Here is a 63,982-nt window from a genome sequence, read left to right on the forward strand (position 1 = left end):
ATAATACACTATTTATCTTTCTCTGTCTGACTTATTTCACTTAGCATAGTGCCCTCAGGTCCATCCATGTTGTTGCCAATGGCAGGGTTTCCTTTTTATGGCTGAATAATATTCAGTTTTGTGTGTGTGTGTGTGTGTGTGTGTGTGTGTGTGTGTGTGTGTGTATCTCTTTTTTATTCATTCATCAATCAGTGGACATTTACATTGTTTCCATGTCTTGGCTATTGTGAATAATGCTGAGATAAACATGCAATAGTGGTTATGATTATAGCTAATTTAAAAAAAAATACTTTTATTGATTTCAGAGAGGAAGGGAGAGGGAGAGAGAGATAAAAACATCAATGATGAGAGAGAATCATTGATTGGCTGCCTCCTGCACGTCCCCCCACCCACACTGAGGATCAAGCCTGCAACCTGGGAATGTGCCCTGACTGGGCATCCATTTGTGACCTGCTGGTTCATAGGTCAATGCTCAACCACTGAGCCAGAAGGGCTGGGCTATAGCTAATTTTTATAGAATGCTTATTGTGTGTGCCAAGTACTTTTCATGTATAGCTCACATTTCCTCCTCATAATAGGTTCACTAGGAAGGCATTAGTATTTTTATCTGATTTTTCAGCTGAAGAAACTAGATCTTAGCCAAATGAGCCACAAATCTGTGGAGGGATGAGGTTCAATTTGACCTTCCCCCTGTCCAGAGGTTTTCACACTCTAGCATGCATCAGAATCACCTACAGGGCTCCTAAAACCACCCGCTGCTGGGCCCCAGTCCCAGACTTACGGATCAGTGGGTGTGAAGTAGGGCCCAACATTTGCATTTCTCTCAATCCCCAGGTGAGTGCATTTTGAGAACCAGTTTCATACCTTTGCTCCTCAAGGTGTGTCGGAGAATCCTGAGCATTGAATCCAGAACCCTGGGAGCTTGTTATAAACGCAGGCTCACCCTATACCTACCGAATCAGACTCTGCATTTTTAACAAGGTCCCAGGCGACTCCTGTGCAGGTTGTCTGCGTGCACTCATCACACACTTTTGGACGAGATCGAGTCTAAAGGAGGCAACAGGTAAATTTCAGTTTACAGAGAACGTCTCTGGGGCAAGGGTTAGCTTGGAGGACTTCGGTCGCCACTGGGCCACAGGGGCAGAATGGGGAAGAGCGGGGCCAGAGCTAAGGTTCGGGACTTCCAAGCCTCGGTCCCGCCCCCTCCACCTCCCAGTAGCCTCACTCCCCGCCCCTCCTGCGGAGCCGTGCCCGTTAATTGGCCAGCGGAGCCCCCGCGCCCGCCCCGCGGAGGGTGTCTACTGCGCAGACGCCGACACCTAGCTCTCCCCACGCGTCTCTGCGGGTCCTCCGGACCACCGAGCCCGTCTCCTAGAGCAACGCCCTTCCTCAGGGCCAACCGAGCTGCCACCCGGAAGTGCAAACGTCTCCGAGGTTCTGAATGTCCGTTTTAGAACCTGTGGTTGCTCTTTCATCAACTCCAGAAACGGTTCTCGGGGGCCTGCCCTTTGGCAGACGGAGGAGCGAGGCACGGTCCCAGGCCCCGGAGAGGATGGTAGGCTTGGGGGATGATGCAGTGCCTCCCCGGAGCTGGAGGCGCGGGGCCCGGTGGGAGAACGCTGTCCGGGAGGGGTCGCGGCCCTGAGCCTGGCGGTTGCCTGCCACGCAGACACTCAGGTGTCTGGAGGATGGAGATCCCCGAGTGGAGAACATTCGGGTGCAAGAAGAGTGGCATGAAAACGTCTCCGTGTGCAGGGCGCGTGGGTGCCTGGAGGTGAAGGTGGAGAGGTAAGCAGGGGCGATCCTGAAGGGCTTCGTGTGCATAAGAAATGTAAGCAATGTCCTGAGTAGCCTGGACGGTATTTGAATCAGGAAATATGAACTCAGATTTGCACTTTAAAAATACAGCTGGCCTTCAGGATGGGTTGGACCAAGAAAATATCTGAAGGCTGTTGGAGACAGAATGGAGGCGGGGTGGCCTGACACATGATTATTCCTTAGCAGCCTGTGTCTTCTCCTAAGCTCTAACGTCCATGGGAAGGACTATGTCTGTTTAGTTTATGTATCTTAACCAGCACTTAGAAGAGTACCTGGCACCCAGTAGGCCCTGAACAAATGTTTGTTGGATGAATAAATCAATTTGCCCTTGATAAGACTTCCTCACTGAGTGGAGAGCGGATGAAAGTGGAAAGTAGAGGAGACTGATCGCTGAAGATTGGAAGAACACGAAGAGTGAAACACTATTCAGTGGGTATTTGCTGAGCACGTCTCCTGAGCCAACCACCACCAAGATGCTGTGGGGAAGAAGTCCAGAACAGACTCCAACTTCTGCTGTAGTTAAGGGAGTACAAGTACCAGTTCTAGGCTTTAGTCCCCCAACAAAGACATCAGTTTCCTTTCTGCCCTTTCTGCCCTTACATGATCAAATTTGAGAAGTACATGCTTCCTTTTGTTTTGTTTTGAATCATCATCCACATGCATAGAATCCATATGACTAGTTGCTTACCTTCACGGAGAATGCAGAAATGAATAGGCCTTTCTTTTTCTTTTTTTGGTTAATCGTCACCCCAGAATATTTTTTCCATTGCTTTTCAGAGAGAGTGGGAGGGATGGAGCGGGAGAGAAAGAGAGAGAAATATTGATGTGGGAGGGAAACATCGATTGATTGCCTCCTGCAGGCCAGGCTCCCCAACCTGGCCGGATGTCGAACCTGCAACCCAGGTGGGTGCCCTTAACTGGGAATCTAACCTGAGACCCTTTGGTGCGTGGGCCGAAGCTCTAACCACTGAACAACACTGCCGGGGCTCCTTTTTTTCTTTTGTTGAATATTTTCCAACAACAGAGTCTAGTCAAATAATATTACATCTTATAGGTCTTATTATATATTGTTTCATTGCTTTCCAAAATGTTTATCATGATAACAGCACCATCCATTTATGCAACAATTACAAAGTGAGTATCTACTGGTGTTAGGCACTGAACTGGGCTCTTCGGGCATAATAGACACAGATCCTGCCCTTATGTAGCTTCCAGTCTAGTACAGGAGGGCAGCATTAATCAGATCATCACACAGGTATTTAATTACAAGCTGACAAGTAGTGTAAATTAAAAATACTGGCTTGCCCGGCCAGCGTGGCTCAGTGGTTGAACATCGACCTATGAACTAAGACATCACAGTTCCATTCCCGGTCAGGGCACATGCCTGGGTTGTGGTGTTCGATCCTCAGTGTGGGGTGTGCAGGAGGCAGCCAATCAATGGCTCTCTCTTTCATCATTGATGTATCTCTCTCTCTCCTTCTTCCTTCCTCTCTGAAATCAATAAAAATATATTTAAAAAAAAATACTGCCTGCTAGCCAAGAGGCAGAGACCAGTTTTACAACAATTTCAGCAGCACTGGTGGTGGTTGTGGGAGCTTTCATTTAAAATTTTACTTCTGTGTTAGCTTTAAAAAACAGCTTTTCAGGATTCCTTTGCCTGTTTTGGTTTTGAATAAACCTGAGTTGTTCCTTCCTAGTTCACCTGCTGCTTAAGGAAAGTCCTCTGTTGTAAACCAACAAAAAAATTACAACTTTTTGCCTACACTTTAAAGAAATGAATAACTAGAATGAACTTTTCCTGCTCTTTTCTCCTATTTATCCTTTAACTGACTCCTCTACTCTGAGCACACAGCTCTGTCTCATAACTGAAGCAGGATCTGGATTTAAATCCCAGCTCTTCCACCTCTAGCTCTGTGACCTTGGGCAGCTTACTTCACCTTTTTGAGCCTCAGTTTCCTTATGGGTCAAATGGAGCTAATAATAGCACCTTCCTGGTGTGATTCTTGGCCACATGTTCTCAGAGAACATTCTTTTATGTAGGAAAAAATAGAATAGAGACTCGGACTCCTGGCAGATTTTATTACTGTACCCAAGGCAATTCTCGTGTGGCTCACAAAAACCTCTGCTAACAAAGACAGGAACATGCTGGTTCCAGTTTTATATTCTGAAAATATGGGACAGGTATCTTTCTCCCTCTCTACAGGAGACCTCACCTAGTCTGGATGACAGAGAAGGTCTTTCTTCCCTAAGGAAGAGTCTTAGAGCTGAGAACTCAGGTGGAGGAGGGCAAAACCTCTCTGTTGTCTGACTGTCCTCTCACACCTCCAACCCGCCAGCAAATCCTGCCAACTGTGCTTCTGACCACACAGCCTAAATCTCACCTCCACCGCTACTGCTGTAGACCAGGTCACCCCTGTCTCTTGCCTGGGCACCACAGCAGTCTCCTAACTGGCTTCCTGTGTTCACTCTTGTCCCTACAGCCTTTTCTCTAGCAGCAGCCAGAGGGATCCTTTCACAATGGATCATTTCACTCTGTAGCTCAAAACCTTTCCATGCTTGTCTATCACACGTAAAATTAGATCCAGATTCCCTACCAAAGTCTACAAGACCCTATCTGATCTTCCCCGGGCTACCTGTCTGCCCTCGTTTTCTATCACTCCTTCCTTGGCCTGCCCACCCCTCTCCAGTCACATTGGCTTCCTGGCTGGACTCAAACAGCCTTTGTAGGTTCCCTCCACAACCTGTTTCACTTGCTGCTTTGTCTGCCTGGAATGTTCTTCCTCACTGACCTGCATGGCTCATTTGTTCACTTCAGTGCTCTGCCCAGGTGTCAGCTCTCCAGAGGGGGCTTCTTCGGGCCCTCCTCTTCTCTCACAGTTCCTTTGCCGTGCTTTGTTTTTATAGCACTTTCAACTTCTGACATTATTGTATTTAGTTATTTACTTGTTCAATTATTTTTTGTTTCCCCCATTAAAAAGCAAGCTCCTTGAGAACAGGAAATTAATTTTATTTAGTACCAGTGCCTGGCACATAGGAGGTGCTCAATAAGTATTTGCTGAATGAATTAAATCATGAATGATGAATGAGCCGAATAAGAAAAGGGGGAGGGGATAGATGTTCCAGATAGGGGGACTGTCTGTGCAGAAGGCCTGCGGCCAGTAGGGGTTTTCAGAACTGAAAGAGGCCTGTGGGATTGGAGTACAGACAGGGAGAGATAGTGTTAAAGAGAAAACCACAGGCCCAAAATGGTGTCACTTGTGCTAAGGCCAATGATAACAAACTTAGATTTTTAAAATATATATTTTTTTTACTTCAGAGAGGAAGGGAGAAGGAGAGAGAGAGAGAAACATCAATGATGAGAGAGAATCATTTATCAGCTGCCTCTTGCATGCCCCCTACTGGGGATCCAGCCCACAACCCATGCATGTGCCCTGACTGGGAATCGAACCAGGACCTCCTGGTTCATATGTTGATGCTCAACCACAGAGCCACACTGGCTGGGCCACACTTAGACTTAATACCTGTCGTAATTGTAGTTTCAACTTCTCAAAAAATGTAATCTTGCCCTGGCTGGTTTGGCTCAGTGGATAGAGTGTTGACCTGCAGACTGAAGGGTCCCAGGTTTGATTCCAGTCAAGGGCACATGCCCAGGTTGCAGGCTTGATCCCCCATGGGAGTGGTGGAGGGGGTGGCTGATCAATAATTCTCTCATCATTGATGTTTCTCTATCTCCTTCTCCCTTCCTCTCTGAAATCAATAAAAATACATTTTTCTAAAAAATGTAATCTTACTGTGGAGAACAGTATGGAGTTTCCTCAAAAAACTAAAAATGGAGCTCCCATTTGACTCAGTGATCCCACTTCTAGGAATATATCCCAAGAAACTGGAAACACCAATCAGAAAGGATATATGCACTCCTGTGTTCATAGCAGCACAATTCACCATAGCTAAGATTTGGAAACAGCCTAAATGACCATCAGCAGATGAGTGGATTAGAAAACTGTGGTACATCTACACAATGGAATCCTATGCTGCTGTAAAAAAGAAGGAACTCCTACCATTTGCAACAGCATGGCTGGACCTGGAGAGCATTATGCTAAGTGAAGTAAGTCAGAGAAAGATAAATATTACATGATCTCACTCATTTGCGGATTATTATGAACAACATAAACTGATGAACAAAAACAGATTCAGAGACAGAGAAGCATCGATCAGAGATGCTCAAACCTCAGAGGGAAGGTAGGCGAGGGTGGGGGTAAGGGGGAGAGATCACTCAAAAGACTTGTATGCATGCATATAAGCATAACCAATGGACAGAGACAGCAGGGGGGTGAGGGCATGTATGGGAGTGGGGTGGGGGGGCAATGGGGGATATGGACACATGTAATACCTTAATCAATAAAAAAAATTAAAAATGTAATCTTAATCAGTCTAGAATTTTCTGATCAAGCACCATTAAGGTAATATGTTACTTGCACTCCCTCCATCCTCCATAGAAAGAAGAAGAAGCAACCTGCATGATAAAAATCCTTGCCATTTCCTCCCTCAATCCCCAAAAGATGTCCTAGTCTTAAAATAATCTTTACTTTTGTTAATGGCTCCCTTGTCTACCCTTCTTCCTATAAAAAAAGCCTTTCATTTTATACAACACCACTTGGAGTTGCTAGATGGGATGCTATCCAATTCATGAATTAAATAATAAAGTCAATTAGATCTTCAAATTTACTCATTTGAATTTTTTTGTTTGTTTAAAATATATTTTTATTAATTTCAGAGAGGAAGGGAGAGGGACATAGAGATAGAAACATCAATGAAGAGAGAGAATCATTGATTGACTGCCTCATACATGCCCCACGCTGGGAATCAAGGCCGCAACCCAGGCATTTGCCCTGACCGGAATCAAATCATTCATAGGTCGATGCTCAGCCATGGAGCCACGCCGGCTGGGCTGTTTTTTAACTGTAATAATGAAGAAATGAGGCAGAGAGTTAAGCATGGAACAGACTATAGAAGACCTTGTAATGCTATGTTACAAGATTTAGGCCTTTGTTCTAATGACAGATCAGCCACTAAAAGGTTTCAGGTGAATTGAGAACTATGTTTTTATACTAGTACAATCCCTCTAACTACTAGGTGGTAAATTGATGGTAATGGGGCAAGAATGGTTGCATGGGACCAGTAAGGTGACTGTTGAAGTCATCTAGGCAGAAATGACAGTGGTTTGCATTTGGATTCTGGTTGAAGAAGATAGACAAACATAATTTGGATGTAAAATTAACAGTCACTATATCCTATCCCTATAATCCAAGGTGGCAAGCTATGCTAACTAGACCCCAAAAGACACAAGCTCAAACTTAGGACCTCTTCATTGGCACAGAATTGAGCCAACTAAAGCATTCTTTTTTCCTCACATACATATATTCAAAAAACTCGATGGAGCTTTTGCCATGCACTAGGCCTGTGCCAAGAGCTGCAGCAGATACAAAGATGATTAAGGTGCAGTATGCCATTCCACAGAAGTAACATTCTAATAAAAATAATATCCTTTGGTCTTACTATATTCCCTGCATTGCCAGTACTTACTCTGTCTTTGGTCCTAGTCTGCTTCATATTATGTACATCTTTTTATCCCCTCTGCTTACCCCAAGGCCCAGCCAGAACTAGGTGCTCGATGCAACTTTGAATGAACATGAAGTTTTCTTCTTGAAAAGTTTTATGCTAGCAGTCATAAAAGAGCCAGTTCTCCAAACTGAAGTTTTTGTCAAAGTTTACTGAGCTCATATCAAAATAATTTCAATTGCCCAAGCCAAATAAAGAATAGCACACATATATAACTCACAAGTCTATTATGACAATAAAATAAATTTAAGGGGATTTGCAAACATGAAAGGTGCTTTGTATGATAATCTCTGCATTTGCACTGCCCTCTTGACAATCATGTGCTGCAACGCATATATGAAGGTGGTCCCATTAGATTATAATGAAGCTGAAAATTTTCTATCGCCTAGTGATGTCATAATGTCATAGTATAACACATTACACAAATACCATTGTGTTACAGTTGCCTACAGTATTCAGTACAGTAACATGCCATACAGATTTGTAGCATGTACTGTAGGGAAATAGAATTTGTGTCCCCAAAATATGTGTATTTGGCATGAGGATTATTTTAGGCCAGTTAATTTTAACAAATAGCTGACATGGGAGAAACTCTGAAAATCAAGTAGAAGTTACCCTTTGTAAAAAAAATTTTACTACATTGTAAGGGAAATCTACACTTGTAAGGGTGTCTGCCTTGCTATACCAGGAGTTATCTATAGAAACTCTTACCATGCTAAAGGCAAAGACTTAAATCTGCATAACAACCTTACTCTTTTTACTGTGTTTTTCCTGATAACCTCCTATAACTCACTCCTCCCACCCTCAACATCTTTTCAGCTGAAGATGGTATTTAAGGTGGTGGCTTCAACCATTTTGGTGAATTACTCAACTGTTTTGAGTCTCTCCCAAGTATACTGGAGGTATACATGTTATTAAACTTTTGTTTGTTTTTATACTACTGATCTGTCTTTTATTACAGGGACTAGAAATTCGTGCACCGAGTGGTGGGGGGGGCGGTGGGGGAGAGGATGGTCCCCTCAGCCCAGCCCAGCCTGCACCCTCTCCAATCTGGGACCCCTCGGGGGATGTCCGACTGCCGATTTAAACCGGCAGTCAGACATTCCTCTCACAATCCGGGACCACTGGCTCCTAACTGCTCACCTGCCTGCCTGCCTGATCGCCCCCTAACTGCCCCCCCTGCTGCTGTCCTGGTCACCGCCAACTGCGCCCCCCCCGCACTCCCCGCTGGCCTGGTCGCCCCACACAGCCTGCTATTCTGTCGTTTGGTTGCCCCTCACTGCCCCCTCCCCTCTGAGTGTTGTATGAAATGGAGCTATTAACAAGAGAAGAAAATGATGTTTTTTAGACAAGGACTTCTTTTAGGGATAGGGGAATGGCAAGGGTTTTTATCATGCAGATTGCCTTTTCATTCTTGGGTAGGGGGGGGAGACATGATAGATTTACCTTATTTGTGCTTGACCAGAAAATTCCAGACCTGATTAAGATTACATTTCTGCGCGAGGTTGAAATTGCAATTAAATTGGGTATTAAATCTAGGTTTGATATGGCTTTTACACTGAGTGATACTATTTTGGGGCCGTGGTTTTCTCTTTAAAAAGGTAAAACGAATATTGAAAGTCATTACCTACCCAGTCCCATCACTGCGTAGAATAGATGCTGGAGGAGCCAGCAGCATTTCATCTTTCTTTGCTTTTTTGCTCCTTCCTGCCAAGCTCCTCATTGCCCTTCACCCCACACAGCAGTCCTTTCCCCTCTGGGGAATATTACATAAGTAATATTTAAAAGATTGGACCCTTTCTGCAAGTCATGGCAACAGCTTTTCTTATAGTCTCTGGGTGTATGGATAACAGATCCAGTTTATACCCTCTTGTATTGTAAGAGTAGTAGAGATCCTGGTAATTCTTTTATATCTATTTTTTTATTGACTTCAGAGAGGAAGGGAGAGGGAGAGAGAGAAACATCAAGGATGAGAGAGAACCATTAATCAGCTGCCTTCTGCACGCCTCCTACTGGGATTAAGCCCACAACCCAGGCATGTGCCCTTGACTGGAATCGAAGCCGGGACCCTTCAGTCCTCAGGCGGACACTCTATCCACTGAGCCAAACCAGCTAGGGCTGGTAATTCAGTTTTTCTTCCAGGCACTGAAAAGTCACATAGCTTCCAGGGTCCCAGGTTTCTGGGAGGGTCCTATAGCTCATCTTAGGGTGGAGGGTGAGACGGGTAGGGTTAGACTGGTCCCCAAAATTACATGACCCATGCCCGGTTCTCCACCTTCCTCTTTGTGCTATTTGGAGGAAGGCACATGCAGGGCACCCAGGAAGGCCATGAGTGGCATTGTAAGCAGCCCGCTGGGTGTGGGGTTGACTGTGGGACCCCTCCGAGGGGAAGAATTACTGACGCCATCGGCACGCCCACTGTGCGGGGAGGAAGGGGCGGGGCTCCACTCAGTCGGCGTGGGGCGGGCTTGGCGTCGCTAAGTGAAACGATTGGCTCTGCGTAGGGGAGGAGGCCCTTTTCCGCTGAACGCCGGAAGTGGTTCTCCCCTCCTGCCAGTGGGCCATGGAGTTGGTGGCACAGTAACGCCTGAGGTGTGAGGATTGCGGGGCCGGCGGCCATGGAGGCCGTGCTAAACGAGCTGGTGTCTGTGGACGACCTGCTGGTGAGGCCTGGCCCAGAGGGAGGGAGAGGAAAGGTTCGGGCGGGCGGGTCCTGAGAAGAATCGGATAGGGGCCAAACCCTTTTCTCATCATCAGCTTTCCCTAGTCACGGTGAACTACTACTCCCGGCAGCCTTTGCAGCGTCCGTCTCCTGCCGAGATGTTCCACTTTGCCCCAGAGACTAATGGGAGTTGTAGTTTCCTACGCCACCACGCCTCAGACTCAAGGCCTGGAGTCAGGCTTGGAAAGACTGATGGGTTCTGGGTGCGTGCAACAGTTAGGAGGTCAGAGTCCTAACCTGTTTTAGAGTACTCCCTCAGTGGCGACCCCCATAAAGTTTCATATATTTCATTGTATCCGGCACGGTGCTAAGTACATCGCAGGCGATATCTCAATCTTTGAGTTGTTAGAGGTAGGCAGCATCTTGTTCCCGTTTTGCAGATAAGAAAAGGTCCGGACTCGGCGAGGTGGGACGGGATGGGGGAAGCAGTCTCCGACAAGGGACTGTGTGGGCAGTTGAGCAGTTCTGACTGTTGTTGAACAGCATGTTTACTGTTTAGCCACTCGGGGTCAGTTGCTCCGGGAGCGGTGCCTGGAACCGCCACCAGGTGGCATCTCCACTCAGTACCAGTAGGGGGAGGGAACAGGGATGGGGGTAGGGTGGGGTAGATGGCGGGGTGGGAGACTGTCCAGAGACATGCCGCCCACAAGAAACTGAAAGCCTGGGGTCCCAGAAGTGGAGCTAGAACTTGTGGAGCCAGGTATGAAGACCCGTAAGGGAAATATGGCAGAGACTGGGAAAGATGGAGTGTACCTGGGAAATGGACACAGGGTCCTGATAGAGAAGTGGTTTGCCCTCTTCATTTCTAAATGACTCCTCTCCTCCTCTCCTATGGCAGAAGTTTGAAAAGAAATTTCAGTCTGAGAAGGCAGCAGGCTCGGTGTCCAAGAGCACGCAGTTTGAGTATGCCTGGTGCTTGGTGCGAAGCAAGTACAACGATGACATCCGTAAAGGCATTGCACTGCTGGAGGGTGAGGTGCCAGGCTACCCTGCTCCCCTTCCCAACTGCAATCAGGGTCTGCCCTTCTCTCCTGCCATTGGTCATTCCCTCCCTCCATCTCCAGTGGTGGGATTCTTTTTCAACATGGGACCTGGTATTACAGACACCTAACAGTTATTTTACAGTAAACTCACTGTAACAAAGGACTATACACATTAGCCTGGCTTCCAGTGTACTTTGGGCTAATTACCACCTCATTGTTTTGCCAAACAGACCATATCAGTTTTCACAGGACTTTGGTGATCTGGTAGTCTAACCATAAAGAAAGTGACTTGTCTGAAATCCTACAGCTATTAATGGCTTAGTTAGAACTAGAGTCTCCTGTCTCCTGTGTCTCAGTCCTGTGCTCTTTGCCCCCCACCATGTCACTTACTCAGCAGCTGTTGTTGAAACCTTTTGTGAGGGTGGCATGGAAGAGGTGCAGAAGACAGTCCCAAAAACCTGTGAGCAAATGATGCTTTTTTGATTGGACTCCTACTTTCCATTGTTTTGGGATGGGTCACCATTTGTCAGAGGCCACAGTATGTGACCTTTACATTTCTTTGAACCCCCTCTGTCTTGGTCAAGTAATCCTATATGATAAAAGCCTAGGTGGTGTCGAGCGACTTTGTCACAGATGGCCGCCACAAGATGGTTACCACAAGATGTCCGGCAAGGGGAGGGCAGTTGTCGGTGACCAGGGCCTGCAGGGAAGGGCAGCTGGGGGCAGGCAGGCTGGCAGGTGAATGGTTAGGAGCCAGTAGTCCTGGATTGTGAGGGGGGTGTCCGATTGCCAGTTTAGGCCCGATCCTGGCATTTGGACATCCCCCAAGGGGTCCCAGATTGGAGAGGGTGCAGGCTGGGCTGAGGGACACCCCCCCCCCCCAGCACGAATTTCATGCACCGGGCCTCTAGTTGTAAATAACAAAACAATCAGTGTACTAGCAAAGAATGCCTGTTGTAAATTACTAAAATTCTTAGTGCAAATAATTTCACCTTACGTTTGTCTGATTTGCCAGTTCAGATTATTTTAAGGTTTCCTCTACAACAGAACACAGCTGTAGAAGACGTGGTCTCTTAAGGGTTGCCAGTCTAGTTGAGGAGATAGTACAGACACTTGGGAAGATTTATCAACACCCACAAAACTACTTAGCAACAAATTCTAGTGCTTAAGAGTACAGTGGAACACATAAGCCTCTGGGAAGTCCCTGAATTAAGAGTCAGGTGGTGGTCTTCAGAAAAGGCTAATTGAAGGAGAGTTTTCAGCTGATTTTCTAAAAGGGGTTGGGAGTACAAACTTATTTTTAACACTTGTTTGGGCAATTAGAAACTGTAGTTGAAACACAACAGATGTCAGAACTGAGTAGAGATGCCTCTTGGCTTTCCCAGTGCCTTGATTTCCTTTCAGTTTACTTGGGTGAACCAGGGTTGACTGTAGTGTTGGTACCAGAGAGTTGATCACTAGGGTGTTTGGGCAGCCTGGGTTCATCTGTCCATAGGTCTGACTAGAAACCAAATGTGACTTGAGCTGAAGCAGAGGCTCAGGACTTCTTCCCAGGATTATATAGGAATTCAGAGAGTAGAAAGGGTCTCAGACACAAGTACTAGGAAAAGAGAGAAGTGGTTTTCATCCTTTCCTCTTTCCTCCTCCCCAGAGCTGTTGCTCAAAGGGAGCAAAGAGGAGCAGCGGGATTATGTCTTCTACCTGGCTGTGGGGAACTACCGGCTCAAGGTAAGGCAGAGAGCTCCCTTCCCACTCCATCCTACTCGGATGGGCCATAGCACCCTCTCCTTTTTCTCCAAGGTAGAGCCTAAAGAGGGCAGTAGGCAGGGGGTCGTATGGTGTACAGAGGTGCCAGGTGACAGCAGGTCAGGATGCTGAGGGAAGGTGAGAGACAGAGGATCAGGGTGCCGAGGGTGTGGGGAAAAGGTGACGTCAGGATTGGGGTGCAGCCCCGGGCCTTGGATTGTTATCTCCCCTAGCTTATCATCCCCACACAGTTGGGGTTGTTTGTGGACTCTACTCCATTGGGTGGGGCTGTTGTGAGGGAAGGGGGTGGAGGTAGAGGGAGGAGCCCCCAGGGCAAGTGAAGGGAAGGCCCCTCTGATGGGCAGGAATGCTGAGGGGGTTGTGTGTGTTTTCCGAGTGTAGGAATATGAAAAGGCCCTAAAGTATGTGCGAGGGCTGCTGCAGACAGAACCCCAGAACAACCAGGCCAAAGAACTGGAACGGCTCATTGACAAGGCCATGAAGAAAGGTGAACGCCTTCCCCTCTGTCTTTCTCCACTCCCCACTCTCCTGTCTCCCTGGCCCCCATCATCCCTAGGTCCTTCTTAGCTATTAGTGTAGTCCTCTTTCTCTCTCCCCACCCCATGCCTGGGCCCTCTGATCTCTCTTTAAATGACTCCCCCTCCCAGCATTCCCTCCTCAAAACCTCAGAAGCCTTCTTTGTTCGACCCTTGGAGTCCCTCACCCCAGGCATCCAGGTGGAGAGGCACAACTGTTGAGGAGCAGCGGGCAGGAAGAAGACAGTAGCCAGGGTCCTAGTGGGCTGGGGCTCAACTCCTGACCATTTCCCTTTTCTTCTCCCCAGATGGACTGGTGGGCATGGCCATTGTTGGAGGCATGGCCCTGGGTGTGGCGGGACTGGCTGGACTCATCGGATTTGCTGTCTCCAAGTCCAAATCCTGAATGAGACTGCACCTCTGCCTCTGCCCAGGGATACATGGGAGCCCATGGAGAACACTCAGAGAGGGGCCCACCCATTCTCGCTGTGGCCCTTTCTTCTCCTGCACCCTGTCACTGTCCTCTATGGCCCCAACCTCCTCTCCCCTGAGATCTGTCCTCTAGCCCCAGATCGTGTGCTTTAGGATGAGTGTAAATAAAATTGGGCTTTGACTTGCGAACCTCTGTGTCTGTGTTGAGGAAGGGGCAGGTTCCCTTGGGCCCAGAAGTCAGGGTAACACATGCTCCTTTCCTACTCTGTGTTCTTCTATTACCTCCATGCTGGTATGGGGTTCTCCTTTGTTTGCAGAGCTGCCCAGATCCCACGCCCTTCCTCCCTCAACCCCACCAAAAGCCACGTGGCCTCCGCACAGGCCCAGGATCCTGAGAGAAAGTGACAGGAGGTGGGACAGGTTTGGATTTATGTCTCCTGTCTCCTCTGACCCACTCAGCTGCCTTTTAGCACGTGGAGTTTTCCACACCAGGGGGCCCCCCCACTCAGTTTCCTCCAAAACCTCCGCCCTTCCCCTCCCTTTGTCTTCCTGCTTCCTCCCCTTCCTCCTACCCTAGCCTCCTTAGGAGAGGGGGTGATGTTGGGGGCAGGGAGGGAGGTGGTGGGGAGGAAACAGGCATTTGGCATGGAGTTGGCAGGAGTTTTAAAAGAGGTTAGGAACCCAGGACACCCCAGTTGTAGCCTCCGAGTGGAAGGTGGAGACCCAGTCCCCACCCAGCCTGCTTTGCCCCACACCCACCTTGTGCCAGGCTCAGCTTGGGCCTGTCTTGCTTCACTGCATACCTCTCATTCCACAGCCAAGCCAACCCAGCTGGGGGATCGATTGGGTAGGAGGCTCCTGTGGGGAGCACGGAGGAGCCTGACACGGGAAGGAGGGGAATGGGAGTTTACACTTCGTTCAGCGATGTGCTGTGTGAGTGCCTGGGTGTAGGATCAGCCCCTTGGAGACTAAGCACACTTGCCAGAAGAGAACCAGGGCTGTCCTGCTGTGGCCTTGAAGCAGGAAATGAGACCGGCTACACCAGGACAGGTGCTCAGCTTGGGGTGGGAACCCAGAGTTTCTAATCCATCATAATTAACAGAGCTGGTGACAGTTCTGATAACAATGAACTGCTTAGATTAGCCATGGCATCACCTAAGCCTGAGATTCATCCCCCCTCTGGGACCCTTGGCAGCAAGGTCAAGCTTGTTGCTGAGGGTCAAAGACCAACCCACCAAATGGGGGAAAGCAACCCCTGATGGCTTCACCCTGGGTCTGCAGCACCGAAACCCAGGACAGCCAAGTATCGAGTAATTCATACGTGTGGGGAGCTTTGATCTGGTCACAATTCTTACTACAACCTATGAGATGAGGAGGAGCTTTAGTTCACAGAAGCAGAAATGAACTCATGGGGCTCCAGCTTTATTCTGTGTCACTGGTAAATGAAGGGATCTGGTTTGAATCTAGGTTGGTTGGACTCCAGAGCCATTGGTTTCCCCCACAGACCCCGTTCCCTTCTTCAACCTTAACCTTCCTGGAAGACTCAATGCCCCAACCCTTAGGTCTATCAGTTTCCTGAATTGTTCTCACCAACACCAAGAGGTAGTGCCTCTGCTCCCTGTTCCTTCCCTATTGAAGGCTGCCGTGCCTGTCCGTGTTCATACTCTGTCTCTGTCTCTTCTTGTCCCTCTTATTCCATTCTCTGGCCCCTGATGAAAGCTGAGTCAGAGACACGCTTCCCCTTGGCTCCCAATGCCTCCCATGGGGGCCCCTCCTTGGCTGCATCCGTTAGTCACTCCCCGGTAAGTCCCCCCCCACACCCTGTGGGGCGGGGAACCCAGGGCAGCCAGAGGCAGTGGACTTTTGGCCCGTTTCGTTTATTCCTTACATCTCATCAACATCTGCCACGGGCTCTTGGCTCATTCCTCTGACTGCTGACCTGCAGGGAAGCAGAAACCCAGAAAGAGAAGGAAGGCAGACACCTGGAGACAGACCTGAGGCCGAGGCTGCCGCTGGTCTTCCGCCCTTCCCCACTCTCTTCCCACCCTGCCCTAACACCTCTCCCTAGCCAACGCCCCTCAAAGTCTCCTGGGGCTCAGCCCTTCTCCCTCTGGGGCCGCAGGTGCCCCTCAGGGCCTGCGTCCCACCATGTCAGTGGCTGTGGAGACCTTTGGCTTCTTCATGGCAGCTGTGGGGCTGCTGATGCTGGGTGTGACTTTGCCAAACGGCTACTGGAGAGTGTCCACCGTGCATGGGAATGTCATCACCACCAACACCGTCTTCGAGAACCTCTGGTACAGCTGCGCAACCGACTCCTTGGGAGTCCACAACTGCTGGGAGTTCCCGTCCATGCTGGCCCTCTCCGGTACAAGGTGGAGGGTGAAGGGGGCAGAGGGAGGGTGGGAGGTTGGAGAGAGCTCCGGGAGTTTGGGTGCTGCCTGGGTCTGGACTTGGGTGCCATACAGATGAGAGAGGCCTGACCAAGTTCAGAGAACGGCTCCTGCAGAAGGGAGTGCTGGGGGTAGTCTCCTGTCTAGAACTGCAGCGGTGACCCGGTCACACGTGGCCCCCTGCCCTCATGTGCCGCTCTGTCTCAGTGGTTACAAGTGCAGGCACCAGGGTTAGACTGCCAGGCCGGCGCCAGCTGTGTCGTAGCTCTGCCTTGCGCAGGTGGTAAAATGAGCTTTATTTGACCCATCTGTAAAATCAGGATCATAATAGTCATGGGGACTTTATGAAATAAAAGGTGAAAAATGTTAACATGATGTCAGCATCTATATGTACTCAAACAATTTTAGCATTGTAGTGTTGGGGTTTGTGGGGTGAAGAGGAGGCCCCATCTTGGATTGTTGGGAGTTGAGACAATCTCAGTAGCCTCACCAGGCTTCCACTGAGACACCAATGCCGTGGCGAATTCTAAAGGACTGTTTTAGAGAGTCTTGAGTGTCTAATGTCAGCAGGTGAGAGGGTGTGCAAGTGTGTTCAGGGTTCCTGGGGGCGTATTTTTTCAGTTCTTGGTGAGCGGAAGCCTACAGCTCTTTTGGCTGAGAAAGATTCTCCCTGGTAGCTGTAGCATCTTCCTGCTTCCTGCTTATCCTATGAGTAGCCCCCCATTATTCCCTAGGGGAGTCTCCCTTCAGTTGGCCCCATACCAAAAACCAAGAGGGGGCTGCCACTCCCGCAGCCTCACTGGGTTCTCCCGGAGCCTTCTCACTCTTGTAGGTCCCCTTCTGCAGGTGCCGGAGGGAGGGGAAGGAACAGAGGCCAACACTGGGCTAGAGCAGGGCTACACGAAATCCCCCAGGAATGTCAAAGTAGCTCTGAGCAGTTAGGGGGTCCAGGTGGGTCTCTTGTGTCCCCACTATTCCCAGAATCTCCCAGAGCAGTTGCAGAGGCTTCATCTTTTCATCACTTTCTCTAGGACTTAACAAGGCAAGCGCTCCCCCCCCCCCCCCGAAAAAAAAAAACAAAAAACAAAAACAACTATGAAAGCTAGTATGAACTGGGCTAGAAGCCCAGAATGCTGAGTGGCCAGAAGGGACACGGAGGCAGCCAGCTCAGCAGCCCTGGTCATCCCACCTCACATAGCTCCCAGCCACACCGTGAGGAAGGGCCTTTGCTGTGAGCCTGCCCTTGAACTGCTGCTCTTGACCTGAGGGGGAGCATGAGTGCGCATGAAAGATGAAGAGGCAAGAGTGGGCTTGGGGGAAGGGCAGAGTGCAGCTGCCCAGTGCTGAGGGGCATCTTGGTTCCGGGTGTGGTGCTGGGTACTTCACATGCACCATTTTAGGGCTGTTTTCAATAGTTCTGCTATTGGGGTGTTAGTGACCTATTTTTAGAGAACCGGGGAAACTGCAGGGATAAGCATTAACGCACCCCGAGTCACACAGGTTGGAATCCTGACTTGTGTTTGAGTTCAGAGCTGGCTGACTTCCAAGGCTGGTTCTAGTCCTGAGAGGGGTCCTGTCATTTAGTCACCCCCAAACTGTGCACCCCTAGCCTCCAGCCTTCCGGCCCATGCTCTCACAGGCCCTTTAATAATCTACCCTTTGTCTACCAGAGCTGGTCTGCCCAGGTGGAGGTGGGTAGATGGATGGGTGGGAGGGAATAGGATATGGGGTAGGTGAAGAGGGCGGGAACTCCAGAGGGAATGCTGGGAGTGAGAAAATGCTCCCAGAGAACTTTGTCCCTCCTCCCTACCCCCCAGCTCCACACCACTAAACATCCTCTTGGCAGGGACCCAGCCTTTCCCCTTCAGCACTGATGGCACTGCCCCACCTGGGAAAGGAGTGCAAGGTCCTTGGGTGCTTGGCAACTATCAAAGTCAGGGGAGGGGGAAGGGGAGCCAGGAAGGAAGCCAGCCATTTCCTTCAGCTTTGAGAAAGGGGAAACTGAGGCACTGAAAGCACATGTGCAAAACTGACTTGGATTGGTCCTGGGCCCAGGAATCCCACCTCCCAGATTAGAAACTGCCCTGGACCCAAGCGACCCATAGGCCACTGCTGCCCCCTACTGGTCACTCAGGGAAGAAGCTCAGGTCAGGATGTCTGGCACAGTGCTAGGTACTAGGTGGGACCTGGAGAGAGTCAGGTGTGGGGAAGGGGCTGGGGTTATCCAGGTGTGGTTTCTACTATGCACAGCAGAGATTGGTGGTGATGTAGCAGAACAGTGGTTCTCAACTAGGCGATTTTGCCCCCCAGGGGTCATTTGACAATCTACAAATTTCATTGTCCCCCTTGAGGAGACTGCTGACATCTAGTGGTGGACGCCAAGGATGCTGCTAAACATCCTATAATGCGCAGGATGGCCCCCAGAACAAAGCATTATCCAGCCAAGTCAGTAGTGCCGAGGAGAAGCCCTATGCGGAGGTATAGGTGCAGGTTGGGGGGAAGTGCACTGGGGCAGGTGGCAGGGCAGGAGCGGCTGAGACTCCTTGGGACTGAGGTGAGCTCCTGGGAAGGAGGGGTGTGTGACCCCTCAGCCTATAGGCTGGATGGGCCCAAAGGGGAAGAAGAGGATTTGAGGACTTCTAGGGACTGAGGCCTGAGCATGGGCTGTAAGGGGCTGGCTGTCACTGAGGGGAGAGGAGATGGAGGGGCAAGCGGCTGGCTCTTGTGTCCCCACTATTCCCAGAATCTCCCAGAGCAGTTGCAGGGGCTCCATCCTTTCATCACTTTCTCTAGGACTTAACCCATGCTGTAACCCACCTCCCCAGGGTACATCCAGGCCTGCCGGGCACTCATGATCACCGCCATCCTCCTGGGCTTCCTGGGCCTCTTCTTGGGCATGGTGGGACTGCGCTGCACAAACATTGGGAGCTTGGTGCTCTCCAGGAAAGCCAAGCTGGCGGCCACTGCCGGGGCCCTATACATACTGGCTGGTAACCGAGGGAAGGTGACGGGTGGGCCCTGCGCTGTGGTGGGGGGTTGGGAGTAGCCCTTGGCAACAGACCCCAGGGGTCTCTGTCTTCTCCAGCTCCCACTCCTTCCCCTTTGCATTGATACCTGCCCTCCCAGGCTAAGCTCTTCCCTCTCTCCTTGCTCACCTCAGCTTCACCTGCACTCACCAAATCGCTTGGCTACAAATCAGTCCATTAGCAATGTTTCTTGAGCCCCCACAGCTAACTGAGGGGAGGGGAAGTGAAGAGAGAAGCCAGAGATGATTGAGGTTGTCAGTCTGTGACTGAGAAGTTGACGATAATAGGAATGAAAGGAACTGTGGCTTTGGGAGAAAGGAATGAATTTGCCCCGCCTGTGAAACAGGGGCTGCATGTACTTCTGAAGCTCCGGAGAGCGGGCTGTTAGAATGTAGATGTGAGCATCTCTACATCCTAGGAGGGAGCACAGGTGAGCAGATGGGATGAAAAGGAAACGGGAAAAGGCTGAGGTCAGGCCCCCGCCCTACCCCTCCAGGTGTGGTGTGGGAGAGATTCCAAAGGGGAAAGTGAGGGTCTGCCCTCCCAAGCTTTCAGCCTGGCTGGGAGATCAGAGTCAGGGTATGTGTGTGTACACACACACACACACACACACACACACACACACACACACACACACACGGCACAGAAACAATACCGCATGACTGGCTATCCCTTTTCAGTTTGTAAAGCATACCTACACACATCACTTCATAAGCCTGTGAGGTAAGGAGGGTCTCGTCTGTCCTCCAGATGTGGAAATGGGCTCAGAAAGGTCAGGGGACTTACTGGAAGACAAGCCCCTAGCGAGTGGCAAGGCTGGTCCTGTAGTCCAGGGATCTCACTGGCTTCAGGCTTTCACTGAGTGGCAAAGGCACGTCACAGGCTGAGGGCTTTGGGAGGCCAAAGGACACAGGTGTCAGGACAGACAGGGCTAGCTGGATAATATTGCTTACAGCAGCTGGGCTTGCCACACCAGCCAGGGCAAGAGTGTGGCACTCTTATAATTACTGATCAGAGTCATCAGGGAGGAGTTCGGGAAGACCCAGCTCTAGGAAACTGATCAGCCTGAGATAAGTCACTCGTTTACTCTCAACCTTTCTTCACAGCTGTACAGGATAGCACCATGTGAGGACACTAAATGACCAAGGTGCTAGAGGGTGGGGATGAACAAAGCTGGCCAGGGATGAAGAGGGGACAAGGGCTGGCTGAGGAGAAGAGTATAGGTTGGGTCTTGGGTTCTGGCTAGATGGAGAAGTTCACAATTGGCCCTAGAATGGTCATGAACTGGGGAGAGGGAAGGGAGGGAATGAAATTTGCTCTTGGACTTGATAACCCCACAGACTACTCTCTAGGCTGCTCCTGCCTGGCCCTCCCCCTAGTTCCCTAGGGGCCTAGGGCTCCAGTGCAGTTCTCTCCCTGCCCTAGGTTGCTGCGGGATGGTGGCCATCACCTGGTACGCCTCCAACATCACCCGGGACTTCTTTGACCCCTTGTATCCAGGAACCAAGTGAGTGTGGGAGCCCCACCCTCAGGGGTGGAATAGGCATGTCCCTGACCTAGCACTGCCCTACATTGTTTTGTCCCCAGGTATGAGCTGGGCCCCGCGCTCTACCTGGGCTGGAGCGCCTCCCTGCTGACCATCCTGGGCGGTGTTTGCCTCTGCTCCAACTGCTGCTGTGCTCCCGAAGAGGACCACGCCACCAGGTAAGGGAGGGTGAGCTGCTCCGATGGGGGTAGGGGGGAACAGCGAGGGTTGCACCTCCTTCTGACCCAGCCCCTCCCTTGCCAGCAACCGGCTGCCCTACAAGGCCTCCACAGTGCAGTCCGCTGGCCCCGCTGCCCACGTGCGCCCTGCAGCAGCCTCGTATGAAGACGACATCAGCTTCGGCAAATACGGGAAAAACGCTTATGTGTAGGAGGCCTGGCCTGTGGATCCTATTCACTGCCCACAGTGGAAAGGGGTCCCTGGAGCCCCGGACAGCAGGCGCAGGCCCCTGCTTGGTATTACCACCTCAGAGGCAAGCCATGCCCCAGGGCCAAGCCACTCCCAGGACTCCACCTCGGGCCTGGAAGCCACACCTAGCTCAGGCTCCTCTCTTTAGTCGGAGCTCTGCCCTGGCTACGCTTCCCTCCTCTGGCCAAGAAGCTGCCTCCTGAGGACTCACTTCGGACTCCTGAGACTGCACCTGACCCCTCTCTATCCTGAGTGGGGGGTCTGAGAGATTAGGCCGATGGGGATGCCCCCGAGTGCTTGCATTCTGTATAAATACATGCTTAAATAAATTTGTATTGTGAACTGTTTAGGGGCTAAGGGTGTCATGAAGCAACTGGCCAAGCAAGAGTTGACTGGGGCAGCACCCAGAGTCATCTCAGTTCTCAGACACCAGACTGTCACCTGTCCCCTCTCCATCACCTTTGGACTATCTAATCCAGCAAAATGGAGGCAGGGTTGCAAGTGATTTCAAAAGTGTGGCACTCTTCTATTTTTTTGGTTAATTGGTTAATCCTCACTCAAGGATATTTTTTCCATTGATTTTTTTTCTCTTTCTTTTTCAAGAGAGTGCAAGAGAGGGGGAGAGAAACATCGATGTGAGAGAGACACATCAATTGGTTGTCTCCCGCATGCACACTGACTGGGGTTGGGGATCAAGTCTGCAACTCAGGTGCAGGCCCTTGACAGGAATCGAACCAGAGACCCTTCAGTCCGTAGGCCGACGCTCTAACCCCTTGCCACACCAGCCAGGGCAAGAGTGTGGCACTCTTATAATTACTGATCCGAGTCATCAGGGAGCAGATCGGGGAGATCCAGCTCTAGGAAACTGATCAGCCTGAGATAACAAGTCACTCATTTACTCTCAACCTTTCTTCACAGCTGTACAGGATACAGATGGTCTAGAGCAGTTTCTTTACCCGGGCCTGAGAGTGGATATCAGAAACTGACTAGCCCTTTGAAATTGTGTCAAATCAAGGGTCTGGTGCAGGTACATCTTTGTGGGAACGTTCAATAACTTCCAGAAAAGGCTCTGAGCATCTGTTCATAGTCTTGCATATCAATGGCATGTGTATGACTCCATGGTGTCCGGTTCAGACAGCAATGGGTCATGGGCAGGCTTGGCACAGGGTACTGAACAGCCTTGGTACCCACTTAAGACTGGAAAATGAGGCGATGAGAAAGAAGCCAGGCATCTAGTGAAAGATGATAGGGCCTTAACCTGGTGCCTTCCCTTGTAGCACTGACTACAGTGACCAGTCACTGGGGACGTGGCCTGACCGCAGGCTTTTCCCGTTTCCTTTTCATCCCATCTGCTCACCTGTGCTCTCTCCTAGGATGTAGAGATGTTCACATCTACATTCTAACAGCCCGCTCTCCGGAGCTTCAGAAGTACATGCAGCCCCCGTTTCACAGGCGGGGCAAATTCATTCCTTTCTCCCAAAGCCACAGTTCCTTTCATTCCTATTATCGTCAACTTCTCAGTCACAGACTGACAACCTCAATCATCTCTGGCTTCTCCCTTCACTTCCCCTCCCCTCAGTTAGCTGCCAAATCCCATCAGTTTTCCCTCCAATGTCTTTACATCCACCTACTTCTCTCCCTTCACTGCCTGGTCCTGGTCAGGCCCTCATTCTCCCTTGCCCAGACTGGTCATAGGGTTCCCCTAATTGAGGTTTTTTTTTTTTAATGTTTTTATTGATTTTAGAGAGAGAAAGGGAGAGTGAGATAGAAACATCGATGAGAGAGGATCATTGATTGGCTGCCTCCTGCGGGGAATCTCACTCACAACCTGACCAGGAATCAAACCAGTGACTTTCTGGTGCATGGGTCGATGCTCAACCACTGAACCAGCCGGGCCTGGAACATCATTTATTGTCCTGCCCTGGAAGTTCCCTGATGGCTCAGAAAAATGAAAAAGGACAGTTAAGACCTGGACACACTGCCTGGCCCTAGCCCATCTTTTTATCCCCACTTCTTATCCCTCTGTACAACTATGCTCTTCCAGCAAGCTGGACTGTTCCACTGGCTGTGGACACACATTTGCATCAAGGCTTCCCACTGGGCTTCACCCAGAAACACTGGTGTTTTTTGAGTCCACAAAATCAGACTCTGCTTTTGGACAGTCCCCTGGCTAAGTCCAAAGCCCGTAAGGGACTGCAAAGTGCAGACACCGGGAAGTGTGTTTTGTAGGAGCCTTTACTGGAACGATCTACCATGGCAAGTACCAGTTCACCTGACTTGCTTTGTTAGCAAACCAATTGTAGTTTCTCTCTCTGGATGAGACACACATCTTTAAAAGGGTCTTACAATTCTGAAAGGCCATGAAAATCCACAGGGATGCCTGTATACCCACAGTGAAGGACAGAAGCCAATTGCAACTCCCGATGCTGCCACCAAGCACCTCCAACCCAAATTCTCCTTCTACCATACTCCACAGCTTCTACCTCCTTTCCCACACTCCATCCTGCCTCTTCTCTCCTCCCCATTACAGGAAAACTAGCCTTAGCTAGGTCTCACATTTGAGCATTTAAATAAGTGCCTTAACATGATCACCAGTTAAGGTTTTAATTTGTCAATCAGTCATGGTCCCACGGCTGTAAAGGGCTATCGACATGTTCTTCTTTCCTAGAAGTCAGAGCACCAAGACATGACCCCTGCCCTAAAAAAACGCACAAGATAGGAGCAAAGAGAAATGTAAACAGCTAGTTACCATATAATGGACAAGATGTCAGGGTTACTCCAAAGAATCTTCAGTTTTTTAAGGAACTGGCTATGAAAATGCTCCACAACAAACTGCTTTAGGTCTTGGGCAATAAGGTCAATAGCTTCATTTTCCCAGTCAATGAAAGAAAAATACCACATGATCTCACTCATTTATGGATAGTAAAGGACATTATAAACTGATGAACAAAAAGATAGATACAGAGGCAGTAAAGCATCGAACAGACTGTCAAATTACAGGGGGAAAGTTAGGGAGAGGTGGGGGAGATAAGAAATCAAACGAAGGACTTGTATGCATGCATATAAGCATAAACAATGGACGCAAAACTCTGGGGGGTGAGGGCATGTATGGGTGTGTGGGGGGGTAATGGTAAGATATGTACACATATAATACCTCAATAAAAAAAAGTCAAAATAAATAAATAAATAAATAAATTAAATAAAAAATAGCTTCATTTTCTGAGTACTTTCTAGATGCCAGACGCTGGGCTAGGTGCACTGCCTCACTTAATCCTCACGATATCTGGGAGGTGGCTATGCAGTCAGAAAGGTAAAGTGACCTATCCAAGCTACACAATCAGTAAGTAGTAGGACCAAGATTTGTCCAAGACTGAAGACACACCTGGCCTGCTTCCCAGAATTCCTGGCTCTCCAAACTAATTCACATCAATCAGAGTCAGTACTCACTGAGGTCTTTAGCCTTGAGCCCCCCAAGCCTCTAGCCTTCCAGATCATAGCATTAACCTCTTCTGCTCCTGTGTGCCCAGGCAGGGGCTGTGGGGCCCATCAAACCCTGGCTTTAGCCACCAGAAGCTTTTGGCATAGTGTAGATTTCCCAAAGGTCTGGGTGCCTCCTAAGGTGGGGACCAAGTTTCCACTAATACACAAGACGCTGGTAAAAGTTGGTCAAGGCTTTTCTTGAGGAGCTACGATTTTAAATGGCTCTCCCTTCCTCGAGAATGTCAGTGGATGACTTGTAGAAACAATCCATGTCAGAGCAAGGGAGGGCCTTGGGGTCTGGCTCTGTCCTATCAAGGTCAGTTGGGTTAGGCTGAGTGTCAGTGAGCAGACAAATCTCACACCAAGCAGAACCTGTGTGATTGTTTTTAGAACAACAAAATATGAAATAAGGTCAGCGAACTTAGGAAATAAGCCAAAGAGATTGTGCTGACTCAGTGGAAATCTGACAGGAATTCCAAGGCAGGTGGAACACAGCGAAGCACAGGTGGTGATTCACTGCAAGGAAAGTCTTTTCTTCTGGTTTCTTTCTTGAGTGTACTTCTTGGTGGAGAGGGAAAAAAAAAAGATTAGGACACAGGAAAGTTTCTCTTCCTGGGAGAGACAAGAAACCTAGGCCAGGAGTTAGCAGTCAGCAAGCTGGATTCGTGATGTCCCAATTACTATTGTATTGCATAACAAACCATCCCAAGACTCAGTGGCATAAACTTGTTACACACACGGATTCTGAGGTCAGGAATTTGGACAGGGTCCAGCAGAGATGGCTAGAGCTTGTTCCATGATGTTGAGGACAAAGCTAGGAAGACTCAAATGGCTGAGGCTGCCGTGGTGCCTTGGCTGAAGTCACCAGGAAGCATCTTCACTCCTATGATGGAAGCCTGGGCTGGGATGGCTTGAAGGCCTGTCAACTGGACCTGGCACCGGGAGCACCTGCAGGTGCCTCTCCCTGTAGCCTGGGCTTCCTCAGAGCATGGTGGCTTCAGAACAGTTGGATTTCTTACATGGTGACTGAGGGTTCCAAAAGCAAATGTCCTAGAGCTATGTGATCTATTAACCAATGTCACCTCAATAAATTTAATTTTTAAAAAAACCAAGTGTCCTAGGAACAAGGCAGAAGGTGCACTGCCTTTTACACCTAGCCTTGCACGTCACATGGTTTCACTTCTGCCACTCTCTCCTAGGTGAAGCAGTCATAAGCCTACCCAGATCCCAGAGGAAGGGGACAAAGACCCCACCTTCAATGGGAGAATAGTCAAAAAATTTACAGCCATCAATGACGTAAAAATACCACATTTAGGACTGACTGACTGTAAACCCTGTTTTCACCACCATTCAACACAAAGCTGTCACCAACACCACTTGCCCAACTGCAAGTGTCCAGAGAAAGGGCAAGCAGTTCCTCAGGAAGACACCAGGAACATCGGAGCCGGCCCCAAGAAAGTCCTCCGAAATGGGGAGAAGACCCTAAAAAGGTGCTTAACTCTGACTTTGCTGGATATGATTAATATTCTATTGAGGTCATACGTTCAACAAATACTTTTTTAAAAAAATATATTTTATTGATTTTTTACAGAGAGGAAGGGAGAAGGATAGAGAGCTAGAAACATCGATGAGAGAGAAACATCGATCAGCTGCCTCTTGCACACCCCCTACTGGGGATGTGCCTGCAACCAAGGTACATGCCCTTGACTGGAATCGAACCTGGGACCTTTCAGTCCGCAGACCGACGCTCTATCCACTGAGCCAAACCGGTTTTGGCAACAAATACTTTTTAAGCACCTGCTTGGTTATGTTCCAACAGAGTCCTGGGCAACTAGGAGAGCAACTCCTAGAAAGTAGCTCTTCCATTGTAGATGGCTGGTTCTCCCAGTGATGCCAATCAAAGCTCAACTACAATAAGACTGTACACACAGCCCACTCAGGGGCACACCTAGAATGCCCAGCTCCGATGACTGGGAAGGCTGAGCCTCTGGGCCCTATACCTATCACACAAGGCCACTCTACCAATTCCAAGAAACATAACAGCTCCACCTAATATAGGGAAGCAGCCTAAATGTGGAGATAAAGACACATGTTACAAAGGAAAGAAATGGAAGCAAGCAAGCTATTGGATACAGAGTTCATGACAATGGTTATAAGATTACTCAAGGATCTTAATGAGAGCTTCAAGGGACTTAATGAGAGTTTCAAGGAACTTAGTGGGACTTTCAAGGATCTTAGTGAGAATGTCAAAGACATTAAAAAAGATCCAAGCTGCTTTTGCTCAGTGGATAGTGTCAACCTGCGGACTGAAGGGTCCCAGGTTCAATTCTGGTCAAGGGCATGTACCTCGGTTGCAGGCTCCCGGCCCTAGTTGGGGGCATGCGGGAGGCAATCAATCAATGTGTCTCTCTCACATCAGTGTATCTCTCTGACTCTCTCTCTCCCTTCCACTCTCTTAAAAAAAAAGAAAAAATCAATGGAAAAAATACACTCAGGTGAGGATAAAAAAAAAAAGTCAGAAACTAAGCATACACTAACTGAAATAAAGAATCATTTACAGGGATTCAACATAAAGTAGAGGATTCGGAATACGAGGAAGCAAAAAAAAAACAACAAAAAAAAACACAAAAAACCCAATCAGAAGAGCAAAAAGAATCCCAAAATATAAAGATAGTGTAAAGAGCCTCTGGGACAACTGCAAGCATACCAACATTCACATTATGGAAGAGCAAGGTATTGAAAACCTATTTGAAGAAATAATGACAGAAAACTTCCCCTACCTGGTGAAAGAAACAGACTTACAAGTCCAGGAAACACAGAGAATCCCAAACAAAAGGAATCCAAAGAGGCCCACACCTCTTACGTAAAAACACCACATGTCATTAATTATAATTAAAATGCCAAGAGTTAAAGACAAAGAGAAAATCTTAAAAGCAGCAAGAGAAAAGCAGTTAGTTACTTACAAGGGAGTGCCCATATGACTATTAATTGATTTCTCAACAGAAACATTGCAGGCCAAAAGGAAGTGGCAAGAAATATACAAAGTGATGAATAGCAAGGACCTACAACCAAGATTACTCTACCCAGCAAAGCTATCATTTAGAATTGAAGGTCAGATAAAGAGCTTTACAGATAAGAAAAAGCTAAAGGAGTTCATCACCACCAAATCAGTAATACACAAAATGTTAAAGGCTATTCTTTAAGAAGAGGAAGAAGAAGAGAAAAAGGTAAAAAAATATGAACCATAAAATGGCAATAAATACATATTTATCAACATTTGAATCTAAAAATCAAAATAAACGAACAAGAAATCTAATGAACAAAATAAACTGATGAATAAAATAGAATCAGAGGCATGGAAACATGGAGCAGAGTGATGACTCTCAGAGGGAAGTGAAGTGGGGGTGGGAAGAGATTAACCAAAGATCTTATATGCATACGAGAGGCCCGGTGCATGAAATTCGTGAACAGGATGGGAGGGTCCCTCAGCCCGGCCTGCACCCTCTCGCAATCCAGGACCCCTTGGGGGATGTCCGACTGCTGGTTTAGGCCCGATCCCACAGAGATCCCTGCGGTGATCGGGCCTAAACCAACAGTCAGACATCTCTCTCGCAATCCAGGACCGCTAGCTCCTAACCACTCTGCCTGCCTGCCTGATTGTCCCTAACTGCTCACCTGCCTGCCTGATTGCCCCTAACCACCTCTGCCTCAGCCCCCAGAAGGTCTTTCGGCTGTCCAGTCTAATTAGCATATTACGCTTTTATTATTATAGATATGCATTACCCATGAACACAGACAACAGGGTGGTAGGAGGCCTGGAGCAGGACAGGAACCGGTTGAAGGGGGTAATAGGGGGAAAAAAGAGGGACATCTGTAATATTCTCAATAAAAATGATTTTAAAAATATAAAAAGATTATTTCCTTTAAAAAAAAGAACGCACTTAGAAGAGGTGTGGATGGAAGTAGCTCTAGTACCACCCAAGAGTTATAACATCCAGGGACCCCAAGAACAGGAGCCTCTACACCATGAATTCCTCTATGCCTCCCAGAAACTTCTGGGTTTTCTCTGCTAATACGTTCACATACCACAGCCCCTGATAATAAGAGCTTCCTGCCTGATAATAACTGTTTCCTCAGACTGGCCATTCCTGGGGCCTTGCTGTATTCAAAAATCATTCAGAAGAACTAGAAAAACAAAAAGCAAAAACAAATTAACTAAATCAATAACCAAAAATGTGACATAAAGAAGCAGCCAAGAAATGCAGAGACATGGAGAATGGGACAAAAATCTTTCATGGTCAGGGACCTAGAGGGGTAGAGAGTAGGAGCAGTAATTGACAGGTAGGAAAAAAAAAGACAGAGTAGTGAGTAGGTGAAACAGATGACCCATCACCCTCACCCCCGAAACACCATGTGACCAAAAGGCAGGTGCCTCCTCACATAAGACCTTTTATTATGACAGTACCCTGGGGGGTGGCCCACTTCCCTGCCACATCCCTGGGAGTAAGACTGATCTGCTCTGGAGGATAGGACACAAGGTTTGTTGGGTGAGTGAACAGTTCCTCTCTTGGTCCAGGGGAGCACCTTTCATTCCCTTGATGTCCTTTCTGAGGACAGGTTGATGCACAGAGGGCCTTCCTTTCCAGGGACACCCAGGCTCACACCGTCCACTTCAGGCATCTACAGGCAGAGAAGCCCAGGATGAGGAGAGGGCCTGGGAGGCTGTGGGGTGTAGGAGGAAAAGGGTGTGGATCTGGGGCATGTTCTAAGCTAACCTGGTTTCCTGGTGGGTGCCCAGACAGCGCACAGTGCAGTACCGGGCGCCACAGCTGACGCAGGTGTATGGAGAGGGGAAGCCACATACAGCACAGAAGGGGCGCTGGGGCCGGGATGGGGGTCCCGCACAAGCTGTCAGGTAGTTGGGGCCCTCGGCCACACTCAGGTTCTGCAGATACAAGGGGGAAGACTACACAACTCCTCCACCCTCACAGCAAACACCCACCAGGGACAAGCATCTCTGTGGGCTCGGCCCTTCTCTGTGGGTTCCTCCCTGCCAGCTCCTCTCTCACCTGCTCCTCTAGTAAGGCCTGAAAGTTTTTCCGGAAGCGAAGTTTAAAATGATCACCTCGAGTTTTCTTCTTTTTCTTTCCTAGAGGTCAAGAGAAATGAGTTACTTGGCACGTTCCAAGAAATACACCACCTTTCCCTGCCCCATCATTCCCAGTGCCCTCGTGTCCATTCCCTACTCACATACCCCCCTGGGCTCTCAGTAGGCCTCTGTCTACCATCTTTTTCCCTTTCCCCAGCTTCTCCAATCCCAGCCGTTCTTCATCTCTATACTCCCTAAACCTAAGACTTTATATTGGAACTGGAAGGGAGTTCAGAACTCACCTACTCCATTGTCTTTATTCTACATACACAAGAGGAAACGAAGGCACAGAATGGGGAGAGTGACTTGATCAAAGTCACAGGAGCCAGTTCCTGGCAGAGCCAGAGGAGCTCCTGGATCTGCCCCCCAGCCCAATGTACTTCCACAACCCTAATCTAGGCAGACTCTTTCCCCTTCCTTCAGCCATGTGTCCCCAGTCCCACCCGCCTCACCAGTGTCTGCATCATCGTCAAATTGAGGCAGTCTCTTGCCAAGCTGTGGGAGTCCTGCGTGGGGGTCATCCTGGAAGTTGTCATTCTCCAAGGCCTCAAGCTGCCTGTTGATACGGCGCTGCCGGGCAGCCCTGTCCAGCACCCGCCGCTGTCCAGGGTCCTGGGAGCGAACTACATGGGGCAAAACCAGAAGAGTTATAGGGGGTGGGGCACACAGAGAAGAGAGAAGCTGGGGTAACCCAGGCTCTGGGCAGTGTGTGGATGATATCCATGGGGTGTGGAGTCACAGTTCTCTGATCTCATCCTAGTCACTGAGCCCTCGGCCCCTATATCTTCTACCAATACCGTAGTTCCCCCTTATCTGAGATTTCATTTTCTGCAGTTTTAGTTACCTGTGGTCAACCGTGATCTGAAAATGTTAAAGCTCTACTACCACATAAGAGTTACAGCATCCAGGGCCACCAAAAACAGGAGCCTGTGATGAAATCTCATGCCAACCACTCCTTTCTGTGAATCATCTCTTTTCCAAGTATCCAGGCTGTATACACTACCTGCCCGTTAACCACTAAGTAGTCATGTCAGTTATCAGATCAATTGTTGTGGTATCAAAATGCTTGTGTTTAAGTAACCCTTATTTTACTTAATAATGGCCCAAAAACACAAGAGTAGTGATGTCAAAGATATGCCAAAGAGAAGCTGTAAAATATATATACGTATAGGAAAAAACATATGTATAGGATTCAATACTGTCCACAATTTCAAGCTCCACTGGGGGTCTTGGAACCCCCCTGTGGATAAGGGGGGAATGTATACCAGCCCCTCTGGTTTGCTTCCTTCCCAGCTAGTTAAGTCTCCCATATCAGTCACTCGTGCCTGTTTTCTATGTCTTTGGCCGAAGCCTTTCCTCCCAATCCCAGAGGATCCAATCAAAGAAATGCTGGCAGAAATCACACAACCGTATTAACGACACCACCGTAAATTCAGGGCTTCCAGGCTCTGTTGGTACCTTCAGGCACTTGGCCTTCATGCAATTTCATTTCCTACCTCAAAGGAAATGGACCACTGACACGCAGGGACACTCATCTTTCAGCCCACCCTCAGTCATAATTGCTTGGGCGCCCCCCACCAAGTCTCACTGCTAAACCCAGCTGTTCCCCTGCAGCTGAGTCCCCCCCTCCCTCTGGTATCTTCCACCTCTCCTCCTCACCTGGTACTTTCCCTTCACGGAAAAACCTACTAAACTCTCTCATGTCTACCCAACTTCACAGCTACTTTTCTTTGACAGAGTGGTCCATGTGATGCCCCATTTCTTCATCTCCCAGCCAGCCCTCAACCCCAGCAACCGGCTGGATTTTTATGAAAACCACTCACACTCAGGACACTGGTGACCTCCTCGGCCCAAGCCCAGGGTGCATTTTACCTGAGTTCTCTACACTCTGAGACTGTGTTTTCCATCTCCCTTGCATTGAGAGAGTCCCTTCGGAGGCTTCTTTAACATGACTCCAGGTTTTCCTTCCATATCTGGCTACGCTTCCGTTTCCAACCTTGCCTTCTCTCTCTGCCTCTAAGGAGATGGCTGTCCCTGTTATCTTTCTCAGTTTATAAACTCTTCCTGAGATTTTTAATCCAAACACAAGGCTCTCTCGCCTACAAGCAAATGGCTCCAAAAGTGATTTTCTCAATCCAAAACCTTCTCTTGAGCTCCAAAACTGACTATTCAACTGTCTGCAGGAGATTACCTGCTGACTCCATTGATAATGCAACGCAAATTCAAAAATCTCCCCACCCAAGTCTGCTTCTCCTCCTGTAAACTTTAAGTGAATGAAACCATCTACATAGACATCCAAACCAAAAATCTAGGATTATTTTAAAGCTCTCTCTTCATTATCATATCAGCTGTTCACCACAAAATATCTCTTTATTCATTAAACAAATATTTATTGAGGGCCTATAACCATAATAATAGCATCAGTGTCAGTGACTAACACTGGGCATGAACAATGAGCCACGCACTATATTAAGCTCTATATAAATGGGATCCTTTAACCCTTACAACAATCAAGTATCATTACCATCCCCATGTTACTGAACTTTGCATAGCTGGTAAGTGGCTGGGTCAGAATTCAAATGCCAAACTGCCCAGCATCAGAAAACATGCTCTTGATCACTGCACTAGTCTGCCTCCCTTCCAAGTGCCATAGGTTGGAATACAACCAGGGCCTATAGTCTAGTGGGGAATACAAATGATAAAACAAGAATGGTAAAGTATAGTATATGCTAGCATAGGGAAGTACCAAGTGCTACAGAGCACATGACAGAGCCTGGCCTTGGAGTAGTCAGGAAGATTTTCCAGAGGAAATACGCCCAGGTTGAGGCCTGATTGATGAATAGAATTTAACTTGGTTGGGAGAGAAGGGAGGGTGTCTCAGGCCTTGGAACCAGCATGAGAGAAGGCTTGGATGGGAGACTGTGGTGCCTTCAATAAATTAAAAGTTCTCTATGGCTGGCATAAAAGTGTGTGTGGGAGGGAGGGAAGGTATGAAGTCATGCAGACCATTAAGAATCTTTTAAGTATCTATAAAAGTTTGGATTTGAGGATTCTATGGTGAGGGTGGTAGAAATACAGTGAGGAGTTTTAAGGAAGGAATGACGCTGGGCTGGGGTGGCTCAGTAGTTGAGTGTCAACTATGAACCAAGAGGTCGCTGGTTGGATTCCCAGTCAGGGCACATGCTCAGATTGCCAGCTGACGCCCAGTAGGGGGCGTGCAGGAAGCAGCCGATCGATGATGTTTCTTTCTCAAGGATGTTTCTATCTCTCTATTCCCACTCCCCGCTCCCCTAAAAAACAAACAACAAAAAAACCAAAACATTTTTTTTTAAAGAAAGGAGTGACATGACTGGATTTATTACGAGTCAATCTGGAGGTATTCTGACCCTCATCGCTTTTTATCTGGACCACTTAATGGCTTCCTAACTGGCCTTCCAGCCTCTAGACCTGTGCTATACAATCAAGTAACCACTAATCACATGTGGTTATTTAAAGTGAGATGTAGATTAAGATGAAATAAAAATTTAAATTCAGTTCCTCGATTGTACTAACCACATTTCAAGTGCTCAACAGCCACATGTAGCTAATGGCTGCCAAGATGAACAGTGCTGATTAAAAACATTCCTGCCCTGACCAGTTTGGCTCAGTGGATAAAGCGTCGGCCTGCGGACTGAAGGGCCCCAGGTTCAATTCCGGTCAAAGGCATGTACCTCGGTTGCGGGCACATCCCCAGTAGAGGGTGTGCAGGAGGTGGCTGATTGATGTTTCTCTCTCATCGATGTTTCTAGCTCTCTATCCCTCTCCCTTCCTCTCTGTAAAAAATCAATAAAATATATTTTTAAAAATAAAATAAAATAATTCCCATCATCCCCCAAAATTCTACTGGACAGTGCTGCTCTAGTCTCTCCGATCCATCCTCTGCACTGAAGCCAGAACTGCCTTTCTAAAAGATAAATTAGTTTCCGTCACTCCCCTAGTTTAAATGCCTTGGATGGTTCTCTACTGCTCTGAGTTAAAATTCATCGGCAGCGTATATAATGTCTTTCAAGTGTGCCTTTCCCTAGCCCTTCAGCCTCTTTTACCATGCCTCTGCAAACCCCGAACTGTGAACTTGGCTTCCTAAGCAACTTGATTTTCTTGCTTCCTTGCCTTTGCAAGTGTGGTTCCTGCAGCCGGGAATGAGCCCACACGCACCTGCACGGAGCGAAATCTAACGAGGCTTTCAAGCGTTCTCGTCCCCTCCAATTCTTCACAGCCCCCTCCTTCCCAGAAGCTGGATTGGGTGCCACTCCTTCATGCGCCCAGGCGCTGCACATCCCTCTGCCATAGCACGTACAAAGTGCAACGGTAGGTCTGCATGTCTGTCCTCCTCCCAAAAAGCCAGTTCTAGGAAAATAGGACCTTTTTTCCTTTCTCCATCCCCAGAGTCCCACTGGGAACAGGCATCAATAAAACGTGAATGGATGATGTGGGGGAGCCCCGATGCCAGGACCCGAGGACCGGGGAAAGGATTTGAGACTAATAATTAGGTGAGAAAAAATCTTAGGCCAGGTTCGGATTTGAGAGAAGGAAGGAAGCAAACCCGCGGGGGCTCACATACCCGAAGTTTTCTTCTCCACCATTTCCACAACACAGCTGACGGAAGAGCCTGTTACGCACGCGTGCTAAACCAGCCGCTTTACTAAGGGCACATCACTTCCGGCGACGTGCGCTTCCACGCGTGCGCAATATTACGCCTTGACTAATTACGTGATGTTCCCTTGGAGATGAGCACGCTTTCTGCCATATTTTATCGGGGCAAAAGTACTTCCGGCCTCAGTGTAGCTTTGTATTTTGTGGGAACCCTGAAACGGGTCATTTTAAAGATGTGGTGCCGGTGGTCTTTCGAGAAACATCATTTTCCTTTGGTCCTTCTTTACATGCCATCGTCACAAAGGCAGCCACTGGAGCTGCTCCCGGGGCGTAAAGATGACTGACGGGACTCCCAAAGACTATGAGCAGGCTTGAGTGGGCGACCGAGAGGTCCCTGATGACCCTCCACAGACACTTCAACAACTAGCTCCTCTGGGGCTTCAGTCTCCTCGGCCCCCCTCTGCCTTCCGCCCGCTCCTCCACCCGCGCCCGCTCCGCGCGTCCCCCCAGCCTCGCTCTCCAGTCTTCCGCCCGCCGCCGGGGCAGGGCAATGGCAAAGACCCGCCTCTCGTCGGACCGCGAGGGGTCACTTCCCCTCTCCGGGTTTCAGTTTTCTCCAGGGTCTGGCGAGCAGTGGTTGGGCCGCCTCGGACCAAAGTCCTCAGCTTGTGACCGGGGGCCCGAGCCCCCGCCCCTCTTTCGCCTCGCGGCCCAGCGGCCCCTCCGCTCGCTCCGCGCAGCGCGCCCGCGCCCGGGGACAATCCTCTCCTTGTCTGGGGCGCCGGCATCTAGAGTTTTCTGTAACCTCCGGCTACGCCTTTTTTCCAGGGCGGAGCCGCAGCCCCGCTCTTCCTCGTAGTGAGCCGCTCAGCAGCCCGGGTCGCCTTCCCAGAGCCCCCCGCTCCGTGGTTTGGATCCCGGCGCGCCGCGGGAACCAGGTGCGGGCCTGTGAGCGGTCTCGGCCCGCTCCCCGCCATGGCCTCCTGGGGCCCCGGACTCCCGCTCCTGCTGCTCCTGCTGCTGCTGCTGCTGCTGCTACTGCTGTCGCCGCCTCCTGTGGCCTCGGCTTCCGATCGTCCCCGGGGTGGAAACCCTGTCAACCCAGGTGAACCCCCAGGGAGAGCCGAGCGAGCTCGGGGCTGCAGCGTCTGCCCACCGGGGCTGGGGGCAGCGGGGCGGGGGGGGGGGGGGGCGGGCAGCGTGGGGGTTGGGGCTCTCCCTCGCCCCGTGAAATGTGGTTAGTACAATCGAGGAACTGAATTTAAATGTTTATTTCATCTTACTCTACATCTCACTTTAAATAACCACATGTGAACCGCTCACTCCCGACCCTAAACTACGGGTCAGCCCCGTGCTGGCTGACCCCGTATTCCTGGGTGTCACTGCTCTCACTGGGGTCGAAGTTTCCTTGGGGGAAGATTTCAGAGGGGATGGGGAAACAAAAGGTAAGGGACATTAGCAGAGTTTGAAGGAGGGGAAGAAGACCTGAGATGAGTGGAGCATGTGGGGCCATGAGCTGGGTGAGTGTCCCGAGTGCTGATTCCCCACTGGTAACAGAGAAGTTGCTGGTGATCACCGTGGCCACAGCCGAGACAGAGGGATACCGGCGTTTCCTGCGATCAGCTGAGTTCTTCAACTATACAGTGCGGGTGAGGAGAGGAATGCCCTCCCGGCGCTAGGAGGTGGGGGCGGGGGGCGGGGTGGTGGGGAAATTCCAGCTGGAGGAGTGCGCTGCGGACTGGATGCCTGGGGTCCCACGGTGAGCCTGGCCCGCTGAATGCCTGCCTGGCATGGCGGATCTCCCCCACAGACGCTGGGCCTGGGAGAGAAGTGGCGAGGGGGTGATGTGGCCAGGACAGTTGGTGGAGGACAGAAGGTCAGGTGGCTAAAGAAGGAAATGGAGAAATATGCAGACCGGGAGGATATGGTCATCATGTTTGTGGACAGGTAAAGGGGCTGGGGTAGGGAGAAAGGGGTGGGGCAAACAAGAGGAAGAGGGTGAGGGTACTAAGGTCCCCGTGGCTGTCCTGTTCATCCTCCCCTTCCTTGCCAGCTACGATGTGATTTTGGCTGGCAGCCCCTCCGAACTGCTGAAGAAGTTCGTCCAGAGTGGCAGCCGCCTGCTGTTCTCTGCAGAGAGCTTCTGCTGGCCTGAGTGGGGGCTGGCAGAGCAGTACCCTGAGGTGGGCACGGGGAAGCGCTTCCTCAACTCTGGTGGTGAGTGGCAGAGTGCCTGAGGCGGAGGGGCCCAGAGTGAGGGGGTATGGAGTGTTCCAGGCGCCCGGAGCCCAGAGAGGGAGTGGAGACAGGTTCATGGGACCCGGGGAGTCTGGGAGTCAGCTCCTCTCCTCCCCCCCACAGGATTCATTGGCTTTGCCCCCACCGTCCACCAAATTGTCCGCCAGTGGAAGTACAAGGATGACGATGATGATCAGCTGTTCTACACTCGACTCTATCTGGACCCAGGACTGAGGGTAGAGACGGGCAGAGAAGGGGTGACCACTGCAGCTCTATGGGATGGCAGGCCTTAGCTGAATGGGAGAGAAGGGGTGAAGAGGCTTTGGGAAAGATGTAAAGAGAAAAGAGTGAGAAATGATGTCCTACCCCTTCTTGAATTAACTGCTCCATCTTATCCCATCCAGGAGAAATTCAGCCTTAATCTGGATCATAAATCCCGGATCTTTCAGAACCTCAACGGGGCTTTAGGTGAGGAGAAAGGCGATCAGAAGGGGAGATGAGAGAGGCTGCTGGGGGTCCTGAATTAGGAAGGGGCTCCTGCTGGAATTGGGGTTGTCTTCAATTCATGTTTATGTTAACTTCATCAAGTGTCTGAATGGCTGATAAAGGTGCTAACAGTGGTAAAAGCAGTGGCTGTCATACCTAACATCTGTGAGACATACTATGTGCCAAGGCCCTGGGTCAAGGGCTTTACTTCTGTAATTTCTTTAACACAACAATGCTACAAAGGAGGACTGGGGTCTGTGGTTATCTACATGTTACAGATGAGGAAACTGCCTCTCTGAGGGGCTGGTGACTTGTCCTGGTCACACTGAAGGAGATCCGCAGGGTGGCATCAGAGTAGCTGGATTCCCCCATATTTAGAAGCACCTGCTGCATGGCAGCTTCAAGAGAAAGCAAGTCTAAATCCTGGCATTTCTTCCCCAGATGAGGTGGTTTTAAAATTTGATCAAAATCGTGTGCGTATACGGAATGTGGCCTACGACACGCTTCCTGTTGTGGTGCATGGGAACGGTCCCACTAAGGTGCCCCAATGGCTCATACCCTCAGCCCCCAGCCTCTGCCCCATTCAGGCCTGGCCCCAGCTCCTGCCCCATACCTAGTCCCAGCCCCAGCCCCTTACCCCTGTCCCAGACTTGGCCCCACAACCTCTGTCCCTGCCCCCAAACCTAATCCCAGCCCCTGAGTACCTCCAGCCCTTCTGAGCAGTTGGTCCTTCCCAGCCCCAGCAGCAGAGATACGAGGAGAGGTTCTCGGTGCCCACTGCTCCCTTCCTTGTTCCTGTCTGTCTACCCGACTTCCCTCATCTCTGGCGATGGACTCCTCTGCCTAGCCTCTCTCCCTGTCTCTTTCAACAGCTCCAGCTGAATTACCTGGGAAACTATGTCCCCAATGGCTGGACTCCTGGGGGAGGCTGTGGATTCTGTGACCAGGACCGGAGGACACTCCCGGGGGGGCAGGTGAGGAGGGGTAGGGCAGAAGAGCACACTGAAGCAGGGTGGCAGAGCTCCTGGAACCCCCAAACCTGGCCAGGTTGTAGAGGACAGACCAAGTGGGAGTACCAGGCTTTCCTCTGAGCCCTGGCATGTATCTTCCAGCCTCCCCCCCGGGTGCTTCTGGCCGTGTTTGTGGAGCAACCTACCCCGTTCCTGCCCCGCTTCCTGCAAAGGCTGATGCTCCTGGACTATCCCCCCGACAGGATCACCCTCTTCTTGCATAACAACGTGAGACACCCTGACAGTCTCTCCATGTGGGCCCTTCCAAGGGACCTGCCCTGATCAGAACTCCCCCCTGCCCCCCGATTGCTTCCTACACTCTGTTCACTCACCACCTTTTCCTATCCTATCCCTCAGGTGCCATCTTTTCTGGGTTTTTTTACCCTCTGTTTATTGTTGGAAGTATTACAAATGTGCCCCTTTTTTCTCTCCATGACCCCCTCCACCCGATCCTTGCCTCCCAAGTGCCATCTTTTCTGCCCTCTCAGCACCCTCCCCATTTCCTCCCATCCAGGAGGTGTACCATGAACCCCACATTGCCGACTCCTGGCCCCAGCTCCAGGACCACTTCTCAGCTGTGAAGCTGGTGGGGCCAGAGGAGGCCCTGACCCCAGGCGAGGCCAGGGACATGGCCATGTGAGTGAGACCGGGGCAGGGAGGCTCAGTGGGGCAAAGGAGGTGGGAGGTGATGAGGCTGCCACCCACTGCACCACCCTTCCTTCTCCATCCACCATCCAGCTTCTCCATGGCCTCCACAGTGCTGCCTTCCTGGCCGCCATATGTACTGTCCCTCCCTTGCCCCTCTCTCACAGAGGTCCCAGAGTGAGGGGGAGTTTCACCCCCTCTGCAGTACCCTCCTCCCCCACCTGCTTCAGTTTCAGCTCCTCTGTCTGTTGGTCTGTCACAGGGACAAGTGTCGGCAGGACCCCGAGTGTGAATTCTACTTCAGTCTGGATGCTGACGCCGTCATCACCAACCAGCAGGTCCTGCGCATCCTCATTGAAGAAAACAGGTTGCTTGCCTGGCTCAGCCTGAGGGCCCCCAAGTAGTCCCCCGGGGACCCCAGCTCCTCCCCTGGGCATGGGGCTCGCCTTTGCCCAGTCCTCACATCCACCTGTTCACAGGAAGGTCATAGCACCCATGCTTTCCCGCCATGGGAAGCTGTGGTCAAACTTCTGGGGAGCCCTGAGTCCCGATGAGTACTACGCACGCTCCGAGGACTACGTGGAGTTGGTGCAGCGGAAGCGAGTGTGAGTCCTGCCAGGGCTGCAGCCCCTCTCCTCCTCCCGCCTGGGCCTGAACAGATGCCCCCATCCTCTCCCAAAGCCTCCGTCTCAGGGATCTTCTGGTGCAGCTGTGGGTAGAAACTGACTGTGAAGGGGGACACTGGTGGGTTGTGACCAGGAGTGCTTGACAGAGGAAGTGAGATGGCCTCTCAGCTCTGAGAGTGGGGTGTCCCTGATGGAAGGGGCTCCCAGGCTGAATTGGGCTGAATTTGGGGGGCTACCCACCTAGCTGACCCTAGTGTCGGTACCTCCAGGGGCGTGTGGAATGTGCCCTACATTTCCCAGGCGTATGTGATCCGGGGGGACACCTTACGGACAGAGCTGCCTCAGAGGGAGGTGTTCTCCGGCAGTGACACTGACCCAGACATGGCCTTCTGTAAGAGCCTGAGGGACAAGGTGAGCATGGCAGCAGGACCCAGTGCTGGGTGCTGGGAGGCAGCCAGCTCCTGGCTCCTTCTCACACCCTCTCCCCACTCCAGGGCATCTTCCTCCATCTCAGCAATCAGCAGGAATTTGGCCGCCTCCTGGCCACTTCCCGGTATGACACAGACCACCTACACCCCGACCTCTGGCAGATCTTTGACAACCCCCTGGTGAGTGGGGGGCCCTGGCTCAAAGAGTGTGAATGCCCTTCACTGTAGGAGGGTGCACCTGGGCATGACACCCTTGCAGGACCTGCTACTGCCCAGGGAGGGGTTTCCTGGGTGGGACCAGATGAAGTAAAGAGGACACACATCAAGGTGTGCTCCCTGCTTCCTCCCCAGGACTGGAAGGAGCAGTATATTCACGAGAACTACAGCCGGGCTCTTGAAGGGGAGGGACTCGTGGAACAGGTGAGCCTCACTCAGCATCCCTCACTGCCTGATGGCCGTCATCCCTTGGGCCCACTGTCTGGAGCAGTGGTTTCCAAACTGACTTCCCTCAGGTGCCTTAGGGCTTTCTGCTCAGGCAAGATGAAGGCAAAGGCTGATCAGATAGGCGCTCAGCTCCCCACCCCAGCATTACTCAGTGAACCTCTCTTGTCTACAAAATGACATTTTTGTAGGGAAGTTTGAAAAGCGCTGGCCCAGAATCTGGGCCTCCGGGACTCTCCTGCCATTTGTGCTGTGTTCTCCGTGCTGTTCCCATTGCCTCTGGCCCAGCCTCTCCTGGCCGAGCCCTTGCTGTGGCCCATCCCCTCACTCAGATCCCCATTCTCCTAGCTTCTCTCATCTCCTGGCTTCCCTTCTCCTCCTGCTTTTTCTCTCTTTCGTTGGCTGCCTCCCCTCGTCCCACCCCCCTCCCCGGGTCACCCAGCCCTGTGACTGAACAAGCTGTTCTTCCCCTGCCCTGTCCTTAGCCATGCCCAGATGTGTACTGGTTCCCTCTGCTCTCAGACCAAATGTGTGATGAGCTGGTGGAGGAAATGGAGCACTATGGTCAGTGGTCAGGAGGCCGGCATGAGGTGAGAGGGGCTGGGGAAGGGGAGAAGGGAGGGCCCCTTCCAGGAGGAGGGAGTTGTTGGGTCCGATGGAGGGAAAATAGAATCAGGAGAGTGGGAACAGAGAGTGGTCCCCAAGGGGATGGGCCCACAAGGGTCACAGCTGCATTCATTCATGTATTCATTCAAGAAATCCTTACTGGGCAGGTCCTCAGTGCCAGCCCCTGAGGTGCACTGTTGAGTTGTACAGGCCAAATTCTGCCTTCTCACCTGTGCTATCAGCAGCAGCACTCCAGGTGCTGTGGGAGCCACAGGCGGGGCCCTTGGCCCAGACTTGGGGGACCAAGGGACCTCACAGAAGAAGTGCCATTTTAGCTGAGACTTAAAGAGACAATAAGAGTGAGTTGAGACTGTTCCAGACGAGGGAACACGGGCTTTAAGACCTGGGAGCAAGAGGAGAGGGGAGGCTGGCACTGCTCAGTCAGGGGCTCAGTGCCCACTGTCCACAGGACTCAAGACTAGCTGGAGGCTATGAGAATGTGCCCACCGTAGACATCCACATGAAGCAGGTGGGCTATGAAGACCAGTGGCTGCAGCTGCTGAGGACGTACGTGGGGCCCATGACCGAGAGCCTGTTCCCAGGCTACCACACCAAGGTGGGCGCTGCTCCTGCCACCCTGGCTCCCTCAACCTCCCCACACCCCAGTCCCAGACCCCGGCAGCCACTCCCACTCCTTGGACAGGAGCTATCACTTCCTCAGAAGCGCCCCGGGACCTGAGGGTCATCCCTCCGCCTCTTTTCTCCTGTCCCCACAGACCCGGGCAGTGATGAACTTTGTGGTCCGCTACCGGCCGGATGAACAGCCTTCTCTGCGGCCACATCATGATTCATCCACCTTTACTCTCAACGTTGCTCTCAACCACAAGGACCTGGATTATGAGGTGAGCCCCTAGCGTCTTCCCACTTCAGGGCACCACCAGGGCCCCTGCATGTGTGTGCGCGCGCACACACACACGCACACGCATACCCTCCTACTGGAACCCTGTGTCCTCTCCCTTACTCCCCTGCACACAGCCCTCAGGTGCCTTCCCTGCCCACAGCCTGCCCCCTGCACATTTCCCAGTTATGTTGCTATCCTCTCCTGGGTCGCTTCCAGGCTGGCTCCTGCCCCCTTCCTCCCGTGTCTCCCCATCTGCTGACACCCCAAACCCCCTGAAAGCCCCCTCCCTTATATCTTTGGTCTGCCTCTTGTGTCCTTGTGTCTGTCTGGCCCCAGCACCATGTCTACTCACTCTCCCCTCTGTCCCCTTCCCAGGGAGGTGGCTGCCGCTTCTTACGCTATGACTGTGTGATCTCAGCCCCACGGAAGGGCTGGGGGCTTCTGCACCCTGGCCGTCTCACCCACTACCATGAGGGGCTGCCTACCACGAGGGGCACTCGCTACATCATGGTGTCCTTTGTCGACCCCTGACACTCAACCACTCTGCCAAACCTCTCCTGCCATTGTGCCTTCTTATGCCCCACTCCTTGGAGAGGGTCTGTCTGGCTCTTCATCTACTGAGCGTATGTTCGGTGTGCCTGGGACTGGATGTCTCACCTCGCTCCCCAATCCCCAACACACAGCCCTCTCAAGAAGCTCCTGGAGCCCCCTAGTCCCTCCCCTCAGCCCCCAAGAGTTCATGGGAGAGAGCTTCTGGGGGTTCCCCATGTGATAACTTATTGTTTCTTAGCCTCACTCCCAATAAAGGAGGATTTGTAATTTTGAGTCCATTTATTATCTTTCATCTACCCATTGATCTTGCACCCCTCCTGCCACCCAGAGCAGAGAGAGACCAGAGTTACTCCAAAGAAAGAGAACAGAGAAGAGGAAAAGGCAGAGGCAGAATGTGTGGGAACCTGGAAGCTTCCCTGGGTCCCAGTTCTCACTGCCCTTTATTGCCTGGGCTTGGGAAGTGCCGTAGAAGGGCCAAACCAAAGGACTTCACTGTCAGGTTCTGTTGAAAGCTACCCCCACCCAACCACCCCGCACTTCTCCCTGATAGCATCATTCATCACTTGATGGCATCTTTACATGAAAGGCGGGTGGCATATCCCTGAGCTGGGCTTCAGGGACGGTGCTCAGAGGAGGAAGGCTCCCTGGAGGCATGTGTCCTATGAGGGAAGGCAGGCAGGGGCCTTACTGCTGCTGCTGGGACCTAAGCTTTTAGTGGGAGTGGGGGTGGGGGGAGGGACGGGGAGGGTAATCAGGAAAGGGAAAAGCCTGGTGGGTCATTCCAAGGAAAGCCTCCTGGAAGAGGATAGGAAGCAGCCTTGGAAAAGAGACCTCCTGAGGGCAGGTCTTGCTTCCAGCCTCCAGGGGGCCATCAAGCCCTGGCCAAGACCCCTTCACCCAGGGACCCGGAGGCCAGCCAGCCACGCCCCTTCAGCTTGGTCTTTCCCAGCCTTGCATCAGCCTATCTTCCCTGAATTTATCTTCAATTGTTCTCTTGCAGAAGAAGCCTTTTAAAAACCAAACAGGCCTGTTCACCTGTCCCAGGAAATTCCTGCCTCCTACACCTCACTTGCTGTCCACTTTATTCCTGCCTCCTGCCCTGACTCCCGGGAAAACTTCCCTATGAAGCCTTCCTTCCTGGGGGGTAGGACAGGTCACCTGAGTGGGTGGATCACCTTGACTGAGCATTTCTCTGGCTGGACTTTTAAGTTCTCTCACCCTGGTGGTGGAAGTGTGCTGAGCAGGGACAGCAGAAAATGCCTCCTGGTAAGGTCCCTGGACCTGGAAGCCTGCACAAGAACGGGACAGAAAGGGTGTGCCAGCCTGGGCATCGGAAGCTGTCTCCTGCAGTGGGTCCATCCATTTACAAAGCATCTCCCAGGGCTGCAGTGAGGAGGACATTACCTGCCTCTTGTTGCTTACAGTGTAGGGGAGACCTTAATCTGAAAATTACCATAATGGAGGGAAAACGTTTTCTGCTAGGAAAGCATGTGACAGAGGCACTTGATGGGATGGGTGTCAGACTTTCCTGAAGAAGTGACATTCCCTATGCCAGTGCATTCTGTCCTTAACAAGGCCTGACCTCAAGAGAAGCCACTTTACCAAGCCTAACATATTGGAGTTTTATCAGACCTTATCAAACCTGGAGAAAGAGAAATGTACAGTCGGCCCCCTCTAGTTGCCCTGCCGCACCTAGAGGAGACTGAGAAGCATGCGTGGAGCTCACAGTTCGGGGATACAGGCTCACTAACAGACTGAGGCCTTGGTCACAGGACTGTAGACGCTTCCCCTTCCCCACACCTTACCACCACACCACCAAAGGCCTACTTACTATATAGTTCCTTTTATCTAGTATATCATATCAATTTTTTCAACAAAAAATTACAAGATATACTAAAAAAGCAAAAAGCATAGTTTGAAGAGACAGAACAAGCATCATAACCAGACTCAGATATAGTAGTGATGTTGGCATTAGCACACCTGGGATAAAAAAAATAAAAGAAGTGACATTCCCTGACCTGGAGAAGGTGCCAGCTCCCACAGGCCTCTGGTCACGGTTGGGTAGGGTCATGGTGACAGTGAGGACTGGCCCCAACCTACTTGGAGGGGTGCCCACTGCTCAGTGGGCCCTCTCTTGAGGGGCTCCCCAATCCTTAATTTTCCCCACAAAGCCCTGCCCTCTGTAGTGTCTCTGCACAGAGTCCTAGGCTGCCTAGAGGTTTTCAGGCTGTTCTCACTCATGTTGGGAGCCCTGCCATTCGTGGCACACACCACTCTGGCAAACCCCCACTTTCCCAGACCTCTGTTAGCTCTTCACAGAGGTGGGAGGTCCTGACAAACACAAAGTTCAAACACCTTCCTCCCCCCCCCCCCCCGCCCCCCGACACCCCCTCCCCCTGCTCATTTCCATGAGCTCAAGTAGTGGTTAACCCTTCCTTGCCTGAGCTCATCAGAGCCTAGTGTGCACGTCAGCAAAAGAAATGAAAATGGGGTGGAACCAGGGCCAGGGGTCAGGGCCAATGGGTTGGGCCAAAAAGGGGTGTGCTTAAGAGCTCAGGGTGACCCCTGTGCGACTCCCCTCTACAGAATGCCGGCCTCTTCCAGCCGCTTCTGCCGGAGTCTCCAGGTGTTTGCTGTCCTACAATGGCTCTTCCTCTTCTTGGGGCTGTGTGAGTCCCTGAATCCCTGGACCTAACCTCCTCACACACGCCTGAGGCTCTGCTGCCCCATTACAAGGGGAGAGGTGGGGCAGGGATCTTCTGGGTCCTTCAAGGACTGAGAAGGAATTAGTTGGGACAGGGAAGGGAGTGGGCCAGGGGGAGACCTGGAACTTAAATGGCCGGGTCCTGAGACTCCCTTCCCCATCCTCCAGCCCAGCTGTGCCTGGCTGTGCTGATCCTTGCACTCCTAAGCCGGGCCTGGATACTAGGGGTCCTCTACCTGGTCTGGCTCTATGGAGACAGGAACACCCCTCAGACAGGAGGTCGCAGATCTGCCTGGGTCCGCAACTGGGCCATCTGGAGACACTTCCGGGACTACTTCCCCATCTCGGTGAGGACCCCCAGGAGCCCCCTGCTGGGGTGGGGACAGATACAAAACAGACCCTTCCAATCATCTTCCCCACATGTCCAATCTCACCCCCAGGGTGGGGTGTGCATCCTCTGCCCCGCAGCTGGTTAAAACCGCAGAGTTGGATCCCTCCCACAACTACCTCTTCGGCTTCCACCCTCATGGCGTCCTGGTCATCGGGGCCTTCAGCAACTTTTGCACAGAGGCCACCGGCTTCTCCCGCCTCTTCCCTGGCCTCTGCCCACACCTGCTCATGCTGCCCTGTTGGTTTCACCTTCCTGTCTTCCGGGACTACAGCATGCTTAGTGGTGAGGAGTGGGGAGCCCGACCTCAGGAGCCACGTCCCTGCTGTCACCTCTGACCTGCCCTCCCGCCTGGGGGCTCCTGGTCCCAGCTCTACTTTCCCCGGTGCCCTCCCGTCTCTTCTAGAGGACCCAGGCGCCAGGGCCACTCCTCTCCCCAGCCTTTGCCTTCCCCCCAGGTTTGGTGTCCTCAGCCAAGGCCAGCGCCGCCTATCTGTTGTCCCGGCCTGGGGGCGGCCAGGTGGCCGTCCTGGCCGTGGGAGGGCCGCTGGAGGCGCTGGAGGCAAAGCCCGGAGCGCTGAGCTTGCGGATCCGGAATCAGAAGGGATTTGTCAAGCTGGCGCTGGAACACGGGTGAGGAAGCTGGGGTGGCGGCAGGAGCATGCCGCTGCTCCGTGCAGGAGGAGCGCTGCGCCCGGCCGGGAACCAGGCATGCCTCTCTCCCCCAGGGCCTCTCTGGTACCTGTCTTCTCTTTTGGGGAGAACGAACTCTTCCAGCAGTTCCCGAACCCCCCGGGCTCGTGGGTGCGGATGGCTCAGGAAGCGCTGCAGCCGCTGCTGAGCGTGTCCCTGCCGCTGTTCCACGGCCGCCTGGGCCTCCTGCCCTTCCGCAGGCCCATCTACACCGTAGGTGAGCCCGGGCCGCCCACCCCTCGGAGCGCAGTCCCCCGCGCGCTCCCCGGGCCGGACGGGCCGGTCCCTGGTTGGGGGTCTAAGATCCTGACCAGCCGCTCCGACCTCATCCTCAAGCTGCCCTTTGACAACTGTCAGGGCCATGACCTCTGTTCCAGGGGATCGCAGGGGGCGGGAGGGAAAGAGACAGGGAGTCCCAGCGATCTCTCTCTCTCTCTCTCTCTCTCTTTTCTCTCTCTCTCTCTCTCTCTCTCTTGTTCCGCATTCCGCCCACAGTGGGGGCCCCGATCCCAGTGCGGCGGAGCCCCCGGCCCGGCCGGGCGCAGGTGGACGCGCTGCACGCGCTCTACGTGGAGCGGCTCACGCGGCTGTTCGAAGAGCACAAGGCGCGCTACGGGGTCCCGGCCGACCGGCACCTCGTCCTCACCTAGGCGCGCCGGCGCCTCCCATCCCTCCCGGCCCCCTAGGACTGTGGATGGGCGCGGGGGGGGGGGGGGGGGGGGAGGGCACATTAAAGGCGGGAACAGACTAGCGGTGTTTGTGTGTTTTTGCCCAGAGGGGAGGTGCGCGCTCGACTCAGCCCTGCCCCACCCTCGCCTCCTCCCTGCTTGGCCCCACTCCAGATCAGACAGTCTCAGTTGGGCTTCGGGGACCCCTGTTGCTGGGGCCCAGCCCTCCGGCTCTCCAGCGTCTTCAGAATCTCCTCGCCAGGTAGTTGCCCCACCTCCCTCCCACAGCCCCTCGCTCCTCCCAGACCCGCCCTGCAGCCAGCCCAGACCGACTGACTCAGGAAGCTCAAAGATCAATCTGAGAACAGCCTGGACACATCCGAATCCAACCATCTCCCGTCTACAACCCCCTCCCCTCCACACACACACACACACACACACACACACACACACACAGACACACACACACACACACACACACACACCACCCCACACGGCCCCTTGGACAAGAAAGCCTTCCCAGACACCTTTTCTCCTGGGGTCCCGGAGCCCTGCTGGCCCAGGGCAGCTCCTGGGATAGGAGTCCCCACCTTCCCGCCGCCCTCGCCTGCACCATGAAGACCCTGAAGAAGCAGTGGCTGGAAGCAGTGGGTGCCTACCAATTCGTGCTCACTTTCCTTTTCATGGGTGAGAAGAGGCCTGGGTGCTTGGGGTCCGCAGGGGGAGAAGGGACTGGGGGAGAAACGCTGGAGCGCCACTTATCTGGGTGCCCAAGGGCAAAGAGAGAGGGAGAGGGCCGATGTGGGGCTGGGAGGTAGCGGGAGGGTATGATCCCTGAGAGTGGAGGAGAGGAGCAGCTGGATGACATGACTGTGTGTCAAAGGCTAATTCATTTTGACTTTCTCATCTTTCACACAGGCCTTTCTTCATTCCTTCTTGTCTTCTCCCTCCTCTTCACATCCCTCTGGTCCTTCTCTCTTCTCTACTTGGCATGGCTCTTCCTGGACTGGGACACACCCAACCGGGGTGAGTGCTGGAAGGGGACCTTGTATTTCGAGATGGCAGCTGGGTGCCTCCAGGGCTTCCTCCACCCATCTCTCTCCCCTAAGGTGGAAGGCGGTCTAAGTGGATGAGGAACTGGACCGTTTGGAAACACCTAAGGGATTATTATCCTATCAAGGTGACTGGTTACCCTCCAGAAAGACTCTCTGCCTCCTTCCTTTCCCCTGCCTCCCGCACCGATCCACCCCTAATATTGCAGAAGCCTGAGCCCCAGCTGCCTAAGCTAAGGCAATGGGGCAGGGGGTGGAGTGATGTTCAAGAGTAGCCCCTCTGTGCCCTTGACCCATCCTTGATCTCTGAAATCAGTTGGGGTGAGGGGAGGCAACACTTTTTACCTGGTGTCCTGACTTCTATGCCTTCTTCCCCTCATCCTGCCCAACACCCCAAAGCTGGTGAAAACGGTAGAGCTGCCCCCTGACCGGAACTATGTGTTTGGCTCTCATCCACATGGGATCATGTGCACCGGAACCTTCTGTAATTTCTCCACCGAGAGCACGGGCTTCTCTCAGAAGTTCCCTGGGCTTCGGTCCTCACTGGTCGCGCTGGACGGACTCTTCCACCTTCCAATCTATCGAGACTACCTCATGTCCTCTGGTGAGCCTCCATGTGAGTGGGAGGAGGTGCTCTCTGGCTGGGATGACCTCCACCCACCTAGCTCAGGGACCTGGTCTGAACACTGGCCAGGGTCACAGTGGACATCAGTGAATAGCTTTGGAGCAAGTGTCCTATGGTGTCCTTGCTGAAACAGACACTATAGGGCACAGTGACATGGGCATGGTGGGTAAGAGGGGTTGGGAGGAATGGGTAGGCTGGGGAGCTAGGGAGCCAAGGAGGGGGTGGTGACTGCTCCCACTTTCTCATGCCTGCAGGAATGTGTTCTGTGAGCCGCCATAGCCTGGACTTTATTCTGTCACAGCGCCGGCGTGGGCAGGCCGTGGTCATCATGATTGGGGGTGCCCATGAATCCCTGTATGCACTCTCAGGGGAGCATCGTGTCATTCTCCAGAATCGCAAAGGCTTTGTACGCCTGGCGCTGAGGCATGGGTGAGAGGGGTGCTGGTGCCCAGTCCAAGGCTGCTTTTAATGGTCAGAACTTCACAGAGCACCTTTGGGTGCACGCTCTCCATCCCCACACCCGGGACCCTATAGGTTGTTCTGCATCCACACTGGGCCCTATACCCGGAAGGTGCTCATGTCAGTGCTTACTCTGTGCCAAGCGCTATGTCCACTTTGCAAGCTTCCTCCCACTCCAAGAGAGCCAGGGTCATAGTACAAATAGCAGGGCACGAAGCCTTCTCTGACACTATCCCAAAGGCAAGACCTTAGGCGTGTTTCTTTACCTGTGAGAGAGTTAATACCTGCCTTGCAATGGTTTGGTTGTAAAAACTAGATGAGGATGTATATATGAAGGTTCAGTACACAATCTTTTCTCAGGAAATGTGAGTCCCTTCTTCCAGATTTTTCATTGTAGCCATTGTCATTTGCTTTAAAGGGAAGTGGAATTATGAGGTGTGGGGAGGGTTATGCTGTTCTCTGAGGCTCCCATCCTTGGGATACTCTAAGAGCTGCTGGCCTGACCACCCCTCTTCTCTATTGGCCTTCCTTCCCAGGGCCTCCCTGGTGCCTGTGTACTCCTTTGGGGAGAATGATATCTACAGAATTAAGGTTTTTGCCAAAGACTCTTGGCAGTATCTGTGCCAGTCCATCATCAAGAAGTACCTGGGCTTTGCTCCTTGCATCTTCTGGGGCCGCAGTCTCTTCTCAGCCAACTCCTGGGGCCTGCTGCCCTTCCCGGCGCCCATCACTACTGTGGGTGAGTCCTCATCTCCAGGGAAGGAAGCTGTCATCAGCTGTGTGGGCACTTCTCACCTCCTCTGTCTCCCCTCTCCCTGCAGTGGGCCGCCCCATCCTAGTGCCCCAGAGCCTCAACCCCACTGATGAGGAAGTTGACCACTACCACACGCTCTACATGAAGGCTCTGGAGCAACTGTTTGAGGAGCACAAGGAAAGCTATGGTGTCCCTGCTTCTACTCACCTCATCATCATGTAGCCCTGGCCTTGCCCCAGCTCCTGAGCTTCTAATCCCAATGCACTGAAACACACACTCCCTCCACTCCCCCCGCCCCCCCCCACACACACACCTACTGCTGGGTCTAGTCCTCCAATAAAAGCTAGTTCTCACCCAGCCAGTGTGCTCAGTGGTCAACCTATGAACCAGAAGGTTACATTTCCATTCCCGGTCAAGGCACATGCCCCGGTTGCAGACATGTAGGAGGCAGCCGATCAATGATTCTCTTTCATCATTGATGCTTCTCTCCCTCTCCCTTCCCCTCTGAAATCAATAAAAACATTTAAAAAAATAAATAAAATTTAAAAAGCAAAAGCTAGTTCTCTTCCATCACTACTTCATAGAATCGGATGCCTGCAGAGCTGATGCTCTCGATCTGGGAGTTAGCATGCCCTGGCATAATCAGCCCCCATTCTAACAAGAAATAAAAAAAATATCCTCGAGCCGAAACCAGTTTGGCTCAGTGGATAGAGTGTCAGCCTGCAGACTGAAAGGTCCCAGGTTCGATTCTGGTCAAGGACACGTACATTGGTTGCGGGCACATCCCCAGTGGGAGGTGTGCAGGAGGCAGCTGATCGATGTTTCTCTCTCATCGATGTTTCTAGCTCTCTATCTCTCTCCCTTCCTCTCTGTAAAAAATCAATAAAAAGATATTTTAAAAAATATCCTTGAGTGAGAATTTTTAAAATAAATAAATAATAAAAGTCCTCTCTCAGAGAGGGGGGCGGGGCAGACTGGATGAAAGTAGGTGAAGGGATTAGCCAAAGAACATATATACACAACCCATAGACATAGACAACAGTGTGTTGATGGCCAGAGGGAAGGTGGGCTGAGTAGAGGGGATAAAGAGGGGGAAGTGGAAACATCTGTAATAGCATCAACAATCAAAATAAAGAAAAAATATCATAAAGATTTTAAAATAAAATAAAATAAAAGTTCCCCAAACCCCCTCTCCATCTTCAACTGAATATATATATATATATTGTTGATTCCAGAGAGGAAGGGAGAGGGAGAGAGAGATAGAAACATCAATGATGAGAGAGAATCATTGATTGGCTGTCTCCTGCATGCCCCCCACTGGGGATTGAGCCCTTGACTGGAATCAAACCCAGGACCCTTCAGTCTGAAGGCTGATGCTCTCTCCACTGAGCCAAACCAGCCAGGGCACCAAACTGATTCTTGTCCCAGGAAAGGGGCTCAAGAGTTACTTCTCAACCATTTGCTTGAAAAAATGTGGCACGTAGTCTGATCTGACCCTTTTGGAATGGAGGACCTATTTATTGTATCTTCGTGCCTCAGCCCAAACTTCAGTGTCAGCATCATGTGTGCTTTTCTCTGGGTTCTTCCCCTGAGGGCAAAAGCACCAACTGGCCACCAAGAGCTGGAGGTGTGAGGATTAGATCACTCTGGGCCTTCCACCAAGAAGACCTCTGTTCTGATTTCCATGTGGGCAGTGGCTGTCCCTTTCTAGAGTGGTGGGCTTGGGCTGGGTGGTAGGTAAGGAATGGGACCTTTGTGTGGGTTTGGGGCAGGGAAAAGGGGAGTTCATTCTTCATAAGGCCCCCGTCTGAAATCCAAGACCAATGAAATCAGGTCAGGGGAGTAGATTGGCCTGAGGCTGGAGAAGAATAGGAGCAGCCAAGAAGCCTAGTTAAGAAATGTGGTTTGCCCAAGAACCAGAGATATGATAAAAAGGACAAAGTGCTTTCAGTACCTGAGAAGCCAGTAGGGCAAGGTTCTCAGGAAAGGTGCCAGGTCTGATCGTAGAGAGAGGAAGAGTTGGGTGGGGACATTATCCTCCATGTGTAAACATCTGGGTTGGGGGAAAGAGCACAATATGAACCAGAAATGTACAGGAGGATCAAGATCAGGTTTCTGTCTCTGGGAGAGAGACTTGGCATGAATATGTGAGTGTTGGGAATAGACTACGGCAAGTAGAATGTGTTGCTACTGCTCAGTGTCGTGAAAAGACTTTCAGGGTAAGAGATGGAAATGGCAACACCGGACAATGACAGGTGTGCCCCTCCATTAATATCCCTCCAGAATCTATTGGGTGAGATCAGTGCCATTTCCCTGTTCATCATGCCAGCTTGGCATTCTGATCACTGTGACAGGCCACAGGCACCACCATCCACCTCTGAGTGTGCTGTCCTCCCCAGGAAGCCAGCCCAGATAAGGAAGCCCTAGGATTCAGAAGTCCCTGCTATGACACCCAGCCTTTCCCGAGCTTCCCCAGGTGACCTTTGCTTTCATGCTCAGATCCTAGCCTCACTAAGGCAAAGGTCCTCTGGTCCCCATTTCCCCAGTCATCTGGTTTTCTAGCCTTCCCTTATCAAGCATCCATCTTGGGTGGGACTAGGTCTAAGAGGCTGGAGCTTCATATGGAGAAGAGTCGAGAGTTCAGTGCCATGTCCATGTCATACAACTCCCACCAATATGTGCAGACCCCAGACCACAATGTCCAGACAATGGATACAGCTTGCTAGACCAAGATACCAAGTGAAACACTCAGAAGGGCATTTTGCATATCAATCAACTATTTCCCAGTGACTGCTGTCATATGGGTTCCAACTAAATGTCACATTTGTAGGTGCTCTTGTTCCAGCATTAAGAAGGGTTCAGCAATCTGGAGAAAGGTTGTACGTAGATTAAGTAAGAGTCCAGAGATGAAAGATAATTTTGAAAGGCATTGGGGGTCAGAGGTGCCTAGCTGAAGGAGCTAAGTTCTCCATGTCTCAGGACCCTTTGCTTTTTATTAACACAAATTGTCCTAAGGCAAGGTGGATATATACACTTCAAAAAGTAGGGTTTCATACAGAAGCATTGTCAGATTGGGGAATAGCCTATGGCTGTTCGGGTGTTTGGCCAGTAGAAGGCAATAACATGTAGATTAAGATGCCCTGAGCTGTCTGGCAGCAAATAATCAATTTAATGCATCCCTTTCAGGTTTGGGGAAATCCCAACAGGTGATAACATATGTGACTCAGCCCTTGTTGAGTCCCCAAGTTCCATCAACCTTTTTAAAATATATTTTTTTTTTATTGCTTTTTTATAGAGAGGAAGGGAGAGGGAGAGAGAGTTAGAAACATCGATGAGAGAGAAACATCAATCAGCTGCCTCCTGCACACCCTCTACTGGGAATATGCCCACAACCAAGGTACATGCCCTTGACCGGAATCGAACCTGGGACCCTTGAGTCCGCAGCCCGACGCTCTATCCACTGAGCCAAACCAGTTAGGGCTCCATCAGCCTTTTGATGAAACTCTTGCAATTATGACATGCTGGAACTGGCTTCCAGCACATATTGAAACTAAATCCCCCAAACAACTGTTAATTTGGCCTTTGGGCTGAGCCTGGCTGATGGGGGGCAGGTTCAGACCCTGGCCAATGCTGGAGCTCCCTAGTAGTAATCAAGTCTCAAAACAGGATGAGCTCAAGCCCAGGCCCCAAGAGCAGGGGGCCTGTCCCTTCAGTTCCTGCCTCCAGGTCCTACTTCTCGAGTGAGAAATGTGCCCCAGGGCTGCCCTGGTGCTGTGATAATGGTCATTTATTGGAAACAGAAATAGGACAGAGTTGGAAGGTACATATATCAAGGGCAGCTTGACAAAAACCTAGGTGCCATCTTAGCATATTAGGGGAGCAGCAGGGAGAAGGGTCCACTGAGTGGTCTGATGGGGAAGGGTACCCATCTTTGAGTCCCACAGACCTGGCTTTGAATCTCAGCTACTGACCCTCACCTTGGCCAAGTCATTTAATCTTTTCAAGCTTTAGTTCCCCCTGGTAACATGAAGCTACCTACTTCTGAATTGTGTTGTTGTTGTTTTTACTTTTTATTGATATACAACACAGACAAGTGCACAAATCATATGACAGAGCTTGAGGTGTTTTTTTAAATATATATATTTTTTATTGATTTTAGAGAGAGGAAGGGAGAGGGAGAGAGATATATAAACATCAATGATGAGAGATAATCATTGATTGGCTGCCTCCTGCATGCCCCACACTGGGGATTGAGCCTGCTACCCAAGCACGTGCCCCGACTGGGAATAGAACTGTGACCTCCTGGTTCATAGGTCGATGCTCAACCACTGAGCCATGTCGGCCAGGCGAGTTTTGTTTTTAAATTTATTTCAGAAAGGAAGAAAGAGGGAGGGAGAGATAGAAACATCCATGATGAGAGCGAATTATGGATCAGCTGCCTCCTGCAAGTACCCCACTGGGGATCGAGCCCACAACCCGGGCATTTGCCCTTGACCTGAATCAAACCTGGGACCTTTCAGTTCGCAGGCCGACGCTCTATCCACTGAGCCAAACCAGGTAGGACCACAGCTTGAGTTTTTACACACACAGGGTTATTTTGGGAAGTGAATATGATGCATACAAGCTCATGGGACAGCTGCACAAAGGTCTTTGTGTTAAGGTTAAGGAAAAGGGCCATCCACTGGCTTCCCACCACTCTGTACTCTGAATTTCTCTGCTGGCTGGGTGCCCACTCACCCACAATGCAGCTGGGAGAAAATATTTGAAAGCCTTTTTGGAGAAAGAGAAGAAAGGCCAGCTCTTCAGAGGGCTGAGGTAGGGAGGAGCCCTCAGAATGAATAAAGGAGTCGACCCAGCAGGCCAGAAGAAATTAGGACAGGTTAGATATCACTGCAACTGTTTCGGAAGCTCCAGACCAGACCATGAGAATCCTGCTAGAGTTGGACTTGAGCCCTGTACCATCTCTATTCACTGGCCACCTATGCAGACCCTAATGTGTTTTGGGACTCCAGCCATAACTTCTCAGAAGTGGGCTCCTCTCCAGTCCTTCTGCTGGTCCTTCCTCCCAAGCCTCACCCCTGTGGGTCCTTTCCACCTGCTCATCCCTCTGGCTCTGAAAAATCATCTTATCTCATCTATATATCCAATGAGCTCTGTATCCTGAACTGTCTGCTGCCACCAGAGGTTTTCATTGCCCGGTTACACACTGGAGACGCTAGAATCACCTTTGCCTCCTTCCTCTCTCCCCTCCTTCCAGAATCCCATTCAGATTTCCTGGTTTCTTCTGTTTTCCTTCTAAGCAATTTCTAGCTTCCTCCTTCCCAACCCTCTCATGGATTCCCTCTGGGACCATTCATCAGAGATCAGAGGTCTTGCCTCTCATCTTCTATCTAACGCCTTCTCATGCTGTCAAGATGCTCTTCCTTAAAAGTTTTCATCATGTCATTCTTCCTAGTCACTGTCACTGGATCATCATTATTAGAAAGTGAATCTCCTCAGCACAGCATTTGAGGTATCCCACAAACAGAGCCCAGCCCAGCTTCCCATCCGTCCTTAACTTGACTCTCCTTCTCAACTGGAGTGCTGCCCACCATCCTTGGAACGCCTGCCATCAAGTCACAGCTCGACTCCAATATTTAGAACTTAATAGGTATAGGCCTTGTTAGACTTACTTGACTTCTCTAAGCTTCAAATGAGATGAGTGTGTAAAATACTTAGCACAGGGCCTGGGCAGGGTGCTCAATAAAAGTTAGCTACTTTCACTATTATCTCACCCATCTCTTCCACAAAATCTTTTCCAAACCATGACCACATCATAAGAACTACATTAGGTAGTCACATTATATGAACCATCACATTACACAAACCATTGTTTTGCTACACCAACATATGGCTTGTTTAGTATCTTCTATCTCACATTATTAAATGCCAATATTAAGGTCAGGAAGTGTGTCTTGTTCATTTTTGCATTTTGACTGTGCCTTGGTGATCATGATGCCTGGTGCGTAGTGAGTGCTGAACAAATGAAGTGAGTCCAATAGACCTAGTGTACAGGGAATCAGCCACATAGTTTGCAGGTTGGGCCCTGCATCAAGTACCCAGCTGGGGGTGGGGGTTTTCTTCACAGAGCTGGAAGTGGGGTTGCACCCAGCATGGGAAGAAAGGGTGCTAAATTAGTTTTCTAGGGCTGCCATTAAAAAGTAGCACTCACTTGGAGACTTAAAACCACAAAAATTTATTATCTCACAGTTCTGGAGGTCAAAATCGAGGTGTTAGCAGAGCCATGCTCCCTATGAAATCTTTTTTTTTTTTTTAATCCTCTTCTGAGGATATTTTTCCATTGATTTTCAGAGAGTGGAATAGAAAGGAAAAGACAGAGAGAAATATCAATGTGAGAGAAACACATTGATTGGTTGTCTTGCCCGTGCCCTGACCAGGCCCAGGCCTGGCGGGGAGCCTGCAACCAAGGTACATGCTCTTGCCTGGAATTGAAACCAGGACCCTTCAGTCCTCAGGCCGGCGCTCTATCCATTGAGCCAAATCGGCTAGGGCCGTGGTCGGCAAACTGCGGCTCGCGAGCCACATGCGGCTCTTTGGCTCCTTGAGTGTGGCTCTTTCACAAAATACCACGGCCTGGGTAAGTCTATTTTGAAGAAGTGGCGTTAGAAGAAGTTAAGTTTAAAAAATTTGGCTCTCAAAAGAAATTTTAATCATTGTACTGTTGATATTTGGCTCTGTTGACTAATGAGTTTGCCGACCACTGGGCTAGGGCATTTTAGAAGAAATCTTTCTTTTCCTCTTCTAGCTCCTGGGCCGTCAATTCTTGGCTTACAGCTGTATCACTACAATTTCTGCCTCTGTTGTCACATGACATTCTCCCTCTGTGTCTGTGGCCAAATTTTCCTCTTCTTATAGGATACCAGTCATAATTGATTAGGGCCCACTCTTATTCAGTATGACTTCATTTCAACTGGTTTATATCTGCAAAGAACCTATTTGAAATAAGATCATTTTTCACAGGTGCTAGGGGTTAGGACTTCAATATATCTTTTTGGGGAACACAATTCAACCTCCAAGTGACTTTTTCCCCTAGAGTTGACATTCAATATTATTTTATATTAGTTTCAGGTGTGCAGCACAGTGGTCAGACAATTACGTAGTTTCCAAGCAATCCCCTGATAATTCTAGGACTCACCTGGTACTACACATAATTATTACAGTACTATTTTTTTAAATATATTTTATTGATTTTTTACAGAGAGGAAGAGAGAGGGATAGAGAGTTAGAAACATCGATGAGAGAGAAACATCAATCAGCTGCCTCCTGTACATGCCCTTGACCGGAATCGAACCTGGGACCTTTCAGTCCCCAGGCCGACGCTCTATCCACTGAGCCAAACCGGTTTCGGCTATTACAGTACTATTGACTATATTTCTTACGCTGTACTTTACATCCCTGTGACTATTTTGCAACTACTAATTTGTACTTCTTAATTCCTTCACCTTTTATTTATTTTTTTACATATATTTTTATTGATTTCAGAGAAAAAGGGAAAGGGAGAGAGAGATGGAAACATCAGTGATGAGAGACAGTAATTGATCAGCTACCTCCTGCACGCCCCCCATTGGGGACCAAGCCCGCAACCCAGCCCTGTGCCCTGATTGGGAATTGAGCCATGACCTCCTGGTTCATAAGTCGATGCTTAACCACTCAGCCACACCAGCCGGGCTCCCTTCACCTTTAAAAAAAAGTCTAATTTGCCGAAACCGGTTTGGCTCAGTGGGTAGAGCGTTGGCCTGCGGACTCAAGGGTCCCAGGTTCGATTCCGGTCAAGGGCATGTACCTTGGTTGTGGGCACATCCCCAGCAGGGGGTGTGCAAGAGGCAGCTGATCGATGTTTCTCTCTCATCGATGTTTCTAACTCTCTATCCCTCTCTCTTCCTCTCTGTAAAAAATCAATAAAATATATTAAAAAAATAAATTCTAATTTATTAATTTTGGAGAGAGAGAGAGAGAGAGAGAGAGAGAGAGAGAGAGATTGATTTGTTGTTCTACTGATTTAAGCCTTCATTGTTTGATTCCTGTATGTGCCCTGACCACCAGGGATTGAACCCAAAACCTTGATGTATCTGGACAATGCTCTAACCAACTGAGCTACCTGGCCAGGACTTCCCAGTCCCCTAATCCCCCTCCCATCTGACAATCCTCAGTTTGTTCTTTGTATCTATGAGTTTGCTTCTGTTTTGTTTGTTCATTTTGTTCTTTAGATTTCACATATCAGTGGAATTATGTATTTGTTTTTCTCTATCTGACTTATTTCATTTAGCATAATATCCTCTCTATCCATCCATATTGTAACAGATGATAAGATATCATTCTTTTTTATGACTAATACTAGAGGCCCGGTGCATGAAATTCATGCACGGGAGGAGGGAGGTCCCTCCGCTCAGCCTGCCCCTCTCACAGACTGGGAGCCCTCAGGGTATGTCCTACTGATGGCTTAGGCCCACTTCCCATGGAAAAACATTTTTTTCCTCCAGGAGTGTGACGGAAAAACCTTAGATCACCTTCTTGCATTCTTTTTTCTTTTTTCTTTTTTTATTTTATTGATTTTTTACAGAGAGGAAGGAAGAAGGATAGAGAGTTAGAAACATTGATGAGAGAGAAACATCAATCAGCTGCCTCCTGCACACCCCCTACTGGGGATGTGCCCGCAACCAAGGTACATGTCCTTGACTAGAATCGAACCTGGGACCTTTCAGTCTGTAGGCCAATGCTCTATCCACTGAGCCAAACCAGTTGGGCATTCTTCTTGGATTCTTATTATCCAAGTTACCAAGAGCACTGCGAGTGGTGGTGTACAGGGAGCTTGGCCAATGAGCAGTCAGAAAAAATGTTTCCTCTGCAGCTCATGTGCAGAGGCCCCCCTGCTTTGTGTCCACGGGGGTGGGGGCATGCTCTGAGAAACGTGGTGGCAGCTCTGAGCATGCCTCCAGCCCTGTGTTGTGTCCCTGCCTGCCCAGACGCCCTTCCTCCCTCTGCGGCTGGGGTGTGGGACTCTATGGGCGCTGCCATATTTGTGACGGAGTGACCGTTAATTTGCATATTACCCTTTTATTAGATTAGATTATATTCCATTGAATATATGTACTACATCTTCTTTATTTCATCTATTGATAAAATTTAGCTTGCTTTCTTATCTTGGCTATTGTAAGTAATGTTGCAATAAACATAGGGATGTATATGTCTTTTTGAATTTCTTCAGATATGTATCCAGAAGTGGAATTGCGAGGTCATAAGGTAGTTCAATTTTAATTTTTTGAGGAATCTCCAAACTGTTTTCTATAGTAACTACACAAATTGGCAGTCCCATCAACAATGCAAAAGGATTCCCTTTTTTTCCACATCCTCACCAATGCTTGTTTATTGATTTATTGATGATAGGTATGAGGTAATATCTCATTGTGGTCTTAATTTGCATTTCTCAGATGATTAGTGACCTTAAGCATCTTTTCATATGTTTATTGGCCATCTGTATGTCTTCTGTGGAGAAATGTCTATTCAGGTCCTCTGATCATTTTATAATTGAACTAGTGACCCGGTGCACGAAATTGGTGCATGGGGGGGGGGTGTCCCTCAGCCCGGCCTGCACCCTCTCCAATCTGGGACCCCTTAGGGGCAGTCGGACATCCCTCTCGCAATCCAGGACCACTGGCTCCTAACCACTCACCTGCTTGCCAGCCTGCTCACCCCCAACTGCCTCCCACCAGCCTTCTCACCCCCAACTGCCTCCCCTTGCTGGCCTGATTGCCCCCAACTGTTCCCCCCCCCCGCCAGCCTGATTGCCCCCAACTGCCCTCCCCTCCTCGCCTGATTTCCCCTAACCACTTTGCCTTGGCTCTGTAACCATGGCTTTGTCCGGAAGGACGTCTGGAAGGTCTCCCAGTCTAATTAGCATATTACCCTTTTATTAATATAGATTATTTGTTTTGTTTTCAGGATTGAGTTGTATGAGTTCTTTATAAATTTTGAATATTAAGCCCTTATTGAATGTATCATTGGTGAATATCTTCTTCAGTAGGTTGACTTCATTTTGTTGATGGTTTCCTTCGCTATGTAGTCCCATTTGTTTATTTTTTAAAATATATTTTATTGATTTTTTTACAGAGAAGAAGGGAGAGGGATAGAGAGTTAGAAACATCGATGAGAGAGAAACATTGATCAGCTGCCTTCTGCACACTCCCCACTGGGGATGTGCCTGCAACCAAGGTACATGCCCTTGACCAGAATCAAACCTGGGACCCTTGAGTCCGCAGGCCAACGCTCTATCCACTGAGCCAAACCAGTTAGGGCCCATTTGTTTATTTTTATTTTTGTTTCTCTTGCCCAAGAAAATATATCAGAAAAAAATATTACTAGGAGCAATGGCAGAGATTTTAGTGTCTATGTTTTTTTTTTTTTCTAGGAATTTTATGGTTTGGGGTCTTACATTTTAAAAAATATATATATTGTTGATTTTTTACAGAGAGGAAGGGAGAGGGATAGAGAGTTAGGAACATCGATGAGAGAGAAACATCGATCAGCTGCCTCCTGCACACCCCCTGTTGGGGATGTGCCCACAACCAAGGTACATGCCCTTGACCGGAATCGAACCTGGGACCCTTGACTCCGCAGGCCAACACTCTATCCACTGAGCCAAACCGGTTAGGGCTGAGGTCTTACTTTTTAAGTCTTAATACATTTTGGGTTTACTCTTGTATATGGTGTAAGAAGGTGGTCTAATTTTATTTCTTTCTGCATGTATTTGTTCAACAGCATTTTTTTACTAGACTGTCTTTACCCTTTGTATATTCTTGCCTCCTTTGTCATAGATTAATTGACCATATTGGCATGGTTTTATTTCTGGGCTCTGTATTCTGTTCCATTGATTTATGTGTCTGTTTTTATGCCAGTACCATGCTGTTTTCATTACTATAGCCTTCTAGCATAGTATGATATCAGTTTCTCCTTGTAGGTCTCTGGCACACACATTTCCCACCCTGGCTTGTACTGTCTCTCTCCTGGAGCCCAGGGTGAGTGCCTGCAAATGAGATTTTGTGTGCAGGCTCTTTAAGGAAACACCTGAGTTTCCAACAGGCTTCTTTCACCTAGATGGATGAAATTCCCACTGATTTTTGCAGCCAGATATTATGTGGGCTCCTCTTCTTGCATTGGTGTTCCAGGCTCAGGAACCTAATGTGGGACTGATCAGAGAGAACCTCTGAAGCTGAGATATTCCTCTGGATTCTTTTTTTTCTTTAATATTTTATTGATGTTTTTACAGAGAGGAAGGGAGAGGAATAGAGAGAAACATCGATCAGCTGCCTCCTGCACACCCCCTGTTGGGGATGTGCCTGCAACCAAGGTACATGCCCTTGACCGGAATCAAACCTGGTACCCTTCAGTTCACAGGCCGACCGACGCTCTATCCACTGAGCCAAACCAGTTAGGGCTCCTTGGATTCTTAACTGCCACATGTGGGTGTGGGGACAGCCTATTTTGCATCTCCACACTTTCTACCAGTCTCAATGTGGCTTTTTCTTTATATCTTTAGTTATAGGACTTCTGCTAGTCTTCAGATGGTTATCCAGGTTGGTTGTTCTATAATTTAGTTGTAATTTTGGCTTGGTCATGGAAGGAGGTAGTACAGTGTAGTATAGCGTCCTACTCCGCCATCTTGATCTAAACCCTGTTAGCCCCAATTGAGTGACCTTTGATAATCAGTCTGGCCTCACTCTCCCCAAATGCAGAAATAGATTGAAATAATTCACTCATTCATTTGTAACATACTTATTAAGAATCTATATGTTCCAAGACCTGAACTAAGTGCCAAATAACTTAGTTCAATATATAGATAACTGTGATGTCAACCATGTTCTAAAAAAGTTTATGGTCAAGCTCAGTGGTTTTCCAGCTTTCTGTTCCCTGATTCATGAAGTTCCTAACATTTTGACAGTCCTGAGAGAATAATAAACAATAGAGTCTTCAGTTATGTCTGAATTCCATGGTACAAACTGTAATACACCACATTTGAGAATTGCTTATCCAGTTGGCTAGATCATAATATCTACCATTAATTGAATTTCTATGCTATGCCAAGCATTTTAGAAACATTATCTTATTCAATCTTTACTGGAAGTTAGGTACTATGTCCTCTTTACAGCTGAGGAAACCATGAGTCACCAGTGAGTGTGTGGCATCTGTAATAGCGGATGATTCTTCAGTGCTATAATTCTGCATAAGGCTCTTCGGCACTCTGGCTCTGTGACTGTGGGCCAATAACTTAATCCTTGATCTTTGGTCTCCTTCCTACATGCAAAAGGAGCTTGGCATGACAGAGTATAAGAGATATCCAGCTCAGTTTCTGTAAAGCACTTTTATGACTTTTATTTCACTGCTCTCATCCAAGTGCAGATGGTCCATACACAGCTGCAGATATCCTGGAAAGTTAAGACTTGACTTGTAGATTGGGGAATTGCCCAGAGAGAGAAGGGGTAGTCACTGTATCAGGAGGAGGGAAGGGGACTAAGCATTAGGAGCAGGGGGGTCAGAAAGAACAGTCAAAACTCACAAATCTAGAGGAGGAATTCCTAGTCTCTAGAATCCCGAGAGGCAGCAGTGTTCAGAAGACCTGGGAAGAAGATCCAAGGTGGTCCATTGTGGGGAAATAGTGGGAAAGAAAAGGGAGAGTGGGGAGGGCCCTGCAGTAGAAAATGGGCCCAACTGAAATGACACAGATCAAAAGTAGCACCCTGCTGACAGTAGGATACACCTGGCCCAGAGGGACGACAAACAATAAGCTCTCCCAAATGAAAGTCCAAATAAACAAGCCCAGCATGAGGGTCAAAGCCAATACTCAGGAGCCCAAGGTCCAAGACAGTGTTTACAAAGTTCAGAGTGACTGATGGAAATCTCCAGCATTTCTAGTACTGACATTGTTTTGTGCTTTATAGTTTGTAAAGTGATTTCATGCTTTCACAGGGTACACTTGACCTCTGAGGGGTGAGTGGTCAGTAGGGTCTGAGACCTGATAGTGTCCCTTGCCAGCTATGGGACCTAGCCCAAGTCATGGAACCCACGTTCTTCATTTATAAAGTGAATAAACAATGCCACCCATCCTATGGTGTTATGAGGATTAGACCACAGTGCTTTGCAAATATGCAAAGTGGTTCTATGGCTCACACATATTAGAACCAGTAGTGGGTACAGGCCTGAGAAGCCTTTCAACGAGCTGATCACTCTTCCATCCCCCACTGGCCTTGACCTTAGAAGATTTCAAAGCATGTAGCACAGGGTGATGGCCCTCCTCCCGGCATCCTCAGAGCACTTAAGGATGCTGAATGCCTCTGGTTCTTTTGCTGGGAAGGGCAGCCAGGAGATTAATCAGTCATCTTTCAATTTATCACTACTGCCCCCTATCCTCCAGGACGGCCAGGATGGAGGAGCCTGAATTGGTGATTTTAGGACCAGACGGCTTTGGACAGGCCAGTGAGCAGTGACATGTTGCTCTGAATAACTTGGATATTGGGAATTGGAACTTTGGAAAACTTTCAAGCCTGATTGAGGGAACTGGAAGTACATGAACGTCCAAGAGTTTCTGATGGCAGAATCTGAAGCTTCTGGTAAAAGGGGAGGGATGAGGATGTTATTGCATCTCTCTTCTTCCACTAGGACTACTTCCTTCAATACCTTTAACTTTTTTGAGGTGCTTTCCCACGATTGAGCATATCCACCTTGACTGCAGCTTTGGGAGATGCCTACTGTGTTAGCAGTTTCAAAAATCAGAAATGGGGAAGGGGAGTTCTATTTAAAAAAAAAAAGTTGTGTTTTTTGTTACTTTATTGGCTGACCTGGAGCTAGAATTCAAGAGATGAGGCTTATCGCTTTAACCACGTGGTGGGTGAGAGTCAAGGAACACCATCCTCCATTTCATCACCTTCAGCCAATGGGCTGTTTACCAGGTTATGGAGTCCTCATCTTGGAAAGTATGAAAATGGAATGAGATGGGCGAGGGATCAACTTTGGTGGGAAGCGGGGAGCATGGGGGCTGGGCAGGTCCTGGAAAGAGGACGAGGGCGGGAGTCCCATCCTCCGCTGATTGTAATTCTCTCTACAGAGATTTCGTGGGCAGGCGGCGATAACTCAGCCAGCATCACCCTCTCCTCCAAAACCCAACACCC

General features: G+C 50.1%; 6 protein-coding genes across 7 annotated transcripts; 5 read left to right on the plus strand and 1 right to left on the minus strand.

Moving 5' to 3' along the window:
• The first annotated feature begins 9,948 nt into the window (after positions 1–9,948).
• On the plus strand, positions 9,949–14,045 carry FIS1 (fission, mitochondrial 1). The gene is made up of 5 exons (XM_008141440.3): positions 9,949–10,100; positions 10,998–11,130; positions 12,794–12,870; positions 13,291–13,396; positions 13,733–14,045. Exons 1-5 carry the CDS (start codon positions 10,056–10,058, stop codon positions 13,828–13,830), a joined length of 459 nt encoding a protein of 152 aa, XP_008139662.1. The 5' UTR covers positions 9,949–10,055; the 3' UTR covers positions 13,831–14,045.
• A 1,683-nt stretch (positions 14,046–15,728) lies between these two features.
• Positions 15,729–21,573, plus strand: CLDN15 (claudin 15). The gene is made up of 5 exons (XM_008141439.3): positions 15,729–16,221; positions 19,072–19,236; positions 20,698–20,779; positions 20,860–20,976; positions 21,062–21,573. Exons 1-5 carry the CDS (start codon positions 16,005–16,007, stop codon positions 21,186–21,188), a joined length of 708 nt encoding a protein of 235 aa, XP_008139661.2. The 5' UTR covers positions 15,729–16,004; the 3' UTR covers positions 21,189–21,573.
• Positions 21,574–29,137: 7,564 nt separating this feature from the next.
• Positions 29,138–34,656, minus strand: ZNHIT1 (zinc finger HIT-type containing 1). Of its 2 annotated transcripts, none has more exons than XM_028145275.2 (5): positions 34,456–34,656; positions 30,308–30,478; positions 29,776–29,855; positions 29,482–29,672; positions 29,138–29,386 (listed from the first exon to the last, which is right to left on the minus strand). In XM_028145275.2, the coding sequence occupies exons 1-5, from the start codon at positions 34,475–34,477 to the stop codon at positions 29,365–29,367; spliced, it is 486 nt and encodes a 161-aa protein (XP_028001076.1). In that variant the 5' UTR covers positions 34,478–34,656; the 3' UTR covers positions 29,138–29,364. The 2 variants fall into 2 exon arrangements, with proteins under 2 accessions (XP_028001076.1, XP_008139660.1); XM_008141438.3 differs by having other exon boundaries at positions 29,482–29,651; positions 34,456–34,637.
• A 395-nt stretch (positions 34,657–35,051) lies between these two features.
• Positions 35,052–42,687, plus strand: PLOD3 (procollagen-lysine,2-oxoglutarate 5-dioxygenase 3). The gene is made up of 19 exons (XM_054714877.1): positions 35,052–35,592; positions 36,045–36,136; positions 36,298–36,434; positions 36,541–36,704; positions 36,849–36,961; positions 37,130–37,193; positions 37,653–37,750; positions 38,084–38,185; positions 38,324–38,449; positions 38,736–38,857; positions 39,129–39,233; positions 39,346–39,471; positions 39,762–39,903; positions 39,987–40,100; positions 40,272–40,340; positions 40,847–40,951; positions 41,437–41,583; positions 41,744–41,869; positions 42,244–42,687. The coding sequence occupies exons 1-19, from the start codon at positions 35,463–35,465 to the stop codon at positions 42,397–42,399; spliced, it is 2,238 nt and encodes a 745-aa protein (XP_054570852.1). The 5' UTR covers positions 35,052–35,462; the 3' UTR covers positions 42,400–42,687.
• A 2,320-nt stretch (positions 42,688–45,007) lies between these two features.
• On the plus strand, positions 45,008–46,900 carry LOC103286243 (2-acylglycerol O-acyltransferase 2-B-like). The gene is made up of 6 exons (XM_054714260.1): positions 45,008–45,089; positions 45,293–45,471; positions 45,593–45,797; positions 45,971–46,145; positions 46,241–46,422; positions 46,701–46,900. The coding sequence occupies exons 1-6, from the start codon at positions 45,008–45,010 to the stop codon at positions 46,853–46,855; spliced, it is 978 nt and encodes a 325-aa protein (XP_054570235.1). The 3' UTR covers positions 46,856–46,900.
• Positions 46,901–47,361: 461 nt separating this feature from the next.
• Positions 47,362–50,067, plus strand: MOGAT3 (monoacylglycerol O-acyltransferase 3). Its single transcript, XM_054714261.1, has 7 exons — positions 47,362–47,560; positions 47,792–47,899; positions 47,983–48,053; positions 48,325–48,529; positions 48,805–48,979; positions 49,546–49,748; positions 49,831–50,067. Exons 1-7 carry the CDS (start codon positions 47,488–47,490, stop codon positions 49,983–49,985), a joined length of 990 nt encoding a protein of 329 aa, XP_054570236.1. The 5' UTR covers positions 47,362–47,487; the 3' UTR covers positions 49,986–50,067.
• The last annotated feature ends 13,915 nt before the right edge of the window (positions 50,068–63,982 follow it).

Source organism: Eptesicus fuscus, chromosome 4, assembly GCF_027574615.1.
Source record: "Eptesicus fuscus isolate TK198812 chromosome 4, DD_ASM_mEF_20220401, whole genome shotgun sequence".
NCBI lineage: Eukaryota > Metazoa > Chordata > Mammalia > Chiroptera > Vespertilionidae > Eptesicus > Eptesicus fuscus.

Excerpts from the sequence above, each read along its gene's own strand:
- FIS1 (XM_008141440.3), top strand. The coding sequence starts at position 10,056 with ATGGAGGCCGTGCTAAACGAGCTGGTGTCTGTGGACGACCTGCTG. Across the intron at positions 12,871-13,290 it reads TGGGGAACTACCGGCTCAAG|GAATATGAAAAGGCCCTAAA; the intron begins GTAAGGCAGAGA and ends TTCCGAGTGTAG. Across the intron at positions 13,397-13,732 it reads TGACAAGGCCATGAAGAAAG|ATGGACTGGTGGGCATGGCC; the intron begins GTGAACGCCTTC and ends TCTTCTCCCCAG.
- CLDN15 (XM_008141439.3), top strand. The coding sequence starts at position 16,005 with ATGTCAGTGGCTGTGGAGACCTTTGGCTTCTTCATGGCAGCTGTGGGG. Across the intron at positions 16,222-19,071 it reads GTCCATGCTGGCCCTCTCCG|GGTACATCCAGGCCTGCCGG; the intron begins GTACAAGGTGGA and ends CCACCTCCCCAG. Across the intron at positions 20,977-21,061 it reads GAAGAGGACCACGCCACCAG|CAACCGGCTGCCCTACAAGG; the intron begins GTAAGGGAGGGT and ends CTCCCTTGCCAG.
- ZNHIT1 (XM_028145275.2), bottom strand. The coding sequence starts at position 34,477 with ATGGTGGAGAAGAAAACTTCGG. Across the intron at positions 29,856-30,307 it reads TGACGATGATGCAGACACTG|GAAAGAAAAAGAAGAAAACT; the intron begins GTGAGGCGGGTG and ends CTTGACCTCTAG. Across the intron at positions 29,387-29,481 it reads GGCACCCACCAGGAAACCAG|ATGCCTGAAGTGGACGGTGT; the intron begins GTTAGCTTAGAA and ends CTCTGCCTGTAG.
- PLOD3 (XM_054714877.1), top strand. The coding sequence starts at position 35,463 with ATGGCCTCCTGGGGCCCCGGACTCCCGCTCCTGCTGCTCCTGCTGCTG. Across the intron at positions 35,593-36,044 it reads TGGAAACCCTGTCAACCCAG|AGAAGTTGCTGGTGATCACC; the intron begins GTGAACCCCCAG and ends CACTGGTAACAG. Across the intron at positions 36,435-36,540 it reads GTCATCATGTTTGTGGACAG|CTACGATGTGATTTTGGCTG; the intron begins GTAAAGGGGCTG and ends CTTCCTTGCCAG.
- LOC103286243 (XM_054714260.1), top strand. The coding sequence starts at position 45,008 with ATGCCGGCCTCTTCCAGCCGCTTCTGCCGGAGTCTCCAGGTGTTTGCT. Across the intron at positions 45,090-45,292 it reads CTTCCTCTTCTTGGGGCTGT|CCCAGCTGTGCCTGGCTGTG; the intron begins GTGAGTCCCTGA and ends CCCATCCTCCAG. Across the intron at positions 46,423-46,700 it reads CAGGCCCATCTACACCGTAG|TGGGGGCCCCGATCCCAGTG; the intron begins GTGAGCCCGGGC and ends TTCCGCCCACAG.
- MOGAT3 (XM_054714261.1), top strand. The coding sequence starts at position 47,488 with ATGAAGACCCTGAAGAAGCAGTGGCTGGAAGCAGTGGGTGCCTACCAA. Across the intron at positions 48,530-48,804 it reads AGACTACCTCATGTCCTCTG|GAATGTGTTCTGTGAGCCGC; the intron begins GTGAGCCTCCAT and ends TCATGCCTGCAG. Across the intron at positions 49,749-49,830 it reads GGCGCCCATCACTACTGTGG|TGGGCCGCCCCATCCTAGTG; the intron begins GTGAGTCCTCAT and ends CTCTCCCTGCAG.